The sequence below is a fragment of the Heterodontus francisci genome, chromosome 11 (genome assembly GCF_036365525.1).
Source record: "Heterodontus francisci isolate sHetFra1 chromosome 11, sHetFra1.hap1, whole genome shotgun sequence".
NCBI lineage: Eukaryota > Metazoa > Chordata > Chondrichthyes > Heterodontiformes > Heterodontidae > Heterodontus > Heterodontus francisci.
This window is the reverse complement of record NC_090381.1, coordinates 38,412,840-38,484,928: the sequence shown is the minus strand read 5'-3', so window position 1 is coordinate 38,484,928 and position 72,089 is coordinate 38,412,840.

Sequence of the window (72,089 nt, the reverse complement as noted above, 5' to 3'; positions counted from 1 at the left end):
GATTCGTCCCTGGGAAGAGAAGGTTGTCCTATGATGAAAGGCTGAGTAAACTGGGTCTATATTCTCGGGAGTTTAGAAGAATGAGAGGTGATCTCTTTGAAACATTCAAGATTCTGAAGGGGCTTGATAGGGGTAGATACTAAGATGTTCTTTGCCCTGGCTGGGGAATCTAGAACAAGGAGGCACAGTTTCAGAACAAGGGGCCAATCATTTAGGACTGAGATGAGGAGAAATGTCTTCATTCAAAAGGTTGTGAATCTTGGGAATTCTCTACCCCAGAGGGTTTTGGATGCACCATCATCAAATATATTTAAGGCTGAAATAGATTTTTGATCTCTTAGGGAATCAAGGGATATGGGGAGAAGGTGGGAAAATGGAGTTGAAGCCCAAGATCAGCCATGATCATATTGAGTGGAGGAGCAGGCTCGATGGGCCATATGGTCTACTCCTGCTCCTATTTCTTATGTTCTTTGGGCTGCAGGGAGAGAGCAGGGCATTGGGATTATTTTTGGATTGTTGCAGAACTATGGGGAGAGAACGGGACGGTGGGATAATTTTTGGATTGATACAGGGCTGTAGGAGAAAGTGGAGCAGTGGGATTAATTTTGGATTGCTCTGGGAAATAACCAGCCCACATACAATGTGCAAAGCATTCTCCTTCTATGCTGTAAACTTGTATGGTCATATGAAAATCAGGGGCATTCTACAATCGGTGGGCAGTCCCATCTGCCAGTTTACTGTCAAACTGTTTAGTTAAAGATTATCCTCATGGAGTTTTTCTTTGTTTAGAAAGAAATTTGGAATTTTTAGAAATAAAAGTGTCCTTTTTTTTAAAACCAGTTCCCTTCGCCATGTATCAATCACAGACAGGTGGACAAGCTGGCTAAAAATTTACTCTCGGGATTCTGCTGGCAATCTGAGCCAGCTGCTGGGAAACATAGAAACATAGGAGCAAGAGTAGGCCATTCAGCCCATCGAGCCTGCTCCGCCATTCAATATGATCATGGTTGCTTATCCACTTCAATGCCTTTTTCCCACACTATCTCCATATCCCTTTATGTCATTGCTATCTATAAATATGCCAATCTCTGCTTTAAACATACTCAATGGCTGAGCTTCCACAGCCCTCTGGGGCTGAGAATTCCAAAGATTCACAACCCACTGAGTAAAGAAATTTTTCCTCATCTTGGTCCTAAGTGGCTTCCCCCTTATTTTGAAATTGTGTCCCCTGGTTGGGGAGTCTAGAACCAGGGGACACGATTTCAAACTAAGGGGGATGCCACTTAAGATGTTTCCCCTGGTTGGGGAGTCTAGAACCAGGGGAAACATCTTAGCAGCATCTACCCTGTCTATCCCTTTAAGTATTTTGTAGGTTTCAATGAGATCACCTCTCATTCTTTGAAACTCTAGACATAGGACTCTCTTCATAGGACAGTCCCGCCAACCCGGGATCAAGACTGGTGAACCTTCATTGCACTCCCTCTATGGCAATAATATCCTTCCTAAGGTGAGGAGACCAAAACTGCACACAGTATTCCAAGTGCGGTATAACCAAGGTTTTATGTAATTGAAGCAAGACTTCTCTACTCCTGTACTCAAATCATCTTGTGATAAAGGCTAACATACCATTAGCCTTCTTAATTGCTTCCTGCACCTGCATGTTAACTTTCAGTGACTTATTGATGAGGACACCCAGGTCCCTTTGTACATATACACTTTCTAATCTCTTACCATTTAAGAAATACTCTGCACATCTATTCCTCCTACCAAAGTGGATAACTTCACATTTTTCCACATTATTTTTCATCTACCATGTTGTTGCTCACTCACTAAGTCTGTCCAAATCCCCTTGAAGCCACTTTGCATCATCCTCACAACACACATTCCCACCTAGTTTTGTGTCATCCACGAACTTGGAATTATTACATTTGGACCCCAAATCCAAATCATTGATATATATTGTGAATAGCTGGAGCACAATTACTGATGCTTGCGGTACCCCACTAGTCATAGTCTGCTAAAGCGAGAATGACCTGTTTATTCCTACTCTCTAATTTCTGCCTGTTAACCAATCCTTAATTCATGCCAGTATATTACCTGCTATCCCATGTGCTTTAATTTTGCTAACCAACCTCCTGTGGGGGACTTTATCAAAAGCCTTCTGAAATTCCAAGTACAATACATCCACCCCTTTATCAATTCTGATGGAAGCATCCTTTAAAAATTCCAACAGGTTCGTGAATGCTGATTTCCCAATCATAAATCCATGTTGACTATGCCCAATCAGATCATTATTATCCAAGTGTCCATTTATCACATCCTTTGGAAAAGATTCTAGCATTTTCCCTATTACTGATGAGAGGCTAACAGGTCTGTAATTCTCTGTTTTCTCTCTCCCTCCCTTCTTAAATAGTGAGGTGACATTTGCTACCTTCCAATCTGCAGGAACTGTTCCAGAATCTATAGAATTTTGGAAGATGATCACCAATGCATCCATTATCTCCATAGCTACCCCTTTCAACACTCTGGAATGTAGAAAATTAGGTCCCTGGGACTTATCAAACTTCAGCGCCATTACTTTCTCCAATACAACCTTACAACCTTCTTACTAATACTAATTTCCTTCAATTCCTCATTGTCCCTAGTGCTAAACATGTAACAGGGAAGAGTGGTGAGAACTTGACAGCACCTTGTGGTGAGGTCAATGCCGAGGGAGGAGGGAGCAAAAGGGACCTGTACTTTCCTCCATTGAGAAATGAAAGGTGATCTTTTCCTTGGTGAGAAATCTAGTATAGAGTCAAGAATCTTGGTGCACAATTCCACCAAGGTTCAAAAGAATACAATGTAAATCAGATGCATCAACATAAAATGACTCAAAGATACCAAGCCTGGTACAGAAGGTTTGTACATTCTGGGAAAAAGAGGAAACTGAAGGAGTTAAACAGTTGTGCAGTTTGCAAGCCTTGGGAAAGAGTATGTTCAAGTTAAAGTCAAACATTTCCAGATCCTTGAGCTGTTTCTCCATGCTCTGAGCTTTATAACTGATGACGTGATGAATTTTGATTGAACAGTGAGGATGCACAAAAGGAAAGTGTGTTGTAGAACCTAAGAATACAGAGGGAAGTAACAACATACAGTAAACAAGGCAAAAAGAACAAAAGCTGTAAATGCACTACTCCATTAAAAGCATAACATTAATCCCCTGGCATCTGGTTACACACGTAATAATTAATGGGATAGTACATCTGGTCTAAGTGCTGAAGTGCTGAGCAAAGAGGCACAGGAATATAATTGACCTATCTACAGTTCAAGGTTTCACTCTCATCAACACCATTGGATTGGCCAAAGAAATCTAATTTAGCTGCCTGCTTCATTTTAAGTAATTTTATAAAGAGGAGCAATTGGGAGATAAGGAATTTTCCTTTCGATAGAACCTGATTCCATAATATAAAACAAATTTGATTATGTTTGTGGCAATGTCATCATACAGCTCAGGTTACATGGGTCTGTCCCACCATATAAACATCACTGATATAAGTTCAAATATCCTACAATACTGTCTCCCCTTTTCCTCCAGACTGATAAATAGCATTACATTCCTACTTGAGGTGACTGGTCATTAGTCGAAGTACGTCTGACAACTATCAAGCTTCCCAGAATATGCATTGGTCTCAAACTTCTGCAACATATTAATCCTAGGGAATGTTAAGTGCAGGTTAATGGATCAGATTTCTTGTTTATTGAGATTCATGACCATTCATAGAAAGGCCCTCAAAGAGGTTGTCAATGGCAGAGTTCTCAAAAATTATGGGCTGGATTTTAAGAGCCGGTCGCTGATCTTGGCAGCGAGTTCAGAACACACGAGTCTCAAGAGCAGCAGCTCATTTAAATAGCCGGAGTAGCCCGTCCCCACCCACCCACCCACACAAAGCTCATGGAGGGGGCAGGCTGTTCCTCCCTGGCAATGGCATCAGCTGCCTGTGCGCAGGTGCTGGCATCATTTTTAAAGGGCAGCCAGCCCTGCTGCCTAATTTAAATTTTTAAACACTTACCCCCAAAATTAAATACATTTCTTATGCCTCTTTCCAATGCCCTAATAATGATTACATGAAGTATTTGCCCTTTCCCCCCCACAAAACACTTACCTTTTACATCTGACCTTCCCCCACCCCAGCAAACTGCACAAAATTTAAAGTTCAACCTTTCTCACCATCCCTTACACCCATTACGTACATTTGACCCAGTTCCCACACACCCCCACATTACAAATCTTACCTCCTCTCCCCTCCCCACCAGTGACATGCTGCCTTTCCCCGGATGAGGAATTGAAGGTGTGGGAGTACTGGCTACCACGGCGAAGATTGCGGCAGGCCCTCAAGATTGGAGGTAAGTCTATGTAAAATATATTCATTTTATTCATTTGAATATTTTAATTGAGGTCCTGTTGCCCAGTGGCAGGGGGGCTACAACAGAGCTTCGCCACTGCGGGAGGATTGGGCCGGGCCCTCCAGGCGGCGAGGGCCGTGGGAGGGCTCATCCAGACCCATCTTCAGGCCCCAACCCACCATGGATGATGATGTCGAGGGCTTGGTAAATTCCAGGTCTACGTGCCACCTTTTTGGAGCCAATTTTGGATTTCACTAAGTTTAACTGTAAGCTGAGAAAGTGGAAGGAACTGAAGCTGCATGCGAGTGGGTGTGTCATTTCCCAGTGTGCCCAATAGAGTATATTCACTGATTCTGTGCTTGCAGTGGGGAGTCCTGCTCAAAGGGACCATGGATCAAAGAATGAATGCTGATGTTGCAGCATTTCTGGTCTTATGCTCCCATCACGTGGAAATCCCCCCTGGGGGTAGAAGGTCGGTAAAATGTACTTCAATATATCTATGTAGCTGTGATCATTGAAGTGGCGAATTTTCCTCCTTTTGTGCAGTAAAATGTTTTAATTATCCTGAACATCAAATATGGTACACTACGTTGGAGCAAGTTTATTTAGAACTTGGTCTCAAATGGAAAGAGTATTTGAAATCCAGGCAATAGTGTGGTTGAAAAAAATTCATGGACAGGTATAGCATTTTCCATAGTTACATGAGAAAGTACCTGGGGAAGAGTAGTCAAGAAGGGTGATGAAAGTATGAACAAGGGCATTGAATTGTTGGTCCTACCCACTCCCTGCCCTCTCAACTTTCCTAAGGGATGTTTCCTCTGTGAAAAAAAGAATAAAATGAGGTGAAGGGCAATCTCGCGGAGCAGTTGCAGTAACTGTATAGTGTAGCGGTAACAGAGCAGCATCTCCTGTCAGCTTGTCTATCATCTAACTGGCTGCAATGGTCAACACTATAATTCAAGCCCCCTGTTGAGAGAAGGCAGGTGGACAGTATGTGTACATATCCTGATTGAAGGGCTGCACTTACAACGAATGAGGAAATTAACATGAAAACACCATTCTGCTTGTGCTAACAGCCTACCTGTATGCATTCAGGGTATATGTATTCTGAATGAATCACTATCCTTTCTCATTGATGTAACAAAATAGTTTCTGTTGATAACTGTACTTTAAATCCAGCACAATACATGTGCAGCAACAAGCCGAGAGGTATCAAAAGGACCAAACAGAAAACTGCTTTAGAATTAGGCTGAGTTTAACTAATTGAAATCCTTACGGGAAGGCAGATAGCTTTAACCATTTCCTGCAGATCGTACAGGAAGTAAAATAATAATGATGAGGCTACATTAAAAAGCTACTGACAAATATGCCTAACATACTTCCAGGTTTCCTACGCGATAGTGAACCCCCACCCCGACCCACTTCGCCACTCCCAACGCGTCTCCCAGATAAGATCGGGGATAGATTTTTGCAACCTCTCTGACTCTGTTTGAATAGGTCACCGGGTTACAAATAAAAATTGCAACAACATGCACAGGATGTCACAAGGGCACTGTTTGAGTAGTATGCAACAACAGGCTTCAGTGTGCGTCTGCCTCCAGCAGTTACAAAAAATGTTTTTGTCCCGTTTTTAAATATGAAACACAACAAATTTAAAATATATATCACTGAGACTTATAATTCCACTTGGGCAAAGGGGGATTCAAACACAGTTGCTTTTTCTGCAAGTTCAAGAAGCAAAAAAAAAGGTAATAGCATTTGTAAATTTGGAGTTCTCCACCCATTCTGTTGCATCATGGCAGCAGGTCACCTCAGTCATTAGAAGCTAGGCCCTAATGGCATCCAAAATCATCTAATATCTTGCATGAAAATTTATTGTGGTGCGCTGCATGTTTTCCTTCCTGAGGTTGACTGTCTGTCTCCACAGTTGAACAAAGATCCCTCTCCCAAGCTTTAATTGCTTAAACTTGCACAAGACAAATTGCAATTTAGGGAGTAACTAGAGTGTTATAGACATTTGTAACCCCATACCCCAGCACTAGCCTCCATCCTTGGGGAAGAAAGAGAAAGGTGATGATTACAAAACTCGCTTTCCTCAGTGAGGTAGCATTTCCACAGGAGAATGTTTCTGTCATTTCTAGGAACTGAGCCAAACCTAAATTTCCCTATCAAGAAGTCTACATCCCTTTTTAAAAGGTTCTTGTAGGAGCAGTCAATGGTGCAATGAAAGATATAAATCTGAGGTGCTGTTGGATGCCTTGTGAAATTTATTCTAAAATATTTTTATAGATGTCACTTTGGTTTTTTCATATGTGATCATGCCGCCAAGCTGATGAATCAGTCAATAACTTAAAAGACAAAGTTCTATGAATGCTTCCTATCCTGAGGCTATGAAATGCTCAGCACTTCAGTTTACAGTTTGTGTGAGGACCACGGGAGGCCATGCTTCAAAATTCACAGCCTTGAGGAGGGATTCTTAAGAAAGTCAAGGTATCAAGTCGTACTTCAGGTAAAACTGTGCTCGAGGATAACCTTACTTTCAATGACTACTTAAAATGATGCATTTGACAGCACCTTTTGCAAAATGGAAAACCCAGAGCTTGTGGACTTTTAGATAGAAAAGATTAAATCATAATGTTTTGACTTCTCAAAATACCTGGAATCAAATAGAAATCTAAAGTAAATTAAAACCACTCAAGAATATACTTTAATCCTCTGATTACATGGCACTAGATGGCCTGTGTCTGAAGCAAACTTCTGAATTTGGTTCTCTAGCAATATAACTATAATTGTAAAAAAAAAGTACTGGATAAGTAGAAGTGAGCTACACAGTAATGCTTGAGCATTTGGATCACATCGCAAACAATAAAGGAGCTGTTTTGGTCCATTCTGCTGCACAGTTCATCATATAACTCCTATCCAACAAATTAAAACTGGACTGGGTGAATGATGCAAAAACATTTTCCAATCTGCTTATATTTCTACATATGTTTCATACTATGCAAAGTGTATACAAGCCTCTGTCCTCCTATGTGCTTCACTATGGAGGAGATGAAGAGACCATACCTATGCTTTAGATTCAGTTTCAGTTATCCACGCTGGTACTATTGTTGTTACCTGTGTTTGACAAGTTTCCTCCCAAATCAATTTTGCACGTGAACTTAATTGGTCATGTTCTTTTTCATGTCTTTCTCAACCACACCAAGTGCTGGATTAAGGCCTCCTCTTCCTCTAAGATCACAATAATTTGTTCTTGTCCCTACCTCAGTGAAGATAATTTGGGAATTAAAATATAAGGTTTTGTTTAATTTATCTTTCACTAGACGTAGGCTGAAAGATCATATAAAACTTCCATAACACCGTTGATCAGATAAGATTGTTGTGAATTTGATTGTAGACCATTTATTTTCTCTATGGTTAAAGGACTTATGCTAACATACCTTTTATAATGACAACAGTTGAAACTGTTACACATGAAATAATAGAGGTAATTTTATAAAGTGATAGGAAATCAAATGAAGGGTTAGATCTTTTCATACACTAAGGAAAATATCTTGGATAATTATCATTCTGCTTGCAACATTCTATTTAACCACTTCTGAGTTTTGTATAATTATTGGGCAGATGGAATGGTCATTTATCCTTACCCTCAACACAAGTTCAAGGATCAGGAAGCACTGAGATGTCTGATTAATATCTCTTACTCATCAAATCATTGATACATCCTATTACATGCAGTGCATGAGACTGGTACCAAAATTAACTCGTGTAACAGATGCATCGGATGTCATGTTAACTACTCACGTTAGCCTAAGCAAGGCCAGATAGAAATCCTTAAGGAGCATCATATCATTGTAGGGTTCATTATGTTTCTTTAATGTGATCCTATTACATCAGCGTGCCTTATTTACATCTAAAAAGTACGAGAGTACATTTACCTAAGATGTCACCTCATCAACGGACATTCCTACATCACTTCCTCAAAATGTGCTTGCACAAATACCAGCCATCTTTCTGTTCATTGTACACTCTACATAAGTAACCATGACTGTCAGATGTGGCCTTCACTTTTATCTCTTCTTGATAATCACATTTCTTTTCCCATCCTTTCCAACAGACTATTATTGAGTCATGCGTGCTATAGCATTCAGACACAGACCTTGCCTCTATTAACTACTACAGAATTAGTTTGATGTGTATACATGGCTATGACCTTTTTTTCACCTAGTCTATACTGATAATAATGAATCGTGTTTTTGACCATTTCTACGTTTTGTCCATCCATTTCGACTTAAGCCATTGAGGTGCTTTCTGAGTTCTGCAGTATTGAGTTTTCTAACTATGCAAATTGCAGTCACCAGTAGGGATTTGGCTTTTTCTGCTGAGACATATTTAGATTTTGTAGACTGTACAATGACTACCTGAAGTGTCAAAATTGAGACTTGGGTTTTCAGTGAAACATCGTTTGTTGTCTGTGAACAGTGTGGTCTATAAAATTTCAATGGCTGATTTCCAGTAGTTAAAGTAAATATTTCCAATTATTTCTGATTGGATGTGTTTTATTTCTATCAGTGGAACTTGAATGGTTTTTCAAGGAAAAAACATATCAGAATTCCCCACCTTTCTGTCCCCAACAACCCTGCCCAACATCTTGCAAAATTATGCCAAAGTGCAAAATCATAGCAGAAACATAATCACCATGTTGCAGTATTCACAGAAAATCTGAAAATGTAGGCATCAGTCAATAAACCTTCACCTTTCCAGACAAGTGAAAATAGCAGATAAACCGCAAATAAATTTCCAAACACATTGACATTTACATCAACACCGAATAGAAAGAGCCATGGAATTTAATTGCAAGCAATGATTTTAAAAAAACAATCACTGCTTTTTCAATAACTTATTGGGTTGAATTTCAGAGTTCCCTAAGCGTTAAGTAGAAGCTGACATTGTCGCTGGGATGGTATAATACATTGTGGCTAGTGTGCCACAGTCACAAAGCATGATTTTGGGTCAGGTCTGCTGCAGTTTCTGATCTCAGGTGGGACAGGGGGAATAAGTATTTTATCACAGGGCAGGGGGCAAGGAAATGCTATGTTCATATGTAATAGACAGAAGAGTCACCTTATGCTGGCCCTACTGTACCTCATACTGCCTGGGCTTTGGCACACATTCATGACCAGTTGGCACACATTCACGACCAAACTGCCCACCCAAACTGCCAGCAGGGTTATGTTGGACAGTGGGAATCAAAATAACTGAGGTGAGACACAGGGAGCTACATTTGATAGCCCCCAGAATCAGGCACGGGATTTGTGATACACAGTTAACCTGCACCTGTTCAATCGGTTGCAGACTACACTCCAACTGCTTGCTGCCTGTTGATTAACATGATGCATTGTTGAGTGGCTGCATGCCTCAGCTGGCGGTCCAAAACTGAGAGAGGTGAACATTAGTTAAATGTTGCCTGCACTACTTAAAGCAAGCCTGCACCTTTTAAAGGGGAGGTACATTGTGGCTGGACCAGATGCTCAAAGTCATTTCACAACTGGGAAAGACAGAAGAAAGGTACAACATGAGTGACAGCAGGCTCCAAGCTTTTCCAATGCTGCACTAGAGGCCTTGGTGGAGGAGTTGCATGGACGAGAGAGGTCCAGTATACACAGAGGACCAGGAAGCTCTCCAGACACATGCTCAGAAGGGAATGGGAGCAGATAGCCATGGAGGTTGATGCCAGGAGTCAAGATCTGAGGACCTGAATGCAGTGCTGCAAGACATTCAGTGACCTCACATGAATGGTCAAGGTCAGTGAATGCATCTTCAAATGCCATAGCCTACCAACTGTACCACTGGTCTCAAACACTGCTCAACTCACCATAGCCCCAGCACTCATCTACCAACAATTTCTATCAATCAAGATTCATGCCTGACACTCTAATGCTACACCTCACCCTCACAATTTAACACAGCTGCAAGCCTCACACCCACATCTCACAGCTTATACACACGGCTAGTTACTCAATTATGATAGCCATATCACCCAAACAGATTGCATGACACTCACTAATACACTTCTCTGTCTCATGCAGGACAAGGTGGTGCACAATCAGAGAATGCAGGTTCTAACCAGAAGGGGACAGGCGCCTCCATAGCCTCATTCCCATGCAGGAGACAGTGCTGGCCATTATTAGGACACCCATCGTTAAGGCCGTGGCTAGCAGCGATGCTGAAACCATCGAAGATGATGGTATCCTCATAGCCAATCCTCCTTCCCACATTCCACCCATTCCACCTTACTGTCATCCCCCAATCTCTGCAGATGATGTAAGCATTCACCTCTTACTTTCTCCCTCCTCCCTGCACCCTAACCTTGCACTTGTGCCTTTCTCCCTTCAAATACCCATGAAGTGCAACCTGGCCAGGCAGTGTAAGAACAGTAAGATGACAGTGATGATGAAGACACATTTTACACTCACAGCCACCAACTCAGATATTGACACTGCGGATAATTAGAGGACAGTAGAGAGGTGGAATCTTCACGTGATGAGACACTGGGCAAGGATAGTTCAGGTGCCAGCTCGCTGGAGGGCGAGGTCACACACAATTTCTGCTGCAAAGGACTCAGATGAGTATTCGATGGGGCAGCATAGAGAAGAAGGCAAAATTCTAGATGCATTGGGAAGCCTGACAGAAAGCTTGTGGCCAATGTCAGAGAGCATGAAGCAGTCTGGCATTAACTTGGCACAGGGTTTGGTGCAGAGTTTGGAGCCCGTCCTTTCAAGCACGGAAGTGGTGCCCAACTCCATCAGCACAATTGTGGACCCAACTATGATGAAGCGTCTGATGTCTCAGCTTCCATTGCAGCACAAACAGCCTCCACCAGAAGTCTGGGTGCTGTAATGGAAGATTAGACTGATGTCATGCAGAATCAGCTTGCTGCCATGTAAGCTCAGACTGCTGCCATCATGGCTGTGGATTACAGTGTGCACAGGGGCTTGCAGAGTGTCACAGCAGACCAGCGATCTGTCCTCCAACAGATTACTAGGATTGCTGAGGCACTGCCCTGAGGGATTGGCAGTGGCTTCAAGGAGCATCAATCTGCTGTCCTCGCTCATGAAAACAGCATTCGTCCTCCCACCTCTGTCGCTCAGCCAGTTCCCTTGCTATTGTCTGGCAGTCAGCCAGTCAAGGATGTTGCTGCCCAAGCTGAAATGGTGCTGTCCGCAGCCAGGCCTTCTAGGCCCAGAGTTGCTTGAGGTCATCGTCCAAGACCATCTGCAGTCTCCTCCACTGAAAGTCAGCTGCCTTCCACCAGCCATACAGCAGGCACTGGGATAGCACTGTGTAGGAGCATTAGGTCAGGCAAAGGCATGTGGCAGACTGCCACTGAGGGAATGCACAAGGGTGATGAGTTGATTTTGGATGGAATAGAGAATGATTTCATTCATAATTTTGCTTTGGAATATTTATTTTGTGTTGGCTTTTATTTTTGCATTGTGGCCAAACAGATGCTGTGATGGTCAGTGACAGGGGGAAGATAAGGTTGGTGATTGTGGACTTGGGGTTGCCTTTACTGATATCGCATTCAGATGAATTATTCATAACAATACAGGGAGAAAAGGGCTGCTTGGGCTTCCTCCACTCTTCTTCTTTCTCTTCCTCCTCCTCTTCCTCCTCATGCTGTCACTGCTCAGCTGTTCACCATACAGCTGGGGACAAGGGCTGTCCCCTCATGATGGCGAGGTTGTGTGGCAGTCAGCAGACCACCATGAATCTTGACACTTATTCTGCTGAGTACTACAGGGCTCCTCCAGAGCAGCCCAAGCAGTGGAAGCATTGTTTCAGCCCACCAATGGGATGCTCTATCACATTTTGTGTGGCAACATTACTTTCATTGTATGCATGCTGCACACTTGTGCATGGGTTGCGCACCGGAGGCATCAGCCACATCATCAGCGGATAGCCCTTGTTGCCCAGTAGCCACCCTTCGGTTTTCTGTGGTGGCTCAAAGGCAGCTGGCACTGCAGACTGATGAAGGATGAAGGCATCATGACTGCTGCCAGGATGTCTGGCAATGACCTGCATGATTCGCTCCCCAGAGTTACACACCAGCTAGAGGGAGTGGAAATCCTTTCAGTTGCAGAATGGGACAGAGTCGACATGCAGCACTGGTAAAACATTTTGCATGCAGTCAGTGGAACCCTGCATCATGAGGAAGCCTGCAACCCTAATGAAGCTGCATGCCCAATCTGTCTGCTTCTCTGGTATGAGATATAAAATGTAGTTAGTTCTCAATGAAAAGAGAGCCTCAGTAACCTCCGTTATGCAACAGCCCATGGCAAACTTCAAAATACTACAAATATCTTCCAGTCTAGAAGGAGCAGATGCATTTAAGTTCATCGCCACAGTTATCTGCACAGCCACTGAAAATGCTGTCCTTGCCTTGTTCGGATGTGGCAGTTGTGCCTGCAGCAGGTGGCAGATTTCAGTGAGGATGCCCTTAGTGAAGCACGGACATCTAATACATTGTTCCTCACTGAGATTCAGGTAGGAGAATTACTCCCTGGACACCCTGTGTGGATATGGCCTCCTGCTGAGGGCCCTTCTCCCCCTCCACCCCCTCCCCCTTCCAGCAGATTGTCCTGCTCTGCATGGCCTCTGTTGATTCTCCAATCATGCTGTATTCGAAGAGGAATGTCTACTAGTGCCCCCATGTCTATGAGGAACTGGTTTGTGCAGAAGCCTTGAAGTCAGCAAAAAGTCCTTCACACCTATCACACCGCTCCCTGTTTACATTTGCAACGTGTAACAACAATAGAAAACACCACTTGTAGTACTGAAGCAACAGCCAAAAGAAATTAACCAGCAACTAACCTGTAAGTAGTGATGATACCTTTAAATAGCACTGCTAGGGGGTCCTTTCTGCTGCTGAGCCTATGTTAAGCCATATACGATTATGAGATGGTATTAGCTGGAGTGTTGGGTTCCCAAGTGGTGGCACTGGTGCCAAATCAGAGTAACACGCTGATTGACATCATGATCTGCCGATGCTGCATGCTTCCAGTGGGCATTCACTCCATGCGCATGCTAACACCCTCACCAATATGGTTCAGTGCAGAAGTTTGCGTGCACGCTTCAGAAGCCATTTTGGAGCTCAAACAATACTAACACATCCAAATTTCACACTGATTTTTTTTTCCAATGTCTTACAAACACAAGTGTGATTTTCTTTTAACTTTAGTCATGTCAGAATTACAATGACATGACAAGAAGCCTAGAGACAGCACATTTAGAAGCTTGCAGGGTGCTATGACCCTTCAAGTCCCTCAATAATACAGAATAATGTCTCCTGTGGTGAAATGCTTTCACATCCAGTTCCCATTTTAATGCAAATCTAACTCTGGCCTAAGATTTTTTTACAAAGTTACAGGGACACCCACCGCTCCATCTATTTTCTGCAAGAATCCAGTAACTGTTAGTCAATGGTAATTAGCCAGACAGTCAACAGCCGAGGGCTCCTGGTTTAATTAATGTCTTCAAGAAACGGAGAAACGCCTCGAGTGGAAAATGAACTTGCAAAGCATTCTGCTCACTGAGTTTTTCCCCCATCTGAATTTTATTGATAACTTTCAGCATTTCCAAAAAACACCATTTAGGGATCTCAGTTTCTTTTTAAAGCATTGTATTGTCTTAGTGCAGCTTGAATGGTTTGTAGTGGGGGCATTTTTAAAGGGGATCATGAGAGGAGAGAAAGAGTGGCCAGGCGGGTAAAAAATATTGATTTTTCCCTTTCTCTCTCTCTCCCTCAAGGCTGGTGGTGGTTTTAAAGCTGTCATTCATGACTTTCATTAATCATTACCCTTACTAAATCAATCTCTCGGTTTTGAGGGAAGATAATTGAAGCCATTCGCTCTGTCACATCAGGCTTGTGAGGAGAGAGAAACAGTGCTAAGTAGAGCAGTATAATAGCACAAACAGCTGCAGAGCCGACAAGCGAGAGCAACATTTTAGTACAATTCAATTGTGCATTTTAAATGTGATAAATGGGTGAGCCATTTTTCATTTGTCAGAAGGTTAAATTAGGTCCTCTGTGAACTGTAATGAATTCCACTGTGTAGCTACAATAAATACTTGCCAGATCAATTTTTAATAAGATTTCACACTTCCATTTAGTTTCTTCAAACAATTTTAATGTTTTGTGTATATAACTCTCTATTGTCTTTAGTTTTTCACTTCCATCTGATTGGAGGTATAGATCGAAACTTTTCATTTTAACAGTAACAGCTTTTGTCAAGCCTTTTTTTTAAATGATGTACACACGACAGACCCAGAGCATTTACACACAAAGGATCTGTCGCTGCGCCCACCAAGAGAAATCTTTCTGCCGTTGAGCTGAGGTTGAGTGGAAGCTAAATGTGGTGATTGTACATGTAATAACTGCAAGGTATAATAGGCACTGCACCATAAGGCTGATTATTTCAATTAATTTGGACTTGGAATAAGGAGGATCCAAATTCCAATGGAATGACTGGAGTCACAAGAAAAGCAGTTCCATATAAATCATTTAAATACTTCTACAAATTTTCTGCAAGAAATATTCTGAATGAAATCTTCTGTGGTTCTCTCCATTGCATTCTAATTTCCATCAGTTTGTGTGGAAGTTGCTTTATTTTAGAAAAGAAGGTTGCTCATACTTCATTAGCTGAAAAAATCTCAGTCATTACAGCATCAAAATAAATGTTTTTTTAACATATATATGTGAATATTATGTTATACAGATCATAAAATACATTCTCTCAATATTCTCAGTAACTGCTGGCTGCAGTTACCTCATCAAAAACCATGATTATAATAAGACAAAGTTTATAAGGAACTTTAAGGAACTCCAAAGGGGAGTAGTTTCATGTAGTGAGGCTCAACATTATATAGTGTTATAGCCCTTTCTCCAACTGGTACTTACATCAAGCAAAGCTCCACAGCAGGAGAAGAGTGTCATTAAATTTCTCCAGAGACCAACTCATTCATTCCAACATTTTAAAAAAACCAAACTTCATATCAATCATCAAAAACATGCACTCAGATATGGCTATCCATCACAGTTAACACACAGTGCACAGATTAGGATGTCATCATCAACCACGCACTTCGGCATGTGTTAATGCATATATGATATACACCATAACTAATGTGATGTAGAAAATAGCATTGATTAATATGACTTGATTCATGCTTTACTTTATGTATGTTTTGTTTAATTAGTTTTAAAACCTTTTGGTGAATGATTGCGTCTAGAGAGGCAAGGAATATCATTAGCACAGAAAAATTCATCCTTTTTCCCATTTTGGCTGCCTAGCATCACAATCTGACATTCCCAAGTATAAAAATGTAAAAGTTGATCTGCTACAACAATGTGCCATACCCCACATATTTTATAAAGTTATATAGGAGAGAATTTTAACCTGACAAGATGGGTGGGTTTGTGAGCAGGGGGCAGGTTGAAACAGCTGAAATTGTCAGCGTGTCCGGAAGCCAGCAGGAATCCGTTGATTTCCACCTTTAACCTGAGCGCAATCAGCAATGTGTGGCAAACTCCCATGGGACAAGTAGGTCTGCTAATTAAATCTGCAAAAGTGCTTCTTTAACCCTGAATTCTGAATTTAACTGTGTGCATAGGTTTCTCGGGCTTTCTGGAACTTGACAAGAAAACAAGGTGAAGTGACAATAGGATTTGATGGGGCTGACAGGCAAGAAATGCTTTCAACACTGAGATCACACACCTGTTTCCTTGCCTACGTGAAAGGCTTTTGCTTTCACTGCTTTAGAGGCGATTTCCAATACTTCAGAGGTCATTTTGGCTACTTTAGAGTTTTTTTGCCTGTGATCCTCCCTTCCAAACTATCAATTTCAGATCAGCATGGGAGCCATTTATGCAGCTCTACCTTGAACCTCAGATGAGGAGCACAATGAGCATCAGCAGCACCACCAGCAGGAGCAGCAGGCGCAGCAGCAATCTTCTTCTCAACTACCTGCCACTCCACAAGACAGAAGGGATAAGCACAGAAGGAAATACCCGCAACAAAGGGTATACAGGCAGAGGATAAGCTTCCGAACACGACAGAGCACCAGTACCTCAGCAGGCTCAGAGTTTCCCATCAGGTAGTCACTGACATTTGCAGCCTTCTGGAAAAAGACCTTCCACCAAGTGGACCAGATGGGCACACATTGCCAGTGGCCGTCAAAGTCACCTCAGCCCTTAATTTCTTTGCCTCTGGCTCCTTCCAGGGATTTGATGAGATTTGTAGAATCATGCCATCTGATGCCCACATGTACATCTCACAGGCAATGGATGCCATGTTTGCCAATGCTGGTACTTATGTGCACATCTGAACTGATTAGGCCAGTCAGAATGAGCGGGCACTCAGATTTGCCGCTCTGACTGGCTCCCACTGGTCCAGAGAGTCATTGACTGCACACGTGGTAATCAAGGCGTCCCCAGATCACCCAGGAGTTTTCATCAACCGACGGGGATGTGACTCCATCAATGTTCAGCTGATCTGCCACCACCAAAAGATCATCATGCATGTCAGCACAAGAGTCCCAGGGAGCTGCCATGATGCTTTCATCCTGTGCTAGTCCAGTCTCCCTGAGATCTTCAGTGTATCCTCAGAGTAAGTGACCTCCTCTGAGGGATGCTTGAAAGACCTGTGGGAGATGAAAGACATGAATTTGAACTGACATGTTTATAAGACATCATTGTGCTCATTATCATTTTTCATTGACATCAAGTCAACATGAGTGAGTGTTGTATGCATGTGGTTGTGTGATATTTAATTCTGTCACCAGGTAACTGGGAGCCCCCAGCTCTCCATCTCCAATGACCAGGCATGGCGAGACCCATCACCAGCATCTCATCCTCTGCAGTTGTTAAGGTGCAGATGACGGTAGGGCCACCTCCAGTTCTCTGCCTCTCCCTACTGTTCTTTGCTCTCTTCTTCTGTAAGAGGAGATCTAGGAATGTGAGAAATGGAATATTTTGAGAGGATGGAAGGACAACATTTGTGGAGGGTCATTGTGAGGGACAGGTATGACATTGCAATTAGATGAAGGGGCGTGTCAGTGGTGGCTGGTCAAATGGGGATGTGAAGAGGTGCCTCAACAGAGAGGGATGGGTGCACCTGCAAGGTGTGTTGCTATGAGGAGTGATGTGCAGGAGAAGGCTTGGGAAGGCAAAGTGAGGGGGTTGGGGTAAGACGCACATTAGGATGTACTTGAATGTGCAATGCTACTCACCTTTCCTGATTAGGTTACTGAATGGGCGCTGTATCCAGGAATGAGGCACACATTCCTGCTGCTGATCTCCTTTGTCACTTCCTATGACTTCTGCTTGTTTTTGGAGTCAGCCTTCTTTCCTCCCTTCCTCAGAGACCAGAAACCCCCTGCAGGCCCTTACAGCCCACAGCATCATGTCCAGAGACCCATTGCTGAAATGTGGTGCTGCCTTGCTATGTTGTGCCTCCATTTCTAGAGCTTCTGGATCTGTCAGGAGACATCTATCATGCTTCGGTTCTGATTCTCACAGGGTCTTTTTAAACAGTTAAGCTGAAATAGACTGCTGCAGGTTGTCAGCATGCCTGCTCGCTCTAATTGATCAGGAAACTTGGAAGTCAGATGCAAATGCAGTGACAGGGTTAAAAAGACACTGACAAAAGCGTTGCTGAAACTTCAAAGTTCCCGACAAGATGCCAAGCTTCCCTGCTGTGAGCAGATTTGAAAAGGTAAAATTCAGTCCACAGAGTCTACCGTGCAGAAAAAAGGCCATTCTCCCCAACCATTCTATACCAGCATTTTACACCAGCCTCCTCCCACTCCACAGAAGAGCAGCCCTCACTGCACCAGTCTGACATGTTCATTTCCAACACCAGTCATCCTTATGCCGTCTGGACAGAATTATCAATTTTGTGTCAAATTAGGGGTAATTTGCCCCTGGGGGTTGATCCCTACTGGAAACTATGTCAAAACTATCAAATTTCACACTGCCTTTACAGCTTGCTGACAAAGGAGGTCTTATCCAGTCAATCTGAACTGAGTTCAAGCCGATGTCCCAGAGGTGAAAGGATAGTGTGCTAACTCATTGCATTACCCAGGCTTTATGCACGTCAAACATTTGTTCATAAATACAGTGAATAATATTGAACCCAAAGAAAATACATGCATATTTACTTTTCTTTGGGGGGGTGAGGGTGATGTGAAAGAGGGGAGAGATTCACAAAGTCTCACTTACCAAGCTATCATAATGGCAATTAAAAATCCTGCTCAATCTTTTACTTGTTTTATTGTTAAATCAGCACTTTTTGATGAGGCAATTGCATTTGGTGGAAGTAAAGAGACAAGAAGTTGTTAAGATTACTCAAGGCTTTTATTTGTGTCACAGATTCGGAAAAAGCATGGATAGCGGGCTTTTGCAAAGTGCAGCTTATTACCAGCTGGGAGACACCCAAGAGACAGGTTTTTAAATGCTTACATAGACGGCAGGCTCATGTAACAGAAATAATCATTTCAAAGAAAGGTGTAAAGCTTGTCCAAGGCTCCTCATATTACCAAAATCAAACAAATTCAGTCCTGCACTGCTGTGCAAGGCTCAGTGAAACCCAATCTACTTTTAAATGATACGACAGTGCTTGCGAGATATGCATTTGGCTGCAGAAACAGAATTCTAGGTGTCTAAGATAGGGCTATGGTCTCCATGCAAGTCTGCTTGGGGAGGATTTAGAGTTTGAAATTCATTTTATATTTTTCATTAGCTTGAAAGTTTCTGCAATCTGTGAAAACAGTACAGCAATTAGACTTGAAATTCTTTGATGCATACCAGGTAACACAGCAAATGTTGAATGGAATCAATCGAGCCAAGGCAACAGCTTTGGCAAGGAAGCTGCAGTGGTAACACGGACACTTGTTTCTCACTACCTTCTCCTCATTCATTTTGACATGTCACCACCTACTTTTTTCTTTGCTCCATCACCCTATTTAACTGCAGTCAGGATAACTGATGGCTGAAACGTTGTGCTCCTTTAAAGATCCAGTTCATAAGATGTGTTTATATGCTCTGAATTGACTCGTCATGGCTATCGAAGGGCAATGGTGTACATAAAGGATGATGAGGTGATTATCCTTTTGCAATCTAATGGTAAGAGACTACTCTATAATTGTTATCCTTCAGTGTGTATATTTTAAACTCTTCCCATATGAGACATGTGCCAGGCTGAATATATTTCCTCATCCTCCTGTCACTCCAATTTGTTTGAACAGAGAGATAAGGAGAGAAGGAAATGGTCCCATGGACACAAATTGATGGGTGAATGCCAGCACTTTCTGACCAGAACTGCATCAATAGAAGTCCTTTTTGGATAATTTCCTGATTGATAAGATAAAGCTCCTACCTAGTGGTGCAGTTTGATCTGGCACCCGATTTGAAGCCTTCAAACAGCTGATCTTTATTTATTTGTTTAATTCCCTGGTGGTCTGATGGTAAGTCTATGCCAGCTCTAGTAGCTGACGCTTGGTGGGCTTGCCAGGTCAGTTGACATAGTGTGTATAATTCCTGTTTCCACAGAGATCAGTATGTGTTTTTACAACCGAGGCGGGAGGATGCACTGTTTATTCTAGTTCCACCTCTCTACACGTCACAACGTATATTTAAATATTTACATAGTTACTGATATGGTCAATCATATACCCTGCTCTTTATCCCAGAATAAAATCCACCAAGTTTCTTTAATAAACAATAAAAATATCAATTTATTTTAAAACAGGACTTATCCAGTAAAGAAGCAAAGCATTAACACACAAGTTCCCTTTTTAAATACCCCCCACACATGCACTCATACACACACTGGTTAAAGGAAAAATAAAAAAATTTTCCCGGCACAAAAGAGATGATAAAAAAAGAATACTTTGGCCAAATTTGGTTAATTCCTGAAGAAAACGGATGAGATATGTGGTGTCCCAAAATGGCATACAGTCTGGCATCCGAGTACATGTAGACTGGTCACTGGGATCTTTTCCAAAGCAGCTCTTTTCAGGTGGCGTCGAGAATTAATCTGGCAAGCTTTCCAGGAGCTCCTCAGAAGAAAAGGGCAACATGGGGTTTTAGCTCCCACACACTCGATACACAGCATTTCACAGCGACAAGAGGAAGGGGTCAAGCTGGATGCTTCTCTCTTGGTAGGTTGATCTCCAACTGTTTTCAACAACAGTCCAAACCCCAACCAGAAAGACAAAACAATATCCCAGAAGAAAAACCAACTCCTGACCCTAATAAATGGTGACGTTACTTCTCTGTAAACGTCTCCTCCAAGTCACTAAGGTTTCTGTTGTTTATTGAGCTTAAGGCATGTGACATCCAGTAAAGGTTTGTTTTGAACCAAGACCTCAGTGACCTTGTAAAAATCATCCATGGAGTCTTTTCAGTTTTCCCAAATAAACCATTGTCCATATTTCTAAGATACGAATCCCGAAGAAAATATCTTAAAAAGAAGCACTTTCATTCAAATGTTGATATTTCTTTGTGTAGTCAAGGGACAGTGGGCTACATTACCCATTGTCATGCACGGCCCCCACCCAAGAATGAGGCACATTAATTTTGTCATGAACATTGATTTTAAACTGTTACTGGAGTAAAGAAAGGGCTTGTTAAACAGATCAGCTGTGGCTGGAAAAGACATTTGCATATTAACAGATAACGCTTGGAAGGACAAAGGACCATTCCCTGACACATTCAACCCACAATGGACCTTGATCACCAGGTATTGTGTGTAAGAGGAGCATTCCAGAGACTGCTAAGGCGATACAATCCAAGACCTGGTCAGACCAATTAGTCACATGACTAACCTGCTTGGCAACCTGGGTTTTTCTGAATTGTACAAACGGTTTGAACTGAGAGTGTCTGTTTTCTCCTGGACTGAGAAGATCTCTCTTGTCTGCTCCCATCTCTTTCTCAAGCCTCTGAATCCACTGAAGACACATGAACCCCAAGAGAGAAAAGTCTCCTACAGTGAACAAGGTTTAAGAAGAATACTGGGCCCCAACAAAAAGCAAGAACTACCTACAATCAAGGGCTCTACAGTGAGCTTGAAGAACAATAACAAAAACACTTCAGATATTGCCTCAAACTTTTCCACTTTATTTTTCTCCTGCTCTTTTCTGTCTCTATTTGCATGTGTGTATCGTGTATGCATGCTAGAGTGGGTGCGTCATGTCTCCGTAGGTGTTAACTGAATTCAATTTAAGTTTAATAAATTTCAATTTTTCTTCTTTAAACCTAAGAAAACCTGTTTGTGCTGGTTTCTTTGCCTTATAATTGGAAAGCGGTGAACAAGGATTCACCAAGAGGGAGCTAAAAACACAGTGTGTTTAAAATTAAACCCTGTTACGGTAAGACCAGGTGAAGGCTGAGAGGAACCCCTAGACACCTTTCTCACCTGGTCGTAACACCATCAATAGAGGGAAGATTCTGCTGTGATGATTCAAAAGCATTCCATGATCTCCTGAATTTCCATATTTTCTGAACTTTAATACCAAAGCCAAGCCCTGAAAAACAGTGTGATGAAAAACTGCTTACTGAAATCCAGATCGGAGTTAACAGTAAACTATAACGGTTGTAGAGAAATAAATGATTTTTTTTTACTTGACGGGATTCAGAATTTTAATAAAGCTTATAAAAATAAACTATGAAACCAATGTAGCACTCTTTGATGGTTCTGTCTTTTTATCAATTTTCATCCAATGATTTGTCAAAGAGGTGCTGAAATATAGGCAGACGTGAACAAGTTAATATTGGGAAAACTCTGGTTCTTTAATCCTCACCTATATACCAAATAGGAAGGTTATCTGGTTTTCTCTCAATTGGCCACAGGAGTCATTCAAATACAAATTGATCTGAGGGATCTACAGCTGAGCCAGCTTTATATCTTCATTTTCAATGGATAGTGAGCATTCCAACTGGATGCTCCAGATCGGATCCAAGCTGTCCAAATAGACATCCAAATCACTTATCGGAATGTGGCTCCAAAAATTTCACTGCATCTTTTTCTTTCATGTAATATAGTCAAATCTTGCCCAATGGAGAAAGTAAACAAATCTGGCGGCTAGGACAATCACGTGTCCATTCTTCTGCTCCTGTTTCAACCACTCTTCAAGCAGTTCCAGCTCTTTACATGTGACCCCCTTCTCAGTTCATAAATGGAGCTTAAAAAGTCAACTGCACATCCCATCATCATAGCTTTTTTTAAATTCATTCATGGGATGTGGGTGTCACTGGCCAGGTCAGCATTTATTGCCCATCCATAATTGCCCTCGATAAGATTGTGGTGAGCTGTCTTCTTGAACCGCTGCAGTCCATGTGGGGTAGGTACGCCCACAGTGCTGTTAGGAAGGGAGTTCCCAGGATTTTGACCCAGCGACAGTGAAGGAACGGCGATATAGTTCCAAGTCAGGATGGTGTATGACTTGGAGGGGAACTTGCAGGTGGTGGTGTTCCCATGCATTTGCTGCCCTTGTCCTTCTAGTTGGTAGAGGTCGCGGGTTTGGAAGGTGCTGTCTAAGGAGCGTTGGAGCGTTGCTGCAGTGCATCTTGTAAATGGTACACACTGCTGTCACTGTGCTTCAGTGATGGAGGGAGTTGAATGTTTGTGGATGGGGTACCAATCAAGCGGGCTGCTTTGTCCTGGATGGTGTCGAGCTTTTTGAGTGTTGTTGGAGTTGCAGCCATCCAGGCAAGTGGAGAGTATTCCATCACACTCCTGACTTGTGCCTTGTAGATGGTGGACAGGCTTTGGGGAGTCAGGAGGTGAGTTACTCACCACAGGATTCCTAGCCTCTGACCTGCTCTTGTAGCCACGGTATTTATATGGCTACTCCAGTTCAGATTCTGATCAATGGTAGACCCTAGGATGTTGATAGTGGGGGATTCAGCAATGGTAATGCCATTGAATGTCAAGGGGAGATGGTTAGATTCTCTCTTGTTGGAAATGGTCATTGCCTGGCACTTGTGTGGTGCGAATGTTACTTGTCACTTATCAGCCCAAGCCTGGATATTGTCCAAGTATTGCTGCATTTCTACATGGACTGCTTCAGTATCTGAGTAGTTGCGAATGGTGCTGAACATTGTGCAATCATCAGCGAACATCCCCACTTCTAACCTTATGACTGAAAGAAGGTCATTGATGAAGCATCTGAAGATGGTTGGGCCTAGGACATCACACACATTGCTGTCACACAACGGCTGGGTGTTCACACATTTACATTTCTCCCCCTTCCCAACTCGCCTTGACCTCCCTATGTAGGCTCATTGACTGTTCGGAGCATCCAGTTGATTGAAGACACAATAATCACAAAGTCCTAATGAAATCATTGGCAGAGAGACTGGGACAGAACTGAGAGGGCGGAAAGAGCCAGCATTATTTCTCCTCCATATAAATCCCACTGAAACCACTTGACAGGTAGCTGGGCCAGAAACAGCGAGGCGGATGATATGAAAACTAGGTCAGCATAGAAAATTTACATATGGAACATTTCAAAGTTTATTCCTGCACTAACAAACTCTTTACAAAATTCAAAATGTTCATTATATGCTGAATCATTGTTTTTTTATTTGTACTGATAACAATATAAAAGATATCAATCAACACTAAACAATATCAAGTAGACTAAATGTAACAAGAAATACCTCATGACTGTTCTATCTTTTCCTCCATTTTGCTGGACTCCAAAATTGGATTCTTAATATTTGAAAAAGGAAACCACAATAGTCTTAGTTTCAGAATCAAAGAATCTTACAGCACACAAAGAAATCATTTGATTTATTGCACCAGTGCCAGCTATCTGAAAGAAATGAGAACACTTCTTTCGACCTCCCCCTGGACCATGACACCACCACCAAACACCAAGCCACTGTCTCCAGGACTGTCACTAATCTCACCTACTCTGGAGATCTTCCCTCTACAGCTTCCCACTCATAGTCACGCAACACCGAACAGACCACTTTTACCTCCTTCCCAAAATCTGTTCTGATGATGCAACCTTCCACAACAGTGCTTCTGATAGGTCTTCCTTTTTCTTCAACCGAGGATCCCCCCTCACTGTGGTAGACAGGGCCCTCAACTGTGTCTGACTCATTTCCTGCACTTCTGCCCTCACCCCTTCCCCTCCCTCCCAGAATCGCGCCAGAGTTCCCCTTGTCCTCACTTTCTACCCCACCAGCCTCCACATCCAAAGGATCACCCTCTGCCATTTCCGCCACCTCCAGCATGATGCCACCAAACACATCTTCCCCTCCCCTCCCTTGTCAGCATTCTGAAGAGATCATTGCCTCCGCAACACCCTGGTCCACTCCTCCATCACCCCTGAAACATCATCCCCTTCCCACGGCATTGCAGGAGGTGTAATACCTGTTCTTTTATCTCATCTCTGCTCACCATCCAAGGCCCGAAACACTCCTTCGAGGTGAAGCAGCGATTTACTTGTACTTCTTTCAAATTAGTATACTATGTTCACTGCTCACAATGCAGTCTCCTGTACATTGGGGAGACCAAACGCAGATTGGTGGCCGTTTTGCGAAACACCACTGCTCGGTCTGCAAGCATCTCCCCGAGCTTCCGGTTGCTTGCCATTTTAACTCACTACTCTGCTCTCATGCCCATATTTCTGTCCTCGGTCTGTTGCAATGTTCCAGTGAAACTCAACACAAGCTCAAAAAACAGCACCTCATCTTCCAATTAGGCACTATGCAGCCTTCTAGACTCAATTTTGAGTTCAATAATTTCAGACCATGAACCTCATTATTTTTTCATTTATTTACTATTTTTATTTTTATATAGTTTCATTTTTTAAAAACTTTTTTTAAATCATGTGCTAGTCTTAAAATTGTTTTTCATATTTTTGCTTTCAGACATAGCTGTTCATTATTCTGCCATTAGCATTCCCTCTGGATTCATGCTTTGTCTTTTACAACTATTTAGCACTCCATTTGCATTCTGTTCCAAGACATCTTTGTCATTTAATCTCTCCCCCTCTGTGTGATCACAGACCTTCCCTTTTGTTCTTCTTACCCCTTCCACCCTCACACATGCTCAAAGACTGTTGCATTTCTAGCTTTTGCCAGTTCTGATGAAGGGTCACAGAACTAAAACGTTAACTCTGTTTCTGTCTACACAGATGCTGCCAGACCTGCTATTTTGAAACAAAAACAAGAAATGCTGGAATCATTCAGCAGGTCTGGCAGCATCTGTGGAAAGAGAAGCAGAGTTAACGTTTCGGGTCAGTGACCCTTCTTCGGGACCTGCTATTTTTAAATGCTGGGAACAGGGAAAACGCCATGGGGTGGGGTGGGGGGGGAGGGGAGAGCGGCAGGGTAGTGAGAATGTGAGCATTGTGGTGGGAGATGAGGGCAATGGGAATGGCTGTTTAATTTAAAGCAGAGGCAGAAAAGGAAGCTTAGCTGCCACAGATGTTACTCAGCAAGGATATTGTGGCAAATGCAGGTGTTAAATGTTACATTGGCGATGGACATGAGACTAGATAGGGAAGTGAGCCTGCCGGCATCACTGTGGCAGCTAGGCTTGGCACGGGAAGGCCTGGTGAATGTTCAAGGCCCAGCTGACAAAGGTCAGATGGGAACAAGGACTCTGATATTGGACAGAGCAGCCAGATTGAGCTGCAGCATATGTACCACCCTGGGCAGCAGCAGGATGCCAGAGAAGCATGGCGGGGGGTGAGGGGGGGGGGCGCACTGCAAGGGGAGGAAGGCACTACCCAAGACATTGGGTGCACAGCCCAAGAGTCAGCTACCTGCAAATGACAGAGTGCCAGTGCCTTAGGAGGCATGCACCTATCAAGGCAAACGGTCTTGGTCCTGTGTGCTCTGATCCACAATGACCTGAGGCCTCACAGCCCCCATGGCAGTCCCCTACCTGTAGCCGTCAAGGTCTCAGGTGCTCTGAACTTCTATGCAACTGGGTTGTTTCAGGGATCAGCTGTGGACCTAGGTGGCATCTCGTAGTCGGCAGCTCCCAGACCATCAGGCAGGTCACGGATGCCCTTTTCAGGAGGGCAGGGACTACACCCACTTTGACATAGAGGGGTGTTGGGGTTTGACACCATTGATGGATTCCTTCAGGTGCAGGGCATCAATTGTCCCCATGTGGCTTTCAAGGTACCTAGTGACCAGCCAGTGAAATCCATCAATAGGAAGGGCTTCCACTCCCTCTATGTCCAACTGGTCTGCGACCACAACAAAAGCTTCCTCCAAGTGTGCGCTCGCTTTCCTGGCAGTTGCCATGACTCCTTCACCCTCCGCCAGTCCAGGTTGCCACAGATCTTCATTCCATCCCCCAAAGTGTGTGGATGGTTCCAAGGGACAAGGGAAATCCCTTGAAGAGATGGCTACTGACCTCTCTTCAGGAGCCCAGACAGAGGCACAGAGACAAAACAACCAATACCACCTGCTCAGCAGGCCAATCCATTGAGCAGGCCAAAAGGCTGGTGAAGATGCGATTCTGGTGCCTGGATCAGTCAGGTGGCACCAGCCAACACCCTCCTGCAAGGGTCTCGGTCATTGTGGTGTTCTGCTCTGCTCTCCATAACATGGCCCTCAGTGAGGCTCTGGAAGGAGACAGCTTATTGCGGGTTGGAGCAGGAGACAAGAGAGCAGGGGGAAGAGGGGGAAGAGGGGGATAACACTGAACAGAGAGGTGCTCCTGTTGCATGACGAGTGCCCTCCTCCCTCCTCTCCCTCATGACTTGAAGCATTAGGTCCAGGTGGGCATCGATGAAGCAAGGGGCCTGCTCTGTCCCTAGTGCCAAGCCTCCAGCTCCACTCTGACATCTTTGGTGCTGTGGAAGGCAGATCTCTCCCTCAGGACAACCAGCAGCCTCAGTGATGGCTGCTGTGGAAGTCTACATGAGCCCTAGACTTGATCTGACTCACTGCGATTTTCAATTCCATTGGCTCTAAGAGGACAGGAAACCTGTCTCCATACCAATTAAAGCTTCCCCACTTGAAAATTGCAATCTGAATCAGCTTCCCAAAGGAGGCAGGTTTCAGACTAAAAAGACCAGGCTCCTGTTTCCTGCCTCCACTTTGAAAATCCAGCCCTATAGTCTTTCACGATACACTTTATGGAAACACTTCATAATTTTAAAATCCTGTTGTCAAATCTCCTTTTAAAAACATTCTAATATCTCAAGTCTTTCCACATAACAATAGCTTTTAATCCCAGGTATTACCCTGCTGAATCTACAATAAATGCTCTTTTTTCTTTAATGTCCTTTCTATATCAAGGATCCCAGAACTGCGTACTCTAATTCTGCCTTTAGCATTGCCTTGTACAAATCTATCATTTCCTTTTGCATTCTATGCTTTTATTTATAAATGCCAAAATGCTATTGGCCTTGTATTAATTTTTATCATGCTTCTTATGCCCAAGTCCAAATGAGAGACAGACAAAGACAGGGAGGGAGAGAGAGAGAGAAATTGAGAAAATGAGAGTAAAAAAAGATTCACCACATCGATAAGCAATGCATGTGTGATGAAGGGGCTAGGCTGTCAGTAGGCCCAAAGTATTGAAGGCAAAATAACAGAAATTTGAAATTGGCAGTAATGGCTTTAATAAGATCATAATGAGCTCTCAACTGCAGGAAAGGGGACTATCATTAAGTACACATTCAGATAATTACCAAATGTAATGGTGGGACATCTGTACCATGGGACTAAGTCTTGGCAGAAGAGACATTTCTTCATGCCTTCAAATACACGTGACAGGTTTTTCAAATCTCCATCAGCCAGCTTCAGGATGTGTACTGTCCTGCCTGGGGGAATTCTAGCATTCATGCCATTAACGAGCAGAGTTCTCAGAGTAAAGGTCTGCAGAGAGATTCAGTAACTGGTCAATGTTTGCTGTAATCTTAATCAGACAGCTGGATACTGACATTAGGCATTTTTGCTGATCTCTTTATTTAAATTCAATGTGAAGCAATGGCAAGGTGGTGCAATACTCACATGTTTACCACTAGACAGTCTTACAACTTACTAGTGAAAAATTACAATAGATATTGTACATTGAAAGCTGCTATTTCATAATTTGTTCAAGGGATATGGCTGATTGCAGACAAGACCACATTTTGTTACGATGAAAATGTGCAATCTTTGTGGTGATTTGTTCCCACAATAATATTGCATATGGAATTTCAGGATTTTTTGATCCAGCACCGATGAAGGAACAGCGATAGTTGTCCAAACTAGGATGATATGCGACATGGAGACAATGGTGTTTCCGTGATATTGTAGCTTATGTCCTTCTTTGTGATAGAGGTTATGGGCTGGAAGGTGCTATTGAAGTAAGCTTGATGAGTTTCTGTAGTGCATCCTGTAGATCATATATACTGCAGCCATAGTGCACAAGTGATGGAAGGGTTGGATATGGAGACCAATTGTAGGGGTGTCGATCAAGTGGACTGCTCTGTCCAGGATTGTAACGAGTTTAGAGTGTTGCTGTGGCTGCACCCATCGCTGTAAGTGGTGAGTATTTCATTAAACTACTGATAATGGAGAGGGATCAAAGCTTTGCCATTCCTTGCAGATGACACAGCTTCTGCCCTACCCATGTAGCCATGGTGTTGATATGGCTGGTCCAGTTAAACATCTGGTCAGTCATGAGCCCTTGAAGATTGAGAGGTGGGGGACAATTTTATAATGGTAGCATTGAAGATCAGGGGGAGGTGGCTGAGCTTTTTGTTTTGGAGATGTAAAATGTTAGCTGCTACAGTCAGCCCAATCTGGATGTTGTCCAAGTCCTGCCATGGGTCATTATGTCATTTTATTACCAGATGATTTGCAAATGCAATTGAACACTGCAAAATCATCAGCAAACAGTTCTGATCCTATTTAATAAGTGAGGGAAGGTTCTTGATGAAACAACAAAAAGATGGTTCAGCTGAGAATGAGGAACTCATGCAACAAATTCCTGGGGCTGCAATGATTGACCTCAGACAATAAGGATCATCTTCCTGTGAGTCAGGTATGACTGTTCCTGGAATGAGAGGATTTCTCTATGATAAGAGGCTGAGTAAATTGGGCCTATACTCTCTGGAGTTTTGGAGTTTAGAAGAACGAGAGGTGATCGCTTTGAAACATACAAGATTCTAAAGGGGCTTGACAGGGTAGACACTGAGAGGTTGTTTCCCCTGGCTGGGGAATCTAGAACACAGGGACACAGTCTCAGGATAAGGGATCAAGGGATATGAGGAGTGGGCAGAAAGTGACCTTGAGGCAGAAGTCTTTCTAGGATCATATTGAATGGTGGAGCAGGCTCAAGGGGCTAGATGGTTTACTCCTGCTTCTATTTCTTATGTTATGACTTCAATCATTGGATCTCCATCGACCTGTTTTTCTGAGCCCTGCCTTAGTCATTGTGCTTTCCCATTGGGTAGATTCCTTGATACAACATGGAATCTGGTTATAAGCCTGCTGAATTTAATAAATTACTCTGAGCACAGAACATCAGATCAGTTGGTACTTCCATCCCACTGAATTGTGCCAGGATTTGGCCAAAGTAGGAAAACCCACCTAGCACACACCTCAGCTATTTGAAATAGAGATTGTAATTCTTTCTAATGTGATCACTTTTATCCTTGGTGGAATGGTATTTTGAAGTCAAGGTTAGCTAATCACACCCGTCTTCTTGCATCCGTGACTGAATCAATACATATTCCATTAAGTCAGAAGTGACAAAAACAGTTGAATCATTTAAACTGCTCTAAAACATCATGAAGTAACTGTGGCCCCAGTTAGTGTGGACCACTGAAATATTGATTGATATCACACTTATTTATCAATCTTTTGATATATAATAAACATCCAAGGGAGATAAATTCTCTTACACATTGCTGCTTCCTCATAAAATCTGTAGGGTTTTTGTTTTTAACATCCATGCCCATCATCATCCTACCACACCACCTGATATGATGGTTAGGGTTTTCTGTTAGACTTATGCTGGCTCCCTCAACATCACTCATTCACACACATGCAGAAACCTCTTGCGAGACACTTGACTGGCTCCCTTTTGTCCCCACCACTTACAGGATATTCCATCACATGTACCAGGGGTCATAGAATGCCCAGGCTATAATATGGGTGGGAGGATTCAAATGAGATGGAAATGATATGAATATGCCATTCATTGTATTCCCATCATTTGTACCTGAGCAAAACTTTAGGGTCATTACAAAATTTTAAACAGTCACGTTAGTTTAAGCAATTAATCGAAGAGGCTAAGGCGTGCTTTTAAACCCCTGGTCATGCTGTGCTGTGAAGGCCTCTGAGGTCTGATTTAGCCTTTTCTCTCTCCCTGATACTAAGTGAATCTGGTCAGGAGTCTGTTGAATTTAATAAATTACTCTGACCTCAGAAAATTGGGGTAGGTGGAACATCTATCACACTGAATTGTGTCAGGATTCTGCCACTGTATAGAAATCCACCCAGGCACCTGAAGTAGAGAACATGATTCTTTTTAGAGTGATCACTTTTTCAGTGTTTTTCTTAGACTTAAAATTTCAACTCTGTTCAGAACCAGTTAGTCTCCACGGTCAAACCTGCAATCAATTTAAACTGGAAAACTCTGTCAATTTGGATCAATTCAAACCCAGATGGAACTTCAGCACAGACCTAAATGATGTTTTCTTATTGTCACTATGTAACTGTATCATTGTATGCCAGCCTCTCATGTTGATCAAATAACAGCATAACTGCTTATATCAGTGTTAACATTTTACACACTGTTACAGTCAAGTGAGGAGGGGTCGAAGGACTTCCCTCTTTTCCTTCTCCTTGTTTGACCAAAACAGGTTTAATTCTTTCTTAAAGTGGATGTACTGACCAATTCAGTAGGTGTTTGGTTCTTGTTATGCTCATAGCAAGTAAGTAATCGAACAGGTTTTCTTGAGTTAACAAAGAAAGAGGTTAACTTTATTGTACCTAAACTAAACTAATAAAATAATAAACAATGCATCAACTTTCACTCTGTCACACACACTAGAGGTTTACACACACAGAAATAGGTTACTGAGTGGGGAAAGGTAGTTTGGTTGAGTTAGAGTCCATAAAACAAAAGGTTATACAGTCTGTGGTGTTTGGTGATTCGGCTGGCTTCTAGCTGAATTCTGTGGTGCCAAGGCTTTTAGCTTGAAGAGGTAGATGACTGGTTCGGTGAGTCTCTCGGAGATCGTGATGCGGATGATTTCTGATTGTAGGAGAAGTATGCAAAGGTGGTCAGTCAAAAAGCAGCATTTGAAAGCTTTCAAGCTGGAATGAAGGGAGAGAGAGAAAGAGAGAGAGAAAGACCGCCACTTAGGGTCTGCTCATGTCAGAGTCCAGTTGCTTCTCCTCTGCTGCTGAGAAAATATCAGCCTAAAAACCACAGATGGGGAGGGGCTTATCACATGACACTCACTCATTCAAATCTAGCAGTTAGCAGTATTTCTCTACTTGCTGAGAGAATAAGTAGTTCCTTTAAACTTCCTGGGTCTTGGATCTTGCCAGGAAATGCAGCCATTTCATTTCCCTCCACAGTCCTTTGCAATGTAGGATACAGTGCAGCAAACTATGTGATCATCTTCAGCTGAAAGGATGACTTTGCTTGCAACTTGTCTTTTAAAAAAAATACAAATTCAGATCTCCAGTCAGTGGACCAAAGAAAATTATCATACAACAAAACACATTGGCATAACAACACCACAGGGCTTATTTTTGTATACTGCTGAGTCATTTCTGAATGGTTAAGAATGGTACAAGTCATGCCAAAATTCTTCTTCTTCTTCTTTGGCCTCCTTATCTCGAGAGACAATGGGTAAGCGCCTGGAGGTGGTCAGTGCTGTGTGGAGCAGCGCCTGGAGTGGCTATAAAGGCCAATTCTAGAGTGACAGGCTCTTCCACAGGTGCTGCAGAAAAATGTGTTTGTCGGGGCTGTTACACAGTTGGCTCTCCCCTTGCGCCTCTGTCTTTTTTCCTGCCAACTGGTAAGTCTCTTCGACTCGCCACACTTTAGCCCCGCCTTTATGGCTGCCCGCCAGCTCTGGCGAATGCTGGCAACTGACTCCCACGACTCGTGATCAATGTCACAGGACTTCATGTCGCGTTTGCCGACGTCTTTAATTGGAGATATGGATGGTCAGTGGGTCTGATACCAGTGGTGAGCTCGCTGTACAATGTGTCTTTGGGGATCCTGCCATCTTCCATGTGGCTCACATGGCCAAGCCATCTCAAGCGCCGCTGACTCAGTAGTGTGTATAAGCTGGGGATGTTGGCCGCTTCAAGGACTTCTGTGTTGGAGATACGGTCCTGCCACCTGATGCCAAGGATTCTCCGAAGGCAGCGAAGATGGAATGAATTGAGACGTCGCTCTTGGCTGACATACGTTGTCCAGGCCTCGCTGCCATAGAGCAAGGTACTGAGGACACAGGCCTGATACACTCGGACTTTTGTGTTCCGTGTCAGTGCGCCATTTTCCCACACTCTCTTGGCCAGTCTGGACATAGCAGTGGAAGCCTTTCCCATGCGCTTGTTGATTTCTGCATCTAGAGACAGGTTACTGGTGACAGTTGAGCCTAGGTAGATGAACTCTTGAACCACTTCCAGAGCATGGTCGCCAATATTCATGGATGGAGCATTTATGACGTCCTGCCCCATGATGTTCGTTTTCTTGAGGCTGATGGTTAGGCCAAATTCATTGCAGGCAGCCGCAAACCTGTCGATGAGACTCTGCAGGCACTCTTCAGTGTGAGATGTTAAAGCAGCATCATCAGCAAAGAGGAGTTCCCTGATGAGGACTTTCCGTACTTTGGACTTCGCTCTTAGACGGGCAAGGTTGAACAACCTGCCCCCTGATCTTGTGTGGAGGAAAATTCCTTCTTCAGAGGACTTGAATGCATGTGAAAGCAGCAGGGAGAAGAAAATCCCAAAAAGTGTGGGTGCGAGAACACAGCCCTGTTTCACGCCACTCAGGATAGGAAAGGTGTCTGATGAGGAGCCACCATGTTGAATTGTGCCTTTCATATTGTCATGGAATGAGGTGATGATACTTAGTAGCTTTGGTGGACATCCAATCTTTTCTAGTAGCCTGAAGAGACCACGTCTGCTGACGAGGTCAAAGGCTTTGGTGAGATCAATGAAAGCAATGTAGAGGGGCATCTGTTGTTCGCGGCATTTCTCCTGTATCTGACGAAGGGAGAACAGCATGTCAACGGTCGATCTCTCTGCATGAAAGCCACACTGTGCCTCAGGGTAGATGCGATCGGCCAGCTTCTGGAGCCTGTTTAGAGTGACTCGAGTAAAGACTTTCCCCACTATGCTGAGCAGGGAGATTCCACGGTAGTTGTTGCAGTCACCGCGGTCACCTTTGTTTTTGTCAAGGGTGATGATATTGGCATCGCGCATGTCCTGAGGTACTGCTCCCTTGTCCCAGCACAGGCATAGCAGTTCATGTAGTACTGAGAGTATAGCAGGCTTGGCACTCTTGATTATTTCAGGGGTAATGCTGTCCTTCCCAGGGGCTTTTCCACTGGCTAGAGAATCAATGGCATCACTGAGTTCCGATTTTGTTGGCTGTATGTCCAGCTCTTCCATGACTGGTCGAGGCTGGGCTGCATTGAATGGTAATATCTTAATAGCACTCAACTGTTACAGCCACGACAGGTGATAAAGGATCCTTCCAGATAGATCAGGTATAGAGAAATAGCTCACTCCCTTTTCTGCAGGCATGTTTATCAATTCCATAGCTTACCTTTTGATACATACTTCATTCTGTTGTAATTCTATTATTACACCCATTAACTTCTTAGCTGTGATAGTAGATTGCATAACTGCAGGTTGACCTCTATTTTTTTTTTGCCCCTTTCCCTTTATATTTGGCCAGTCTTTTGAAGAGTTCCACCCTAAGCATTAACCTTCTTTTCTCTTTAAAGTGCTGACTCACCCCATTTTCTGATTCCAGCGATTTCTCTGTGGCCTAAGACTATCAGTTTCAACACTTTTTTTTCAAGCTCATGTTTCATGTTTTATGTTATTGTTATCCTCACAATTTCAGGTACTTATATAACTATCTTCTCGATTTACATTGCTGCTCCTGGCTCTAGCGGAACAAGGAGTATTTCTTCAGATGGGTCTCTATACATCTGGAGACAGAAGTGCCACTTCCTTCACCTACATTGCAAATCATCACAAATCAAATAGCAACAGCAGCATAATTCACTTGACCCCATTTATATTATATTTAACCTTAGTTAAAATAAAACGATTGTTTAATTAACATATATTATTTATTCCAGACCAGTTTAAACAAAAAGTTGGTGGCGTCTATTTCGGTCAAAATTTAGATTACGGCTTTGGATATTCACAACAGTTTCTACTCAAATTAACATGACTGTAAAATGTTTTCCCTCATTCTGGCAATACAGCTAATTAAAAATTGTCTATACTTCAATTTCTCTTCAGAAAAAACCCATTAAGTTCAGTTACTCAGAATCTAACTTCCAAGAAATGCGTCAAAGTTTTCAGACAAGTCACCATATCCATCGAGAAGTTTAATGTTAGAGGCTACGCTTCCAGTCAGAGCTTGACTGTGCTTTATGAATGGATCTTACTGGCTCTGGGCCCAATGGTTGAGGGAATGCCAAACCCAAGGCAAATGGAGACACATTTGTTATGGCCAGGTGAGGAGGGGGTCTCAGACTCCCCTTTCTCCCTTTCTCTGGGTTGACTGTAACAGGGTTTATCCTTTTCTAACACAGTGGATGAATTTACCACCTCAGTGAGCACTTGCTTCTGTTCCTCAAATCTAATTGCAAAAGAATCAGACAGGTTTTCTTGAGTTTAAACAAGAAAGGTGTAAGTTTATTACTCTTAACACTCTAAAATCGGTTAAAATTACTAAAAATATGCTACACATTCAAGCACACGTTCACACGAGAGTCACACACACATAACTAGATTACTGAGGGAAAACAGCTTTGGTGGCTGGAGTAGAGTCCAGAATAAATGGAATTCAAATACAGTTTTAAATCTTAAGTCCACCGCTGAAGTTGTATTCCTAAGTCCTCGCTAGGCCGCGTGCACGGTGGTAGGCTTGCTTTTCTCAGCAACGTCTTGGGGCTGAAATGATTGGCCTCCAACCACAACCATCTTCCTTTGTGCTAGGTAGGACTCCAAGCAGTAAATCATTTCCCCCTAATTCCCATTGACTTCAATTTCACTAGGGCTCCTTGATGCCAAATGTAGCCTTGATGTCAAGGGCAGTCACTCTCAGCTCACCTCTATAATTCAACACTTTTGTCCAAATTTGGACTAAGGCTGTAAGTGAGGTCTGGAGCTGAGTGGCCCTAGCAGAAACCAAGCTGAACATCAGTGAGCAGGTTATTGATGAGCAAGTGCTAGTTGATAGCACTGTCAATGACACCTTCCATCCCTTTGTTGGTAATTGAGAGTAGACTGCTGGGGCAGTAATTGGATGGATTGGATTTGTCCTGCTTTTTGTAAACAGGACATATCTGAGTAACTTTCCACATTGTTGTGTAGATGCCAGTGTTGTTGCTGTACTGGAGCAGCTTGGCTAGGGGTGTGGTCAGTTCTGGAGCACAGATCTTCAGTACTACTGCTGGGATGTTGTCAGGGCCCATTGCCTTTGTTGTATCCAGCACCTTCAGCTGTTTCTTGATGTCACGTGGAATGAATTCAATTGGTTGAAGACTGGCATCTCTGATGCTGGGGACCTCAGGAGGAGACCAAGTTGAATCATCCACTCGGCCCTTTTAGCTGAAGATAGTTGCAAATGCTTCAGCCTTGTCTTTTGCACTGATGTGCTCGGCTCCCCTATCATTGAGGATGAGGATATTTATGGAGCCTCCATCTCTGGTTCGTTGTTTAATTATCCACTACCATTCACGACTGGATGTGGCAGGACTGCAGAGCTTTAATCTGATCCGTTGGTTGTGGGATCTATATGATATGATCCATGTGATCCATAAGATTTGTCTTTTGGCATTCTCCCTCTTTTTGGGAAAGTCCATCACCTCCTGTCATTCTGTTCCCCATTCCAGAGACAGTTGCGGAAGAAATCCTCGCTCTGTGTGTGAAGAATCTTGGAAAGACCATGGCCATGTTTTATCAGTCAGTGATACAGCAGGTCAGTGCACTCACAGGTTGGGTCAATAATTCAGGAGAAACTTAATGAGAGCTCAACATCCATTCATGTGATAAAGATAACCTAAATAAGGCAACATTGGTCATCCTTTAGCTAATGCCAATTACATTGGCTCCCAATTCATAAAATAGACAAGTTCTTGGCGTATATGGTTATGGAAGGTCTAATGCAGGTGGGAGTTATACAGTAAATGGCAGAACCCTTAGGAGTATTGACAGGCAGAGAGATCTGTGCGTACAGGTCCACAGGTCACTGAAAGTGGCAACGCAGGTGGATAAGATAGTAAAGAAGGCATACGGCATGCTTGCCTTCATCGGTCGGGGCATAGAGTATAAAAATTGGCAAGTCATGTTGCAGCTGTACAGAACCTTAGTTAGGCCACACTTAGAATATTGCGTGCAATTCTGGTCGCCACACTACCAGAAGGACGTGGAGGCTTTGGAGAGGGTACAGAGGAGGTTTACCAGGATGTTGCCTGGTCTGGAGTGCATTAGCTATGAGGAGAGGTTGGAAAAACTCGGATTGTTTTCACTGGAACGACGGAGGTGGAGGGGCGACATGATAGAGGTTTACAAAGTTATGAGCGGCATGGACAGAGTGGATAGTCAGAAGCTTTTTCCCAGGGTGGAAGAGTCAGTAACTAGGGGACATAGGTTTAATGTGCGAGGGGCAAAGTTTAGAGGGGATGTGCGAGGCAAGTTTTTTACACAGAGGGTGGTGAGTGCCTGGAACTTGCTGCCAGGGGAGGTGGTGGAAGCAGGTACGATAGCGACGTTTAAGAGACATCTTGACAAATATATGAATGGGAAGGGAATAGAGGGATATCGGCCCCGGAAGTGCAGAAGGTGTTAGTTTAGGCAGGCATCAAGATCGGCGCAGGCTTGGAGGGCCGAATGGCCTGTTCCTGTGCTGTACTGTTTTGTTCTTTGTAAAGGACTTTTTATCTACCAACCTAGCAAAAATCAGATATTAGATAACATATCTCTGGATGTATGAATTGGCTCATGATGTCCCATAAGCAGGAATACAATATTAGTTTGATCTCTATTATGAATGTTCTCAAACATTGCCTTTATGCCAGGACAGAAAGATAGTTCTAAAATTGCCAAGAACTCCAATCAGATTCTGAGATCAAGACATAGCAGGAATAGTCTTTTTTTTGTTACTCTCAGAGACCCTGGAAGTTGGGAGATGATATGCAATGGATCAAAATTTGAGAAAATAGTTCACTTGTGCCTTGAATAAATATCATTGTTCAATATTAAGATTAAATCTCTAAGACAATCTATTTATTCTGAAACAGTACATAGTGAGACCACACAAGAGCAATACTTATAACTGATTACTATACTCCTTTGCAATGTAATCTCTTCATTAAATTGTGGAATATAGAAATTGTGTAATCAGTCCACTTTTGGCTAGAAGCATCTAAAAGGGCCTAATGAAGTGGTATTATAAAAAAATCATTCTAAACTGTTTATCCAATATCAGTGTAAGAGGGCCTGGATGTTGTATTAATCTCTCATACATGTTTGCAAGTAATTATTTTTGAGTTGGCAGCACTTTAGGCGTAGATGAAGTAAAGAAGCTGGTGAAATGCATGGAATTGATGGTGGACTCTTGACATGAAGCTGGAAGGTGCAGCTACAACAACACCCACAACTTGCATTTATATAGCACCAAAGCTCTGGTGAAAAGGTTAGGTTTAAAGGAGAATCTTAAAGGAAGATACAGAGGTAGAGAGCCAAAGAGGTTTAGGGAGAGAATCTTGGGGCTTTGTGATACTTTTCATATCACAGTTTCTGAGAAGATTGTGATGTGAAAGATAGCAGAGAAGTGTATCTCAACAAAAGAAATCCTGGATTGGCTTAAATTCAAAGGCAGATGGCAGGATCGCTGTTGTTCAGGATCTGCATCCTGGCTCCATCTAATCATCCTACCATCATGAGGGTGTAACAAAGCCATGGTCAAAATCTCTGCAACAATTGTTGCTGATCTGTTAAACCTACTCGCCAGCATCTAGGTTAGTCTGAAGTGCTATTATTTTTAATCTCAAATTTCTATTTTAAATTCATAATTTTACAAGCCATCACATCAATACAGAGCGATAAGTTGTTACTTTGTACTTTTGGCTTGCTAAGCCTGATGTACAGAGTGATTCAAGATAGGATCAGTGTTGTAATCAGAAATGGGGATTTCCTGTACTCCCAACAGAGGCAGCATGTTAGTTGGATCATTACATGCTGTACTAAGTGCACGTCTTTTTTGCCTACAATTTACCACACAGTGAATTCCTCCTCTCAATTGTGCATTTGACGGGGAAGGATAGCTTAAGGCACTGAATTCAGTTCAGATGCTTTACCACAGGAGGAATGACTCCCCCAAACCACTCTCAAGCCAACATAGGTAGTGACTTAGATTATTATTGGCACTGTAGAGAGATGTAAAAGGATTCTCCAGTGACTCAGTTAGTAAGCCTACTGAGCACAGACCAAGACTGTTTAAGCACAGACTGAGGATCAAACCTAATTAGTTGAGCTGTTGGGCAGAGAATCCATAATTGTCCTCAGTGTTATCCAGGGACTCCTGCTTGACAAGGATAGCACTGGTTCAGTTGCATTCCAATAGACTTCTCATTCACAGAAGAGAAATGACTACTTTGTTGGTGTACCAGAGAACATCCAATGCCCATCACCGTGAGTCAGCAGGTTGAGTAGAGTTAGGGAGAATAGGGCAGGAGTGGTGGGGAGGGGCGGGGGGGGGGGGGGGGGTGGGAAAGAAGGCAGTTAAATGGAGGGGAAACAAAATAAATGTGGAAGCATTTACTTCATTCCAAACCATATCACCAGCTGATTCTCTCTACCAATTTGAAATGTTTGACTTGATTTACAATGGATGCACACACACCATAATCAATGGCATGAGCTGTTAATGATGTAGATTGTCCAATGGGGCCTCAGGGACTGGTCAAACCAGCTGTCATGAGAGCCCACCCCATCTATTTTCTCATTTTGTTCCCTTGCCCACACTCCCTAATCATAAAGTTCAGATCTGAGGTTTTATCAATTAAAAATGTATGAGCTAAAGCTCCAGAGAATACCTTTTCCTTAGTGCCAAATTCCTGAAGTAGCTCTTCCATTACTGGTGTGACAGCTATGTAAGCATTGTCCAAGTACAGTCCTACGGACAGAATTAATTTGAAAGTTCTAAACAAATTGCCCTATAGAAAGGGCATGTTTATTAATTGGACTTTCTCCAGTGAACAAAACCCTCAATTACTCAATATCCATTCTCCTTCCAAACACAGTTATGCATCACTTCTCTTTCTGTTGGGAGTCAGCAATATGTCAGACAGGACAATAAGAATTTAAGGCTCGATTTTAAATTATGCTAACCTTTCATGAGTGAGTGATGAAGTGTGAGACTGTTTTTAATCTGACAATGAGCTTTTAAAGCAAATTACTTTCCTGCACCAATTGAATAACTGGCTGTGAATATTCAGATTGGTCATTAAACAAGATTCTTTATTTTTCTTGTGCAGTTTTTGGGGGGGTGGGGAGGTGGTGGCAGGTGGAGAGTGGAATTACAAGAATTTTAGAACCTGATTAAAAATCCTATGGCATACCATAAGGGAGGAGGTGTTGGCATCATTCCTTAGCATTTGTACTGATCAAATCTATCTTCCACTGCCAAACTACAGACTCACATGGGTGGATTTGCAACTTGCCACCTGGGTGGAGATCAGCTACCCCTTAAAGCAATCATCGAATTTTCACTGCCATTCATTTCAACTTGGACGACAATCAAGCAGTTTCTATATTGGGCGATAAAACGGAGGTTATATGCCCCAGGGACCAGGTGAAAATCTACCCCACAAATACTGGGACAAACAGGAATACATATCTTGTGTGTCTTCTAAAAATCTGAACCTAACACTATTTAAAAGTGTATATCGTCCTTGACAAAATGTATGCTATAACCTTATGCTGTTAGGAGAGGGAAAAAGCTAAGTTTTCATTATTGCCATGACAAGAGATTCGATGTTGAGTTTCAATCCAATTTATATCATTGCACTGTGTACTTGTTTATAAATTAATCAAGGTTTCACAATTTTTTTTTACAAAGTCAATAATCCTTGAAACTATTTGTTTTGAAAAAATGTACCAGAATCCAAGTATATTGAAAATGATGTTCCAGTATTCTAGTCAGATAAAGGAAGCATAACAGATGAAATTCAACAATGTGACATCGCAATGACTCATAAAATGTTGTTGCTGTTCCTCTGCAGAAACATGGAGTCTTACAACAAAAGTTGCATTCTTGTGATTCATGTCACAATGGATTACAACAGTGCCCTTTAAGCTTAAGGACCCTTGTTTGAATCCACCCAGGCTAATGAGCTAAAGTTTCTTCTCTCGAGAATTCCAGGAGTCTCAAACCAATTTCCTGGTGGACTCCAATCTACAGCAAATGACTGTCCATAAATTGGCACAAAACGGGAAAATCTCTGAGTGAATTGTCACGAACATGTGCTGTGCCGAATGATTTTTTAATCCATTGGTTGGAAACCTGAATTAAAAACTTTAAAAACAAGAAAAATAGAATTGATAAAAGGTGACTACTAGCAGCTAAAATGGCCACCACAATTTGCATCCAAATACCCTACATTCCAATGTGTCGAGGTGGAGATGCAAGGTCTGGTCAATCCCCGTCCAGAACAATTGCCTGGGAATTTTATATGGACTACCTGTCCTGTCCTCATCAACAAGGCATTAAATTCAATCTTGGAACATTAACACTGGTGGAGACAGACCCACGATTTGTGTGTTAAGCTAGCTGCTGTCTGCAGGCAGACCAGCAACTGAGACTGACCAGTAAAGATGCAAGTGGGGACCCTCTCTCTCCCTCCAAACCACCATGCAAGGTCGAACCCTGCCTGCTGGCTGTAACCATCCAAGCCTATCATTGCTGCAGACAGAGACCCTGTGAAGAAAACCATCTGCATCACTGTCTCCAAGAAAACCTTGAACCAGTTGACCACATCTACAAGCCGGAAACCTCAGGACCACTGAGCTCAACTGAAAGACAACTGAGTTACCAAATTCCACAGACTAGTTACTCTTTTTTTTATTGCTCCAGAATTTAATCCAACCAATTTATTCTTCTACACTCTGTAACCTATTTGTGTATTACCATAACAGGGTTTAATTTTAAACACATCGTGTTTTTAGTTCCCTCTTGGTGAATCCTTGTGTGTGTGATTTGTGTGTGTGGGTGAAAGTTGGAACAAAATTTATTATATTACTTAAATTGTTTTTTTTGTTAAGTACAATAAAGCTAACCTCTTTCTTGTTTAAACTCAAGAAAATTTGTCCAATTGGTTCTTTTATGATCATAGCACGTAAATTGTTAAACACTCACTGAATTGGTAAGCATATCTATTTTTTAAAAGAAATAAACCCTGTTGCGGTCAAACAAAGGAGCAGGACAAGATGGGAGCCTTTCAACGCCTCTTCACCTGATTGCAACAGAATGCTTGACATGGAAAAAAGATAGGTCACATTTTTGGAGTAGGTACTTTTCTTTAGATAGTTGACGCACAATAACATTTAAAATTAACTCAATATATGACTGCAACATTTCTGAACAAAGAAATGTTTTTTAAGTGTGTCTGTCAGATCAGCATTCAGTTAGAATATTTACTGGGCTTTGAACTTAAGAGCAAAAAACTACAAATTGTTGCTTGATAAACTTTCAGAGAAAATATTAATATATTTAAAAACATGGCACCACCATCTTCAGTGCCAGTTGGCTCCAGAATAAAAAGACCAAAAACTGATCCAAACTACAGCTCCAAATACATTCAGTTTCAAGAGTATGAACTCTTATAGGATATAATTATTCCCCCTGTATTTAGCTGGTAAATGAACAGTGTCATGCTAGGCCCCCACATGGAATGAATAAGGCACATGAATTTTGTCATGAACATTGATTTTAAACTGTTACTGGAGTGAAGATAGGACTTGTTAAACAGATCATCCCTGCCTGGAAAAAATATTTGCATATTAACAGATAATGCTTGGAAGGACAAAGGGCCATTCCCTGACACATTCAAACCACAATGGACCTTGATCACCAGGTATTGTGTGTAAGAGGAACATTCCAGAGACTGCTAAGGAGATACAATCCAAGACGTGGTCAGACCAGTTAGTCACATGACGAACCTGCTTGGCAACCTGGGTTTTTCTGAATTATATGAACAGTTTGAACTGAGAGTGTCTGTTTGCTGCTGTTCTGAGAAGATCTCTCCTGTCTGCTTCCATCTCTTTCTCACAAGCCTCTGAATCCACTGAAGACACATGATCCCCAAGAGAGAAAAGTCTCCTACAGCGAACAGGTTTTAAGAAGAATACTGGGCCCCAATGAAAAGCAACAACTACCTACAGTCAAGGACTCTACAGTGAGCTCAAGGAACAGTAACAAAAACACTTCAGATATTGCCTCAAACTTTTCCACTTTATTTTTCTTTGCTCTTTTCTGTCTCTATTTGCATGTGTGTATCGCGTATGCATGCTAGCGTGGGCGCTTCCTTTATCTGTAGGCGTTAACTGAATTAGAGTTTAAGTTTAATAAATTTCAACTTTTCTTCTTCTAAGAAAACCTGTTTGTGCTGGTTTCTTTGCCTTATAATTGGAAAGCGGTGAACAAGGATTCACCAAGAGGGAGCTAAAAGCACGGTGTGTTTTAAATTAAGCTCTGTTATGGTAAGACCAGGTGAAGGCTGAGAGGGACTCTTAGACACCTTTTTCACCTGGTCGTAACAGAAATTTGGGGGCTACGGTCCAGGATATTACGCACAGACAAACGAGAGAACTTGGAAATGGGAAGCCAAATTGTTCCCAATCAAAAAAAAGAGGAAGATTTCAATACAGGTTTTCTTGTGGCTGTATGTGATTGAATACTAACATGTCTGCAATTGAAGCTAGTAGCTCCCCAAGCCAGGGTGAAGTAACTTGGGATAAGTTGAGAGGGAGAGAGAGAGAAAGACTATTCTGGAAGAAATGTGAAGAGAGCGAGCTGAAGTGGCTTGAGTTAACTAGGGGACAACAGAGTAACCCCAGTGAAAGCATGGCCAATTTTTTTTTATTTATTTAGAGATACAGCACTGAAACAGGCACTTTGGCCCACCAAGTCTGTGCCGACCATCAACCACCCATTTATACTAATCCTACATTAATCCCATATTCCTACCACATCCCCACAAATCCCCTACCTATACTAGGGGCAATTTATAATGGCCAATTTACTTATCAACCTGCAAGTCTTTAGCTGTGGGAGGAAACCGGAGCACCCGGCGAAAACCCATGCGGTCACAGGGAGAACTTGCAGACTCTGCACAGGCAGTACCCAGAATCGAACCTGGGTTGCTGGAGCTGTGAGGCTGCGGTGCTAACCACTGCGCCACAGGAGCGTAATTCAGGGCTGGGCACAGAATTGTTAAAACTAGCTCAACTAATTCCAAATTTCAATGAGGAAGATGTAGAATAATTTTTTGGGTCCTTTGAGAAACTGGCAAGGCAGCTAAAATGGCCAGCTCAGACCTGGCTTCTTTTACTACAAAGCAAGCTAACTGGAAAAGCCCATGAGGTCTATTCCCTGTTGCGAGATAAGAGTTCATCAAATTATGAACTGACCAAAAATGCTATCCTCGGGGCATATGAATGAGTGCCTGAAGTCTATCGCCAGAAGTTTCGAACCTTCAAGAAGCAAGCTAATCAAACTTATCTGGAGTTTGAAAGAAGTAAGCAGCTGGCTTTTGTCCAGTGGTGAGGCCTCTTAAAGTACAGCTCAGCTATGAGAATCTCAGAGAAGTAATTCTGTTAGAGGAATTTAAACACTCTCTCCCACTCTCCATAAAGACCCATGTAGAGGAGCAATGGGTCGAGAGAGAGCCCGGCAAGCAGCCACTCTGGCCGATGAGTTTGCTTTAATTTATATGTTGGTTTCTGAGGGGAGAACATTTCCTAGTCGCCCCACAAAAAGGACAAAGGGTGGGAAGGTGATAGGAGCCCAAGCAGTCCTGGGAGAGAAAGGAAAGCAGGAGACACGGGCGGGGGGTCACTCCTCAAGCCAAAAAGGAATGTACTGTGAACAAGAGTGAGACCCGGAGATCTGTGTGCTTCCATTGCAATAAAGCAGGGCATTTAAAAGCTGACTGCTGGAAACTAAAGGGAAAATCTGTAGGGTTAATCAGGCACACCCGTTCAGTGAAGAAAGGAACCTGATGGAAAGCACAGCAGAACAAGCTGTGGCTTTAACTGCAATAACCATGAGACCCAGGAAGCTTACAGCTGCAAGTGCAGAAAAAGCTAATAGGATTCCTGAAGGTTATCAGGGTTTTGTGTTTGAAGGGAAAGTAACCCCATACCCTTCAAGTTGGGCAAACGAGCCCATAGTAATTCTCAGAGGCACAGGGGCCACTAGATCCCTTTTATTGGGAAAAGGCCTGATCTTTCCCCCAGAGAGTGCAGTGAACACCAGATGGTGGTGAATGGTATTGGAGGGCAGTGTATGCCTGTACCTGTGCTCTAGAGTGCGACCGAGTTTCGGGACCGATGACCGTAGGGATTGTCCTTAGTTTGCCTGTGGACGGGGTTGACCTGCTCCTCGGTAATGATCTGGCATGGGTGAAGGTGGTGGCTCCCCCCGTAGTGAAAGAAAGACCACAGGAGGACAGAGAGACAAGGCAGTGGCAGGAGACAGACCCCTGCAGTTTCCCTGAATGTGTAATGGATCAGGCCATGATCAAACCAGCTCACCCCAAGGAGACTGAATTAGCAATGCAGGCAGATGACCATGAGGTCTGTCTGTCTGAAACTTTCTTTGAAAAGTTAGGAGACACAGGGAATGAATTAAATGGATTTTCCCTAGGTGAGAAATGTAAGTTGCACTTAATGGTTTTACATAGACCTTTTCCATTATAAACATGTACATTGCGAGAGTTAACACAGGCTGCCCAGTCTGAAAGTGAAGCAGATGGAGTTCCTGATTGCTACTATTTAAAGAATGAGGTCCTGATGAGGAAATGGAGTTCTCCTCATAGACCTGAGAGCAAGGAGTGGACAATAGTTCACCAGTTAGTGGTGCCGCAGAGGTACCGGAGAGAAATATTAAGTAGGGCCCACGAGACTACAGTGGCTGTACATGCTGGTATACGAAAGACCAAAGCCTTCATAAGACATCAGTCTGACTGGCCAAAACTGCACAAAGATGTGGTGGAGTACTGCAGGAGTTGCCACATGTGCCAGGTTGAGGGGAAACCCCAACTTACAGTGAAACCTGCACCCCTTAAGTCCTGTACTGGTGACATGGGAGGCGGTGGCGTAGTGGTATTGTCACTGGACTAGTAACCCAGAGACCCAGGGTATTGCTCTGGGGACATGGGTTCAAATCCCACCACAGCAGAAGGTGGAATTTGAGTTCAATTAATAAATCTGGAATTAAAGCTAGTCTAATGATGGCCATGAAACCATTGTTGATTGTTGTAAAAACCCATCTGGTTCACTAATGTCCTTCAGAGAAGGAAATCTGCCGTCCTTACCTGGTCTGGCCTACATGTGACTCCAGACCCACAGCAATGTAGTTGACTCTTACATGCCCTCTGAAATGCCTAGCACTCAGTTAGGGCAATTAGGGATGGGCAATAAATGCTGGCCTGGCCAGCGACGCCCACATCCCATGAATGAATAACAAAAAAGGAGGACCCTCCAGCAGAGGGCTGGTGAACTGTAAGGGACCCCTGCCGAGATCAAAATGGACAGGCAGGCACACGGCTGGCAAAAGGTTAGACAGGGAAGGGGAAAAAGTGACCAAGAGGGCAGGTTAAAGGAAGTCCGGGAGGAATCCCAGATGAAAACCCCTACTGTCCGATCAGCCAACCCCAAAAAATGTGAAAACCTAGACTCCACATCCTCCTACATAAATGCAGACACGAGAAGCACCCTACCAGAGTTGCTGAGACAAAAAAGACCTCTAGGGGGCATAGAAACCATGAGGGTGATGCCTCACCTCGTCAAAGTGCCCCAGGGGAATACAGTAGAGTCTACACAAATACCTGCAGGCAGGAGTGTCCCAGAGGACAAAGAAGAGATTAGCAAAGAATCAGAAAAAAGAAAACCACCCAACCCCCAACGTCAAAGCCTTTGCATGACTCAGCAAAGCACTGAAAGAGAATTCAGGATAGACCCGCCTACTACTGACTCTCCTAGAACAAAAAAATTACCTCAGTAGGAGCAAAGACCCTAGGCAGCCATGGAAATGGCAAACTGAAGAGAAAGTTCCCCAAAAAAGAAGCACATGTTTATTGGGATGCCAATAAAGGGGTGATTTTAATAAGTTTTAGGATTTTTGCATGAATGAGAGAAATGCATGGGTTTTTTCTGTATCTGTATCCAGCCGTGGCTGGAAAAGACATTTGCTTGGAAGGACAAAGGACCATTCCCTGACACATTCAACCCACAATGGACCTTGATCACTGGTAAATGATCATTGCTGGAAACAACACATGTCAACTTCGGATAAGAAATCACACCAGCTGAAATATGCTCTGCAGTCAAATAACCTGCTATGCTTTCAGTCTAAAGTCACACAGGAAGAATGGACTTTTGGATGAAGATGGTAGGAGGGGCAGGTGCAGGCACCATCACCCAAGCAACCATCTCACATCATGGGCAGATTTTGGCTATGCGTGATATTGTAAAACAGTGACTCAACAGTTCAATTGTTATTGCCATTGGCTTCAAAGTCTCATTAACCCAGTTGGAAAAGTCAGTGTGAGGTTTAACCCCTTTCTTCTTTAAGCACAATTACAAACCTATTCCAATCTTTTATTTCACCACGCACCCCCCCCCCCACCCCCACATACACACACACAAAATAACACACAATGGAATATTACGTGACACTAAGCCAGCAAATTGCCAAATTAGAATAAACCAAATGTACAATTTGCTTTAAATTTTACACCTGTTGTGTGTTTACTTTGGCCCCTGCTCCTCCAACCCCTATGTTCGCTTCCTCACAGCTCATTTCCATGGAGCAGAAGGAAGGCTTCAACCCCTCACTTCTCCCTCACAACCCTCAGGAGTTCCATTCCCATCACCCAATCCTCCACTCATACACACTAATTCACCTGAAGTTACAGCTGGCTGTGAAATGTGAGAACAGATTATACAACAGGCAACACTGGGACTCAAACCTGTGACCTTTTGAAATGTGAAAGGAGTGCACTTTACAGCTACTTCACTGAACGGCCCAAAGAAATTATTTATTATTTGTAATAATACAAATAAATGGGACTCTCTGACAGCGCCCGCATGATTTTTTCTTTCCCCAGGCCACACTGAGCTATTCATCAAACGCCTGTGGCCTGACTACAACATGAATCTTTAATCAGTGCCTCGCCGGGCTCCAGATGAGAGAACGAGAGTGAGCTGTTTGCAAGAAGGGTGTAACATTGGCTGAATTAGTACAAATCACTAATCCATCAGGAGTGTTGTGTGCCACTTACACCGCATAATTGATCCAAATTTCTCTGCCAGAGAGCACTGCAATTTTTATTTTCAACTTGACAAGTACAGCACTGCCAATCTCGCAGGCTGTGCAGGTCATATGTTATTTGACAATCAGCTTCAGGACAAATGACAGTACCTCCACTTGAACCATAATCAACTGCAACAATTCTCGTCCTCTCCCTTTCTCAAAATGGTCGTATTTTACTGTCATTTACATATACTTGTGTATTTACATGTTGTGAAAATACATCACATTGAGTGCCTAAAACAAGGTGCTGTATATTCTGATCATTATTTTTTCCATTCATTCTCAGATGTCAGTATCTTTGGCAAGGCCAATATTTATTGCCCATCCCTAGTATCCCTGAGGTGGTAACAGTGACCACCTTCTTGAACCGTTAGCAGTGGTTTGATACAACCGAATGGTTTGCCAGGCCAGTTCAGAGGGTTGTTAAGAGTCAACCACATTGATGGACAGGAGTCACATTTAGACCAGACTGGGTAAGGATGGCAGGTTTCCTTCCCTAAAGGACATTAATGAACCAATTGGTTTTTACAACAATCAGCTAGCTTTGTGGTCATTTTTACAAATTTTTTATTTCCAATTTTTAAAAAAAGAAACTGAATTCAAATCCTCAAACTGCCATGCTGGGAGTTGGAACCTCTCTTGTGTTCACTGATTCTCCCAAAATGACTCATCAATACTTGACAAACACCCCAGGATAATATCTCATTATTTATTCTATCAATTTTCAGCCTAGTTAGAATCTCTATTTCTCTAACGATCTGGAGCATGTGCATTTGGCATTGAAAGGTACATTATCAACCATTAGGAGCTTCCTGATCACCAATGAGAGGTGGGAGAGGAACTTTTGACAGAGCACTCCTGAATCACATATTTTGCTTCTTTCATGCTCGAGGAAAGGAATGGTTGGTGAATGGGAATGAAATCAGCCAAACAATGTGGGCTAGAACATATAGACTTGAATCTCTTTTCTTGGATACATAAACATTAAAGCACTTCCTCATAAAACCCTTGTAATATTGGAGAAACGTTCAGGTGATGTATTTCACATTTGCCACTATGACCCTTTCCAGTTTCCTCTTAGAGCCCCAAACCTTTTTTTAACCTGCATCTTATATGACATATTCCATCCAATTGTCATCCTTATCCTTCTTCCTACAAACTTAGCAAATTGTTTTTCTCCCCAAATAATCTTTCTGCCATTCAGTGACACCAAGGACAGCTTATTTTACAAATGAATGCTGTACACTGTGGCTAATTATGACCAACTACAGCTCCCAAAACACAACTGCCTCTGGTGAGGATGACCGCACTTGAAAAGCCACCATGTTAAACATTGGAGCACACTGGTACAAAGTATTGCAGGTTTGTTCCAACCCTTTCAGCCATCTAAAAAGTGTCAATTTCCCTCAGAATTTAGTGGATGAACTATGATATTTCCTGGACGGCAGGCACAGTGGCGCAGTGGTTAGCACCGCAGCCTCACAGCTCCAGCGACCCGGGTTCAATTCTGGGTACTGCCTGTGTGGAGTTTGCAAGTTCTCCCTGTGTCTGCGTGGGTTTCCTCCGGGTGCTCCGGTTTCCTCCCACAGCCAAAGGACTCTTGCAGGTTGATAGGTAAATTGGCCATTATAAATTGCCCCTAGTATAGGTAGGTGGTAGGGACAGGTGAGGATGTGGTGGGAATATGGGATTAGTGTAGGATTAGTATAAATGGGTGGTTAATGGTCGGCACAGACACGGTGGGCCGAGGGGCCTGTTTCAGTGCTGTATCTGTAAATCTAAATCTAAAAAAAAATCTATCATCTGGAGACCTTGCAAAGATCCAAGTTTTGGCTTCCCCTCAAATGTCAATCTCAAGGAGGTAGTGCTGCTCTCTAGTGGGCAGTTTTTCTGACTGCAACTTCCCAATAGCTTTTGTACACGGGGGATTTTAAATAATATTTGGTTTAATTGCAAGGTTTGTATAATGCATTCAGATTAACCCAATTTGACTAAATTGCGTTTCTCATTCCTGTTAAAGAATTTAACTGACAAATTATACAGTGCAGCCAATTATAATTATTGTGGCAACCACACTTTGGGGGAAAATTAATATGCAGTAGAATCCCCTCACACACAGCGAAAGCATTTCTAATGTTTGTTACATTTTGGCCAAATCACAATCCCATCCATTTAGAAAGAGCAAACATAGAAATGCTTTGCATCATATTTACAATTTCACTAAAACACAACAGCCAAAGGAAATTGTCCACCATGTGTTGACCGAATCTTTATTGAGGACTTGCCATAAAATTTATTTTTATTCCTTCATGGGATGTGGGTATCTCTGACTAGGACAGCATTTATTGCCCATCCCTAATTGCCCTTGAGAACATAGAACATAGAACATAGAACATACAGCACAGAACAGGCCCTTCGGCCCACAATGTTGTGCCGATCCTTTGTCCTCTGTCAAGGACAATTTAATCTATACCCCATCATTCTCCTTTATCCATATACCTATCCAAAAGCCTTTTGAAAGTCCCTAAAGTTTCTGACTCAACAACTTCCCCGGGCAAGGCATTCCATGCCTCGACCACTCTCTGGGTAAAGAACCTTCCCCTGACATCCCCCTTATATCTCCCACCCTTCACCTTAAATTTATGACCCCTTGTAACGCTTTGCTCCACCCGGGGAAAAAGTTTCTGACTGTCTACCCTATCTATTCCCCTGATCATCTTATAAACCTCTATCATGTCACCCCTCATCCTTCTCCTTTCTAATGAGAAGAGGCCTAGAATGTTCAGCCTTTCCTCGTAAGACTTATTCTCCATTCCAGGCAACATCCTGGTAAATCTCCTCTGCACCCTCTCCAAGGCTTCCACATCCTTCCTAAAATGAGGCGACCAGAACTGCACACAGTACTCCAAATGAGGCCTTACCAAGGTCCTGTACAGCTGCATCATCACCTCACGGCTCTTAAATTCAATCCCTCTGCTAATGAACGCTAACACCCCATATGCCTTCTTCACAGCCCTATCCACTTGAGTTGCAACTTTCAATGATCTATGCACATAGACCCCAAGGTCTCTCTGCTCCTCCACATGCCCAAGAACCCTACCGTTAACCCAGTATTTTGCATTCATGTTTGTCCTTCCAAAATGGACGACCTCACACTTTTCAGGGTTAAACTCCATCTGCCACTTTTCAGCCCAGCACTGCAACCTATCCAAGTCCCTTTGCAGACGACAATAGCCCTCCTCGGTATCCACAACTCCACCAACCTTTGTATCATCTGCAAATTTACTGACCCACCCTTCGACTTCCTCATCCAAGTCGTTAATAAAAATCACAAACAGGAGAGGACCCAGAACTGATCCCTGCGGCACGCCACTGGTAACTGGGCTCCAGGCTGAGTATTTACCATCTAAGACCACTCTCTGCCTTCTATCAGTTAGCCAATTCTTAATCCAACTGGCCACATTCCCCACTATCCCATGCCTCCTGACTTTCTCCATAAGTCTACCATGGGGGACCTTATCAAATGCCTTACTAAAATCCATGTACACCACATCCACTGGTTTACCCTCATCCACTTGCTTGGTCACCTGCTCAAAGAATTCAATCAGGCTTGTGAGGCAAGACCTACCCCTCACAAAACCGTGCTGACTGTCCCGAATCAAGCAGTGTCTTTCCAGATGCTCAGAAATCCTATCCCTCAGCACCTTTTCCATCAACTTGCCTACCACCGAAGTAAGACTAACTGGCCTGTAATTCCCAGGGTTGTTCCTATTCCCTTTCTTGAACAGGGGCACAACATTTGCCACCCTCCAATCACCTGGTACCACCCCCGTCAGCAGAGAAGATGAAAAGATCATTGCCAACGGCTCTGCAATTTCATCCCTTGCTTCCCATAACATCCTTGGATATACCCCGTCAGGCCCGGGAGACTTGTCTATCTTCAAGTTATTCAAAAACCCCAACACATCTTCCCTCCTAACGAGCACTTCCTCGAGCTTACCAATCTGTTTCACATCGTCCTCTTCAGTAATACACCCCTTCTCATTCGTAAATACCGAAGAGAAGTACTCATTCAAAACCTCACTTATCTCTTCCGGCTCAACACACAGTCTCCCGCTATTGTCCTTGACCGGACCTATGGTCCCCCTGGTCATCCTCATATTTCTGACATACGCGTAAAAGGCCTTGGGGTTTTCTTTTATCCTACCCGCCAAGCATTTTTCATGCCCTCTCTTAGCTCTCCTAATCCCTTTCTTCAGATCCTTCCTGGCCATCTTGTATCCCTCCAGAGCTATGCCTGTGCCCTTTTTCCTCAACTTTATATACGCATCCTTCTTCTTCCTAACAAGACTCTCAACCTCTCTTGTCAACCACGGTTCCCTCACATGACCATCCCTTCCCTGTCTGACAGGGACATGCTTATCAATGGCCCCTACTATCTGCTCCTTGAAAAAGTTCCACATTTCGACCGTGCCCTTCCCTGCCAGCATATGCTCCCAACTTATGCTCCTCAGTTCCTGCCTGACAGCATCATATCTACCCTTCCCCCAATTGTAAACCTTGCCCTGTTGCACATACCTATCCCTCTCCATTACCACAGTGAATGCTACAGAATTGTGATCACTATCTCCAAAGTGCTCGCCCACCAACAGCTCTATCACTTGCCCTGGTTCATTACCTAGTACCAAATCCAATATTGCCTCCCCTCTGGTCGGGCAGTCTACATACTGAGTCAGAAAAGCTTCCTGGACATACTGCACAAACACTACCCCATCCAAACTATTCGATCTAAAGAGTTGCCAATCAATATTTGGGAAGTTGAAATCCCCCATAATTACTACCCTGTGACTTCTGCTCCTTTCCAAAATCTGTTTCCCAATCTGCTCTTCCACCTCCCTGCTGCTATTGGGGGGCCTATAGAAAACTCCCATCAAGGTGACTGCTCCTTTCCTGTTCCTGACCTCAACCCACAGTGCCTCAGTCGGCAGATCCTCCTCGAAAATTCTTTCAGCAGTTGTTACACTATTTCTAACTAACAATGCCACCCCCCCACCTCTTTTACCACCATTCCTAATCTTATGAAAACATCTATAACCAGGTACCTCCAAAAACCATTCCTCCCCCTCACCTATCCACGTTTCAGTGATGGCCACAACATCGTAGTCCCAAGTGCCCATCCACGCCTTCAATTCACTCACCTTATTCCTGATGCTTCTTGCGTTGAAGTATACGCACTTTAACCCTTCTCCGTGCCCATCTGTCCTCTGTGACAGTGCTACCTTCCCCAATACCTCACTACACTCTTTGTCTTTCTGAGTGGACCCACTGGTCCCTGGATTACAAGTCCGGTTCCCATCCCCCTCCCAAACTAGTTTAAACCCTCCCGAACAGTACTAGCAAACCTCCCTCCCAGGATATTGGTGCCCCTCTGGTTCAGATGCAGCCCGTCCTGTTTGAACAGGTCCCATCTTCCCCAGAATGCAGTCCAATTATCCAAGAACTGGAAGCCCTCCCTCCTACACCATTCCTGCAGCCACGTGTTCAGCTGTGCTCTCTCCCTATTCCTAGCCTCACTATCACGTGGCGCCGGCAACAAACCAGAGATAACAACAGAGATAACAGGTGGTGGTGAGCTGCCTTCTTGAACCGCTGCAGTTCATGTGGGGTAGTACACCCACAGTTCTGTTCAGAAGGGAGTTCCCAGGATTTTGACCCAGCGACAGTGAAGGAATGGCGATATAGTTCCAAGTCAGGATGGTGTGTGACTTGGAGGGGAACTTGCAGGTAGTGGTGTTCCCTTGCATTTGCTGTCCTTGTCCTTCTAGGTGGTAGAGGTCGCGGGTTTGGAAGGTGCTGTCTAAGGAGCCTTGGTGCGTTGCTGCAGTGCATCTTTTAGATGGTACACACTGCTGCCACTGTGCGTCGGTGGTGGAGGGAGTGAACGTTTGTAGATGGGGTGCCAATCAAGCAGGCTGTTTTGTCCTGGATGGTGTTGAGCTTCTTGAGTGTTGTTGGAGCTACACCCATCCAGGCAAGTGGAGAGTATTCCATTACACTCCTGACTTGTGGACAGGCTTTGGGGAGTCAGGAGGTGAATTACTCACCACAGGACTCCTAGCCTCTGACCTGCTCTTGTAGCCACAGTATTTATATGGCTACTCCAGTTCAGTTTCTGGTCCATGTTAACCCCCAGGATGTTGACAGTGGGGGATTCAGCGATCACAATGCCATTGAATGTCAAGGGGAGATGTTTAGATTCTCTCTTGTTGGAGATGGTCATTGCCCGGCACTTGTGTGGCACGAATGTTACTTGCCAGTTGTCCAGTTCTTGCTGCATTTCTACACAGACTGCTTCAGTATCTGAGGAGTCGCAAATGGTGCTGTACATTGTGCAATCATCAGTGAACATCCCCTCTTCTGACCTTATGATTGAAGGTAGGTCATTGATGGAGCAGCTGGAGATGGTTGGGCCCAGGACACTACCCTAAGGAATTCCTGTAGTGATGTCCTGCAGCTGAAATGATTGACCTCCAACAACCACAACCATCTTACTGCATGAAAATTCTTTGATAAATATTGAGGAAAAATTTTTTCACCCAAAGATTGGTTAGAATCTGGAACACACTGCCTGAAGGGGTGGTAGAGGCAGGTACCCTCACAACATTTAAGAAGTATTTAGATGAGCACTTGAAACGCCATAGCATCCAAGGCTACAGGCCAAGTGCTGGAAAATGGGATTAGAATAGATAGGTGCTTGATGGTTGGCACAGACGCGATGGGCCGAAGGGCCTGTTTCTGTGCTGTATAACTCTATGACTCTATATTTTGACTTCTGGTTTCTTTTCATCAAAGTTTGAAATAAAACAGTGTTGAACCTTCACAGACGAGGTAAAAAAACACAGTTCAGGTGCAGAGTTAAGCTCTGCCTAATCTGTATGCTGTTGTGGAGAGACTGCAATATGTCAGCCACAACATATAATATTCTTACAAAAGACAAATAAGGAGAATGTGTGCTCCTTCTTTATGGCACATTTCTATTAACTGGATGCACAGAATCCTGAGGTGACCCTTAAGGAGGATTGCCATTTTTCTCCATAATATACAGGTTGATAAGAACATTGTATTCTCTAGAATCACACTGCATGTTCCCACAATTAATTCATAACTCAGAGATCAAAGTGAAGCCAGTTCAAACTAAAAAGTTTCCTCCACTGAAGTGCCAATATGAAATTACAATTTTTGGGTTCCTGATCATACTTACCCTGATACTTAACTCAGGTACAATGTCCAGTGTAAGAAGCCACAGTGTAACACTACTGAAGAAAATGTGGTGTAAAAAATCATTCCTCAGGATTCTGGTTGTGTGTTGGCATTATCAGTGTTAACTGACAATGGACCATCAATGATATAAACAAGTCAACTTGCAACAGGAGGATTCAAACTGGCTGTCTTTGGTCAAATATTATTTTCATAAGCCACTGTTTAACAACTGTTTTCCCAAGTTAATCAGTACATTGTACAATCTGATAAATCAACGTGAAAGGTAAAGTTATTCTCAGTTCAAATGCCCTTGTTCAATGAAATTCTCCCCTCAAACAATTCTGCCTTGCTTCCTTTAAATGTCTCTTACAAAGTCCTTGCGCGGGTGGCCCTTCTGCTTGGAATGATGCAACTTCTTTGGTCTGAGTCTAACCTTGCTGCACACCAGGGAGTGGTCGGTGTCGCAGTCCGCACTGTGGAAGCTGCGTGTGATTTGAACACTGTTTAAGGCGGCTCGCCTTGTGACAATGAGGTCTAAACACTTCAAAACACTCCCACAGGGGATGCTGAGACCAAGTGGGCCCACATCAGAGACGCCATCTATGAGTCAGCTTTGACCACCTACGGCAAAAGTGCGAAGAGAAATGCAGACTGGTTTCAATCTCATAATGAAGAGCTGGAACCTGTCATAGCCGCTAAGCGCACTGCACTTTTGAACTACAAGAAAGCCCCCAGCGATTTAACATCCGCAGCACTTAAAGCAGCCAGAAGTACTGCACAAAGAACAGCTAGGCGTTGCGCAAACGACTACTGGCAACACCTATGCAGTCATATTCAGCTGGCCTCAGACACCGGAAACATCAGAGGAATGTATGATGGCATGAAGAGAGCTCTTGGGCCAACCATCAAGAAGATCACCCCCCTCAAATCTAAATCGGGGGACATAATCACTGACCAACGCAAACAAATGGACCGCTGGGTTGAGCACTACCTAGAACTGTACTCCAGGGAGAATGCTGTCACTGAGACTGCCCTCAATGCAGCCCAGCCTCTACCAGTCATGGATGAGCTGGACATACAGCCAACCAAATCGGAACTCAGTGATGCCATTGATTCCCTAGCCAGCGGAAAAGCCCCTGGGAAGGACAGCATTACCCCTGAAATAATCAAGAGTGCCAAGCCTGCTATACTCTCAGCACTACATGAACTGCTATGCCTGTGCTGGGACGAGGGAGCAGTACCCCAGGACATGCGCGATGCCAACATCATCACCCTCTATAAAAACAAAGGTGACCGCGGTGACTGCAACAACTACCGTGGAATCTCCCTGCTCAGCATAGTGGGGAAAGTCTTTGCTCGAGTCGCTCTGAACAGGCTCCAGAAGCTGGCCGAGCGCGTCTACCCTGAGGCACAGTGTGGCTTTCGTGCAGAGAGATCGACTATTGACATGCTGTTCTCCCTTCGTCAGATACAGGAGAAATGCCGTGAACAACAGATGCCCCTCTACATTGCTTTCATTGATCTCACCAAAGCCTTTGACCTCGTCAGCAGACGTGGTCTCTTCAGACTATTAGAAAAGATCGGATGTCCACCAAAGCTACTAAGTATCATCACCTCATTCCATGACAATATGAAAGGCACAATTCAACATGGTGGCTCCTCATCAGAGCCCTTTCCTATCCTGAGTGGTGTGAAACAGGGCTGTGTTCTCGCACCCACACATTTTGGGATTTTCTTCTCCCTGCTGCTTTCACATGCGTTCAAATCCTCTGAAGAAGGAATTTTCCTCCACACAAGATCAGGGGGCAGGTTGTTCAACCTTGCCCGTCTAAGAGCGAAGTCCAAAGTACGGAAAGTCCTCATCAGAGAACTCCTCTTTGCTGACGATGCTGCTTTAACATCTCACACTGAAGAATGCCTGCAGAGTCTCATCGACAGGTTTGCGTCTGCCTGCAATGAATTTGGCCGAACCATCAGCCTCAAGAAAACGAACATCATGGGGCAGGATGTCAGAAATGCTCCATCCATCAATATTGGCGACCACGCTCTGGAAGTGGTTCAAGAGTTCACCTACCTAGGCTCAACTATCACCAGTAACCTGTCTCTAGATGCAGAAATCAACAAGCGCATGGGTAAGGCTTCCACTGCTATGTCCAGACTGGCCAAGAGAGTGTGGGAAAATGGCGCACTGACACGGAACACAAAAGTCCGAGTGTATCAGGCCTGTGTCCTCAGTACCTTGCTCTACGGCAGCGAGGCCTGGACAACGTATGCCAGCCAAGAGCGACGTCTCAATTCATTCCATCTTCGCTGCCTTCGGAGAATACTTGGCATCAGGTGGCAGGACTATATCTCCAACACAGAAGTCCTTGAAGCGGCCAACACCCCCAGCTTATACACACTACTGAGTCAGCGGCGCTTGAGATGGCTTGGCCATGTGAGCCGCATGGAAGATGGCAGGATCCCCAAAGACACATTGTACAGCGAGCTCGCCACTGGTATCAGACCCACCGGCCATCCATGTCTCCGTTATAAAGACGTCTGCAAACGCGACATGAAATCGTGTGACATTGATCACAAGTCGTGGGAGTCAGTTGCCAGCATTCGCCAGAGCTGGCGGGCAGCCATAAAGACAGGGCTAAATTGTGGCGAGTCGAAGAGACTTAGTAGTTGGCAGGAAAAAAGACAGAGGCGCAAGGGGAGAGCCAACTGTGCAACAGCCCCAACAAACAAATTTCTCTGCAGCACCTGTGGAAGAGCCTGTCACTCCAAAATTGGCCTTTATAGCCACTCCAGGCGCTGCTTCACAAACCACTGACCACCTCCAGGCGCGTATCCATTGTCTCTCGAGATAAGGAGGCCCAAAAGAAAGAACAAAGTCCTTTGACCATGTTTTCATGCCGCTTAATGTTTCTTACATTAGATTCACCAGAGCTGTAAGTCTACCGGCCCCATTGTGAAGCCATTACCACACAAGCTGAACTTGTTAAGTTAAAATCACACCTGCACCCCTCACCCCCAGCCTTTCATTCTTCCTCCTAAAGCAATCTGTGATGAACCGTGATCTGAGGGATATGAAAAATACAAGGTACGTATTTCCCCATAATGTCACTTTGAAAATGACACATCTGTTTTTTTCAGCCTTACTAAACAATTGTTACAAGGGCATTATCCTTTTCAACTTGTCCTCCAAAATGTCTTGACTTTTCTACACATGCTCTTATGCATGCACCAGTTGTGAGAACAGTTGTTTTGTGATTGCCTTGCTTCTCATTACAACAGTCTCTGTGCATACGAACATGTGAATTTGGAGGAGTAGGCTCCTTGGCCCCTTGAGCTTGCTCTGCCATTCAATAAGATCATGGCTGATCTGATTGTAACCTCAACTCCACATTACCACCAACCCCCAATGACCTTCCACCTCCTTGCTTATCAGGAATCTATCTACCTCTGCCTTAAAAATATTTAAAGACTCTGCTTCCACTGCCTTTTAAGGAAGTGAGTTCCAAAGACTTATGAACCTCAGAGAAAAAAATTCTCCTCATCTCTGTCTTAAATGGACAACCCCTTATTTTTAAATAGTGACCCCTAGTTCTAGATTCTCCCACAAGGGGAAACATCCTTTCCACATCCACCCTGTCAAGACCCCTCAGGATCTTATATGTTTCAACCAAGTCGCCTTACTCTTCTAAACTCCAGTGGATACAAGCCTAGCCTGTCCAACCCTTCTTCATAAGACAACCCATCCATTCCAGGTATTAGTCCAGTAAACCTTCTCTGAACTGCTTCCAATGCATTTACATCCTTCCCTAAATAAGGAAACCAATACTGTACACAGTACTCCAGGTGTACTCTCACCAATGCCCTGCAAAACTGAAACATAATCTCTCTACTTCTGTATTCAATTCCCCTCACAATAACTGATTACATTCTATTAGCTTTCCTAATTACTTGCTGTACCTGCATACTAGCCTTTTGTGATTCATGCACTAGAACTCCCAGATTCCTCTGCATCTCAGAGCTCTGCAATCTCTCACCATTTAGATCATATGCTTTTTTTTAAAAAAAGATTTTTCCTGCTGAAATGGATTATTTCACAATTTCCCACATTATTTATACTCCATTTGTCAGATCTTTGCCCACTCACTTAACCTATCTATATCCCTCGGTAGCCTCCTAATGTCCTCGTCACAACTTACTTCCTTACCTATCTTTGTGTCATCAGCAAATTTAGCAACCATACTTTCGGTCCCTTCATCCAAGTCATTTAGATAAATTGTGAAAAGATGAGACCCCAGCACTGATTCTGGTGGCACACCACTTGTTACATCTTGCCAACCAGAAAATGACCCATTCATGCATACTTTCTGTTTCCTGTTAGCTAGCCAATCTTCTAACCATGCCAAAATGTTACCCCCTACGTCATGAGCTTTTATTTTCTGCAATAACCTTTGATGTGGCACCTTATCAAATGTGCTTCCAGTGCCCACCTCACTGTCATGTAAATATGGTAGGAATTCTTTAAAAAATAGTGACAACAGTGGTATCTGGGACATCTGCCTATACCAGTAAAACTAATGCTCCGGTTATATCTTAAAACGAGATCAATGTTTGGCTTCAATTTGATTTACTTTCAAATCTTTAAGAGACTTTGAGCATTGAAGAACTTAAAAACTTGCTTCAAAGCTTCTACTTTGAAATCTCTGGTGATCAGCTGTTAGCAGTGAAACAAGTGTAACCTAAATAATTTTCTATTTCTGGGTAGTCCCTCATCTCTGCTCAGCACCTCCCAGAGACCTTAAATTTGATTGGGAATCCACGTTGTGGGGAATGACAGGGCCCAATCCTTGCCTTATTACTCAATGCTATCATGATGTGTATGTTTGAAGGAATCCAAACACCACAGATGATCTTGGTCAGTCTCAATTCAGTTCTCCACAAATGCCATTCTACACCACAAATCTCTTGTGTATTGGCAGGGGTGCTGTTAAATAGAACTTTGGCCAGAATTTTACGTTGGGCAGCAGGCCCCACCCATCAGCCAAAAAGTCGGTGGCAAGTCTGCCTCTGCCGGGCTTGGGGAGCCACGCCAGGATTTTAAGCTCCCCAGGCCCTTAATTGGACTTGGGTGAGACTTCTGCCCCTCTTAAGTAGGAAGTCCCGCCTCCAAGAGCTGCCAGACAATCAGCGGGTCGGCAACTCTCAGTCCCAACAGTGCCACTGGGAGCAGTGGCCACTGCAGGGACTGCACCCAGCCAACAGCAGGATCGTGGACGTTGGCCCCAGAAGAGGTAAGTTTTGGAGCCTAATGGGGACAATTGGCCGGGTCCTAGGGAGGCAGGGGTTTCGGTGGGGTGCGACTTTATTTCAGTGGGGGCGGTTGGGGCTTTGGGGGGGGGGCACAGGATGCCCACCTCGAGCCAACCAGGCGGCCTTCTGAATAATGTGCCTTTCTGAACAGCTCAGAAGAGACAGAAAACTCTCAGATGGCGACAAAAGTTGATTTTTAATTTCAACTTCTAAGGAGTTTCAGTTATTTCCAATAGTGGGAATAAGCGATTGTGGTTGAATTGTTAAAAGGAAGTTCATTCTATTAAAAACAATTACAGGCACGAATTTACCACCCACTGTTACAGGAGCACATTGAAATAGGACTTCTAAAGCAACATCATCAGTGGTCTGTATGCATTAGGGATGAACAGAAAACAAACTGAAAGCCCAAAACCACCATAATTAGACGAGATAAAGGAAGAAAATGAAAACTATGAATGCAAGAAATATGAAATAAAACCAGAACGGCAGGAAGGACACCGCAGGTTTGTCTGTAATGGGGAAAAAAACAGAAAAGACAGCTTGACATTTCCAGTAGAGAGCTCCTTTTGCCAGAACTGAAGTAAGGCAGGGGAGCCATTACCTGACTCTAATAGCAGCTAGCATTTCTCACATCCCCTCTGTTTTGGTCTGTGCTGTAAAAGGTTTCTCCTGCAGTCCTATTCCAGTTCCGATGTCTCCATCTGCCTTTTGCATTTTTGGCTTTTATTTTTAATTGAGTACAGTTCTTTACCATAATACCTGAATTAAATTTTATTTGAACACATGCTTTAAATACGGCAGTCTCTTGGCAAAAACAAAGATAGCATACATATGCAGAGCGACATCATTTTCCTCTTCTGACTTGGATACATATAGATATGTCTTATTTATTTCTGGGTGAATGCCCACCTCCGTGAAGAAGACACAGCAACTGACTCTTTTCCATTTATTTTGTGACCATCTGAAGTGCCTATGTTGGCTAAGGTGGGTGGTGTTCAACAACTCCTGGGTGTTCAGTGTCCTCCGTCCCGGTGTTCAACATCTCCCCTCGGTATTCACGTCTTCGGGTGTTCACCATCCCTTTGGTATTCACTGTCGCCTTGGTGCTCAGCATTCCCCCCGTTGCTCAGCAGCCCTCCCCTCCCCACACCCTCCACGATGCTTAGCATCCTTGATGGTCAACTGTCCCAGTGGTCTACCTCCTAGTACAATGGCTCAGTCAAAAGCAATTGTGAAGGAATTGTGAAGGAATTGTGAGGTTACGAAGTAAATACGTTAAAAGATCAGACATGTGCTTGAATTGCTTTATCAGAGAAGGAATGGATGACATTTTGTCGAGACTACCAATGTTTCAAATTGTTCATTTATTGACAACAAAGCGCTAAAGATAAGTGCTACAGAGTACAGCAGAATACTGAGACACGCAAGAAGCTCTGCAGCTAACATTGGATGCGAAAGAGCCAAATACAGAGTTATTGCCAGTAAGGTTCGAACACATGGGATCCAGGGTGAACTAGCAAATTGGATACAAAATTGGCTTGGTGATAGGAGGCAGAGGGTGGTATTGGAGGGTTGTTTTTCAGATTGGAGACCGGTGACCAATGGTGTGCCGCAGGGATCGGTGCTGCGCCCTCTGTTGTTTCTCATATATATTAATGACTTGAATGTGGAGGCATCTGGACAGATACTTGAATGAGCAAGGCATAGAGGGATATGGAATTAATGCAGGCAGGTGGGATTAGTATAGTTAGGCATTATGGTCGGCATGGACGCGGTGGACCGAAGGGCCTGTTTCTATGCTGTACGACTCTATGACTCTAATGTCTAACAGTAGTGCGGATTATGCAAATCCCAAGTTTCCTTACCCCGTCAATGGGCTACAGAATAAAAGGAGTTCTGCAGCAGCTGTCCTGACAGAATTTGACTGACACTTCACAAGGTTGCTGAACAAATAAAAATCAGACAGATATCAAAACCAGGTGTAGTCTTTAGGGTTAGAGGGTGAGCGATATTTGGACCAGAAAATATAATTGAAATTAAGTTACTATTTTATTCTCCTCTCACTTTTCCTTATTAGAATCATAGAAAGTGTAGGGCATAGAAAGAGACCACTTGGTCCATCGTGTCTGTGCCGGCCAAAAACAATCCACCTATTCTAATACCACTTTCCAGCATATGGTCGGTAGCCCTGCAGATTATGGCACTTGAGGTGCTCCTTTTGAATGAGTTGAGGGTTTCTGTCTCAATTACCCTTTCAGGCAGTGAGTTCCAGACCCCCACCACCCTCTGGGTAAAAAAGATTTTCCTCATCTCCCCTCTAATTTTTTTTTACTAATCAATCACCTTAAATCTTATTTGACTTTATATTAGACATAGTTTTATAGCAAAATGTAAAACAATTTGAACAGCAAATATGTGGAGTTGGTTGGAACACAATGTTCATTTGCAGTATAGACTGAGAAGCTGAGAGATGCAAAAGGAAGGCACAACAGCACTATTACTGGCAAGAGGATGTAATTACAGTGTGACGAGTTTACATAGGCCTTTTCCATTATAAATGTTGGGAATAGAAATGCTATGCTAAACAGCATGCTGAGTTGGAATGTTTGATTTTCATCAAGCCCCCATGGGATTGTGCACAGAGAATCAAGGCCAAGTATATTCTTTAAGTCAAGTAAGATTAGGGTGTAGGGGTGATTGTACCAGGATTTGGTGAGCACAACAATGCTGGAGACAAAGAAGGACAGTAGAGCAGAGTTGGAGTGAGGGGGAAGTTAGGGTAGGATAGGGTTAGCAGCCAACAGAAGAGGGTTAAAAGTTGAGAGCACAGAGGAGAAGGAAGAGGCTGGAGAAAGGAAAAAGGTGAAGTATAGCTCGAGATTGGAGGAGAAAAATAAGGAGGATGAGGGAAGGGGAAAAGGGATGAGGCAGAAGGGGAAGAGGACAGGGGAGAAACAAAGGAAAATGAAGAAGGGAAAGAGGGAGACTCAAGGGGGAGTGGAGGTGAATGGAAAAGGGGAAAAGAGGAGAGGTGAAAAAGGAGAAAGAGAGAGAGAGAGAAGGGGACAGGGAGAGTAAGAGAGAGAGAATAAGGGAGAGGAAGAGGAGAGGGAGAGAAGGGAAGAAGGGAGGAGAGGAGACAGAGAGAGGGAGAGTGGGGCAGGAGGGAGGCGAGGGTAGAATTGAAAGCATTACACTATTAAAATTTGATCATGCTCAGTACTTCAACATTCTATAAGTTGATTAAAAATGCACAGCAATGCAGAATTGAAGAAGTTAAAAATGATTCAATACAACTTATACCATGTGGTAAGCAGGAGCCACCACAATCATCCAAAATTCAACCCAAGAAAAAGGTTTAACTTTTTTTCCTATATTAATTAAATTAAAAGTGTTAAATTAGGTCAAACCTCATTGACCTAAGGTGATAAATTAGTGGATGGCAACAAGATGGCGGTGGTGCTCTCAGACAGAGTTAAGAAATTTGCTCCACACACAACCCATGTAGACTTTGAGCCTGGAATTGATCCATGCTGTTTTTCGGCAGTGAGAGTTGTAATTCGTGACCTGTCCCCCGTTTATTGCCATGGAGGTAGGAAGCACCCAAATTTGATGTTGCTTCTCATTTACCTGATTGCAGCGTGGTACAAGTGAGGCCTGTGCTGTGGCTGCTTGAACATTCAGTAAGGGACCACACAACCAAGCGGCGTGAGCTGATAGCACATGGTGCAGCCAGCCTGCTCTTCTTAAAGGAAGTCTGTCCCTCTTAAAGGAAAGCTGCATTGAATTACAGGAGGTTGCTGCTAAATGATATGGCCACAATTCAAAAGAAGGAAAATGGAACATGAAGGCAGAGAGGGGGTGCTCTATGACTTAGTCATGGAGGTGGTCAGGAGGAGAGGTGCCATGGTTCCACAGAAGGTCAGGAGACCCTCTAGGAACATCCTCAGAAGGGAGTGGGAGCAGGGGGCCAGGGAGGTCAATTCCCAGAGTCTGGCCCCAATGACCTGGCAGCAGTGCCACAAGAAATCTAACGACCTCATGTGAGTGGTCAAGATCAGTGAATCATCTTCACATGGCATCTCCTACCCAATGCTCCAGCAACCATTCACACTGCTCAATGCACCAAACCCCCATCACTCACCAGCAGCACTCCGTGGCATTCAGGACTCACGCCTAACATCCAGATACGCCACCTCACCCTCACACACATTCCAATGATGTCAGCCTCACACCCAACACCTGCTGCTTCCACATACCTCCAGCTACTCAGCTGTGGTAGGCACATCATCCAAACACAGTGCAACACAATCACTGACATTCTGCCCTCTCTCTTGCAGGACAAGGTGGTACAAAATAGAAGGCAACAGAGCAGAGCCAGTGGGGGACAAGGACACCTGCATCTCCTAAGCCCCATAGAGGAAATAATTCTCAGCATCATGAGGCTGGCGGTGAGAGAGCTCGTGACATTCAGTGACACTGAGAACATTGAGGATGATGGTATGGTTCTGCCTTATGCTCCTTCTCAACTCCCAACTCACCCTCATCCTGCTATCAGGCAGGCTGAACCAGCCTTAGATGGGATGACCATGGACCTCTTGCTTTCCTTCCCACCCACTTTCCTCACCCCTTTGACTTTCTGCCTTCAGATACCCAAGGTCTCCCTCATGCCCAGCCACAGCAAACTCAGGAGGAGGAGAGAGAGCAACAGCACAGCCTTGTCATTTAATATGACCCTTGCAGCCACCAGCTCAGATACTGGTGCTGCATATAATTTATAGACAAGTATAGAGGTGGGAACAGCATGTAGTGAGTCACTGGATGCAAGTGAGCTGCAGCCAGGCCAGGGGAAGGAGTGGTTCATTTGCCAGTTCCCCAGATGGCAGGTGAGTTCTGCTACGGAGGACTCAGATGAGGACCTCAATTCGGCGGCATACAGTAGATTGCTGAATGGATATGTACAGCAAGATTCTGGATGCATTGGCTGGCCCACCAGACAGCCTCCTGTCACTGTCAAAGAGTGTGAAGGAATCCGGCTTCACGTTGGCAAAGAACTTGGGGCAGTACTTGCCCTCTCCACAGCCTCAACTGTATCTCATTGTTGCGCAGCAACACTCCCTGCCAAATCCAACAACTCAACACAATGTCGGAGTGCATGTGTGGGCTTGAGTATTGGAGACTATATGGCACTTGGAAGAGAAACTAAATGTAACTTTGTGCTTTGGGGAAAAGACCTGACCTGGGGCTTGTTGTAAGGTCAGATAGGCATTTGCAGCAGCAGCGAACAGAACTCTTGTTAAATCTTGGTTAAAGTTAAATCTGTGACTTCAAGTGTGATTCTTACAGCCTGAGATGTGACATTGGCAACACGGATATAAAGAGAAACAATACTGAGGTAGATTTGGAGAAATTTAGGATTGTATCATGGCAGTTGATGGAGCTGATATCTCTGCAGTATGGGGAATTGAGCTGTTTGATCTGACGGGTGATGATAAGTTCTGTCAGTGTGAAATGGAAAGCGTGGCTGGAGGAGTTTGAAACATATGCTGACAGTCGCAGTTTGTTTTTGGATGGAGCGACGCAAGTGCAGAAAGCACAGCGACGGGCCTTATTACTGTTCAATGCGGGTGTGTTAGTGAGGGAGACTCCAAAGACATTCCCTGACATGGAGAAAAGGCAGATTATGAACGTGTAGTGATAGCTTTGACGCCAAATGCCACATTCCAAAGGCATATTTTCCGTCAAATGAGAGAGAAAGAGGGGGAAAAACAGTGGCCCAATTTGTGACTAGTTTGAGGCAGGCGTCAGATGGATGCAATTATGTTGTGACGGATCTGAATAACCAGATAATGGATCAGGTGGTCCAGCATTGCAAGTCGGATAAGTTGAGACACAGGCTGCTGGAAAGAGGAGGTGACTTAACGTTGGATGACACTTTGAAAATAGCAGCTGCATTGGAAGCAGTGGATAGACAAGTTCACAGCATGAAACTTGGTCCTATTTCTGCCATTGGCATGACAGAAACTGAGCTTAAATCGAGTGACACAATGAAATCCAGGTACTCGCAAATGCAAACAACAAAAGTCACAGAGAGAGAGAGAGAGAGAGAGATATGGCAACTTGGGGCACTATGAAAGAGATTCCTGCTGCCCTGCCAAGGGAAAGATATGCAGAAAATGTGGGGGCAGAGACCATTTTACCAAGAAGTGCAGAAGCAAAGCTGAACAGAGTGGGAAGCCTGGCAAACCATGTAAAGGAAAGAGAGATGGCAGTAGCACAACTTTGAGATGAGTTGAAGAAGATGAGTAAGGACAGGAATAGTAATAACAAAGAACAAAGAACAGTACAGCACAGGAACAGGCCATTTGGCCCTCCAAGCCTGCGCCGATCTTGATGCCTGCCTAAACTAACACCTTCTGCACTTCCGGGGCCCATATCCCTCTATTCCCTTCCTATTCATGTATTTGTCAAGATGTCTCTTAAACGTTGCTATCGTATCTGCTTCCACCACCCCCCCTGGCAGCAGGTTCCAGGCACTCACCACCCTCTGTGTAAAAAACTTGCCTTGCACATCTCCTCTAAACTTTGCCCATCGCACCTTAAACCTATGTCCCCTAGTAACTGACTCTTCCACCCTGGGAAAAAGCTTCTGACTATCCACTCTGTCCATGCCGCTTATAACTTTGTAAACCTCTATCATGTCGCCCCTCCACCTCCGTCATTCCAGTGAAAACAATCCGAGTTTTTCCAACCTCTCCTCATAGCTAATGCCTTCCACACCAGGCAACATCCTGGTAAACCTCTTCTGTACCGTCTCCAAAGCCTCCACGTCCTTCTGGTAGTGTGACGACCAGAATTGCACGCAATACTCTAAGTGTGGCCTAACTAAGGTTCTGTACAGCTGCAACATGACTTGCCAATTTTTATACTCTATGCCCCGACCGATGAAGGCAAGCATGCCGTATGCCTTCTTTACTACCTTATCCACCTGCGTTGCCACTTTCAGTGACCTGTGGACCTGTACGCCCAGATCTCTCTGCCTGTCAATACTCCTCAGGGTTCTGCCATTTACTGTATACCTCCCACCTGCATTGGACCTTCCAAAATGCATTACCTCACATTTGTCCGGATTAAACTCCATCTGCCATTTCTCTGCCGAAGTCTCTAACCGATCTATATCCTGCTGTATCCTCTGACAATCCTCATCATTATCCGCAACTCCACCAACCTTTGTGTTGTCCGCAAACTTACTAATCAGACCAGCTACATTTTCCTCCAAGTCATTTATATATACTACAAACAGCAAAGGTCCCAGCACTGATCCCTGCAGAACACCACTTGTCACATCCCTCCATTCAGAAAAACACCCTTCCACTGTTACCCTCTGACTTCTATGACCAAGCCAGTTCTGTATCCATCTTGCCAGCTCACCTCTGATCCCGTGTGACTTCACCTTTTGTACCAGTCTGCCATGTGGGACCTTGTCAAAGGCTTTACTAAAGTCCATATAGACAACATCCACCGCCCTTCCCTCATCAATCATCTTCGTCACTTCCTCAAAAAACTGAATCAAATTAGTGAGACACGGCCTCCTATTCACAAAACCATGCTGTCTCTCACTAATAAGTTCGTTTGTTTCCAAATGGGAGTAAATCCTGTCCAGAATAATCCTCTCTAATAGTTTCCCTACCACTGACGTAAGGCTCACCAGCCTATAATTTCCTGGATTATCCTTGCCACCCTTCTTAACCAAAGGAACAACATTGGCTATTCTCCAGTCCTCTGGGACCTCACCTGTAGCCAATGAGGATGCAAAGATTTCTGTCAAGGCCCCAGCAATTTCTTCCCTTGCCTCCCTCAGTATTCTAGCGTAGATCCCATCAGGCCCTGGGGACTTATCTACCTTAATGCTTTGCAAGACACCCAACACCTCCTCCTTTTTGATAATGAGATGACTGAGACTATCTGCACTCCCTTCCCTAGGCTCATCATCCACCAAGTCCTTCTCTTTGGTGAATACTGATGTAAAGTACTCATTTAGCACCTCGCCCATTTCCTCTGGCTCCACGCATAGATTCCCATCTCTGTCCTTGAGTGGGCCAACCCTTTCCCTGGTTACCCTCTTGCTCTTTATATACGTATAAAAAGACTTGGGATTTTCCTTAATCCTGTTTGCCAATGACTTTTCATGACCCCTTTTAGCCCTCCTAACTCCTTGCTTAAGTTCCTTCCTACTGTCTTTATATTCCTCAAGTGCTTCGTCTGTTCCTAGCCTTCCAGCCCTTACAAATGCTTCCTTTTTCTTTTTGACTAGGCTCACAATATCCCATGTTATCCAAGCTTCCCGAAACTTGCCAAACTTGTCTTTCTTCCTCACAGTAACATGCTGGTCCTGGATTCTAATCAGCTGACGTTTGAAAGACTCCCACATATCAGATGTTGATTTACCCTCAAACAGCTGCCCCCAATCTAAATTCTTCAGTTCTTGCCTAATATTGTTATAATTAGCCTTCCCCCAACTTAGCACCTTCACCCGAGGACTACTCTTATCCTTATCCACAAGTACCTTAAAACTTATGGAATTATGGTCACTGCTCCCGAAATGTTCCCCCACTGAAACTTCGACCACCTGGCCGGGCTCATTCCCCAATACCAGGTCCAGAATGGCCCCATCCCTAGTTGGACTATCTGCATACTGTTTCAAGGAACGGCACAGTGGCGCAATGGTTAGCACCGCAGCCTCACAGCTCCAGCGACCCAGGTTCAATTCTGGGTACTGCCTGTGTGGAGTTTGCCAGTTCTCCCTGTGTCTGCGGGGGTTTTCTCCGGGTGCTCCAGTTTCCTCCCACAGCCAAAAGACTTGCAGGTTGGTCGGTAAATTGGCCATTATAAATTGCCCCTAGTATAGGTAGGTGGTAGGGAAATATGGGGACAGGTGGGGATGTGGTAGGAATATGGGATTAGTGTAGGATTAGTATAAATGGGTGTTTGATGGTCGGCACAGACTCGGTGGGCCGAAGGGCCTGTTTCAGTGCTGTATCTCTAAACTAAACTAAACTAGGCCCTCCTGGATGCTCCTCACAAATTCTGCCCCATCCAAGCCCCTAGCTCTAAGTGAGTCCCATTCAATATTGGGGAAGTTAAAATCACCCACCACTACAACCCTGTTACCTTGACATCTTTCCAAAATCTGTCTACATATCTGCTCCTCTACCTCCTGCTGGCTGTTGGGAGGCCTGTAGTAAATCCCCAACATTGTGACTGCACCCTTCCTATTCCTGAGCTCCACCCCTCTGAGGTGTCCTCCCACAGTACAGCTGTGATATTCTCCTTAACCAATAATGCAACTCCCCCACCCCTTTTACATCCCCCTCTATCCCGCCTGAAGCTTCTAAAGCCTGGAACATTTAGCTGCCAATCCTGCCCTTCCCTCAACCAAGTCTCTGTAATAGCAACAACATCATATTTCCAAGTACTAATCCAAGCTCTAAGTTCATCTGCCTTACCTGTTATACTTCTCGCATTGAAACAAATGCACTTCAGACCACCAGTCCCGCTGTGCTCAGCAACATCTCCCTGCCTGCTCTTCCTCTTAGTCCTACTGGCCTTATTTACTATGTCCTCCTCATTTATTTCACTAGCTGTCCTACTGCTCTGGTTCCCACCCCCCTGCCACACTAGTTTAAACCCTCCCGAGTGATGCTAGCAAACCTTGCAGCCAGGATATTAATGCCCCTCCAGTTTAGATGCAACCTGTCCTTCTTGTACAGGTCCCATCTGTCCCTGAAGAGAGCCCAATGGTCCAGATATCTGAAACCCTCCCTTCTACACCAGTTGCTCAGCCACGTGTTTAGCTGCACTATCTTCCTATTTCTAGCCTCACTGGCACGTGGCACAGGGAGTAATCCAGAGATTACAACCCCAGAGGTCCTGTTTTTTAAACTTACTACCTAACTCCCTAAACTCCCCCTGCAGGACCTCATCACTCTTCCTGCCTATGTCATTGGTACCGATGTGTACCACAACCTCTGGCTGTTCACCCTCCCCCTTCAGAATGCCCCCTGTCCGTTCAGAGACATCCTTGACCCTGGCACCAGGGAGGCAACATACCATCCTGGAGTCTCTTTCACGTCCACAGAAGCGCCTATCTGTGCCCCTGACTATAGAGTCCCCTATAACTATTCCTCTTCTGCGCTTTGTCCCTCCCTGCTGAACAACAGTGCCAGCCGTGGTGCCACTGCTCTGGCTGCTGCTGTTTTCCCCTGATAGGCCATCCCCCCCCCAACAGTATCCAAAACGGTATATTTGTTAGAGAGGGGGATAACCACAGGGGATTCCTGCACTTACTGCCTGCCCCTTCTAGCGGTCACCCATCTATCTGCCTGCACCTTGGGTGTAACCACTTCTCTAAAACTCCTGTCTATGATGCTTTCCGCCACCTGCATGCTCCTAAGTGCATCCAGTTGCCGCTCCAACCGATCCATGTGGTATGTGAGGAGCTGCAACTGGGTACACTTCCTGCAGATGTAGTCGCCCGGAACGCTGGAAGTGTCACGGACCTCCCACATCTCACAGGTGAAGCACTTCACCCCTCTAACTGTCATTTCCATCACTAATTAGTTAATTAATATAAAATAAATAAATACTTATTAAATCCTTACTAAATTATGATACACTTAACTATATGGTCCCTCGTGCTAGATTTCTACAATAAATACTAAATGCTAACTAAATACAGTAATCTCCTCCCTCTGGTTTAGTTACTCTACTTATTAATTAGTTAATTAGTGCTTTAATCAATTTTTATCAGTTTTATTTTCAAATTCGGTACAGATTCCCTACCAGCCAATCAGGTCACAGCTTTCCTGTGACGTCACTTTTTCAGTTTTTTTTCCCCACCCAAGGTAACTTACCGGTCTGGAACTCCGCCCTCCGAGTCTGCTCCGAGAATCTCCGAGGTAAGTTTTTTATACTTACCGGTCCGGAACTCCGTCCTCCGAGTCTGCTCCGAGAATCTCCGAACTAGGTTTTTTCTACTTACTGGTCCGGATCTCCGCCCTCCGAGTCTGGATACATGTTTTATGTCAACGGAAGCATCCATGAGAAAGTTCCAGTGATTGTTGGGGGTGTTCAAATGAATATTATTGTAGATTCAGGCAGTGACAGTAATGTTATCAGCAGAGCATTGTGGGAAAAAATGAAGACAAAGAGAATTAAGTGCACATTGTGAAAATGTGATAAAAAGCTTTATCCTCACACATCTAAAACCCCACTTCAAACTGTTGG